The sequence below is a fragment of the Gossypium arboreum genome, chromosome 4, assembly GCF_025698485.1.
Source record: "Gossypium arboreum isolate Shixiya-1 chromosome 4, ASM2569848v2, whole genome shotgun sequence".
Classification (NCBI taxonomy): Eukaryota; Viridiplantae; Streptophyta; class Magnoliopsida; order Malvales; family Malvaceae; genus Gossypium; species Gossypium arboreum.
In genome coordinates, this window is record NC_069073.1 from 52282559 (window position 1) to 52354647 (window position 72089).

The 72089-nt window shown below is 35.9% G+C and overlaps 2 protein-coding genes and 1 long non-coding RNA gene across 8 annotated transcripts; 2 read left to right on the forward strand and 1 right to left on the reverse strand.

Moving 5' to 3' along the window:
- Positions 1-28197: 28197 nt before the first annotated feature.
- Positions 28198-32374, forward strand: LOC108457918 (uncharacterized). Of its 2 annotated transcripts, none has more exons than XM_017757128.2 (2): positions 28198-29506; positions 31938-32374. In XM_017757128.2, the coding sequence occupies exon 1, from the start codon at positions 28440-28442 to the stop codon at positions 29487-29489; it is 1050 nt and encodes a 349-aa protein (XP_017612617.2). In that variant the 5' UTR covers positions 28198-28439; the 3' UTR covers positions 29490-29506; positions 31938-32374. The 2 variants fall into 2 exon arrangements, with proteins under 2 accessions (XP_017612617.2, XP_017612618.2); XM_017757129.2 differs by lacking the exon at positions 31938-32374 and adding an exon at positions 30271-30542.
- A 5605-nt stretch (positions 32375-37979) lies between these two features.
- On the forward strand, positions 37980-40236 carry LOC108460670 (uncharacterized). Of its 3 annotated transcripts, none has more exons than XR_001867627.2 (3): positions 37980-38376; positions 38977-39175; positions 39313-40236. It is a non-coding gene; the product is annotated as an uncharacterized LOC108460670 (long non-coding RNA). The 3 variants fall into 3 exon arrangements; XR_008281714.1 differs by having other exon boundaries at positions 39073-39175; XR_008281713.1 differs by lacking the exon at positions 38977-39175.
- Positions 39714-45226, reverse strand: LOC108460669 (protein EMSY-LIKE 1-like). 3 transcript variants are annotated; one of them, XM_017760257.2, is made up of 10 exons: positions 44768-45226; positions 43935-44137; positions 43725-43834; positions 43514-43634; positions 43084-43311; positions 42653-42721; positions 40810-41049; positions 40638-40706; positions 40488-40551; positions 39714-40005 (listed from the first exon to the last, which is right to left on the reverse strand). In XM_017760257.2, the coding sequence occupies exons 2-10, from the start codon at positions 44031-44033 to the stop codon at positions 39959-39961; spliced, it is 1047 nt and encodes a 348-aa protein (XP_017615746.1). In that variant the 5' UTR covers positions 44034-44137; positions 44768-45226; the 3' UTR covers positions 39714-39958. The 3 variants fall into 3 exon arrangements, with proteins under 3 accessions (XP_017615746.1, XP_017615744.1, XP_052883177.1); XM_017760255.2 differs by having other exon boundaries at positions 44738-45226; XM_053027217.1 differs by lacking the exon at positions 44768-45226 and adding an exon at positions 44492-44697.
- Positions 45227-72089: the final 26863 nt, after the last annotated feature.

The following is a 72089-nucleotide window of genomic DNA, read 5'->3' on the forward strand; positions in this document are numbered from 1 at the left end:
TGTGGAAGAATGCTTGTGAAATTGCAAGCACAATTGCCTAGCACACATATAAGTGCTTGATGCTATATTATAAGTTTTGGGCCACAATGTGCAAAGCATTAATTAGTAAATTGCATGCTGTTTTTGTGAGGTATTAAGTGCAAAATTGACCTCAACATGTACATGAATATTCGGCCTTGGGTAGCCTATTGAAGGCCTTAGCATTTCCTTGATGCTCGAATAAATTGTATTGAATTGCTTGATGTAGTATAAAATGTGCATGACCATTGTGTATTCAAGCTAAAGGGTGGCCATATGACCATTTAAACTCCTTGTCATATTCGCCATAAGCTAGCACAATGAGGTTTTAATAAATTGAATTTGTTTGAATTAGCTCAAGAGCTTAGAGGGCCACAATTGGACAAGGGGAAGGAGAAAGTGATCGAATAGCCGAAAAAGCCGTTCGACAACATCCGAGGTAAGTCCTCAAGAAGTGACCGTACTTGAATTGTGTGAAATAAAGTATGGATGTGTATTGATTATTGATTATGTGTGCATGAGTATTTGAATTCTACCCGGCTAAGTCCCAAGGCGAATATGCTTGTGACTATAATTGCGTTTGAGCCTTAGTAACGAAAATGAATTATGTATGTCCAATGATAATTGATGTATGTGTTCATGGGAAATTGAATGATATCCGGGCTAAATCCAAGACAATTATGCTGGAAATTATATCCGGGTTAAGACCGAAGGCAATTGTGCTAGTGGCTACATCCGGCTAAGACCAAGGCATTCGTGCGAGACATTCTATCCGGCTAAGACCAAGGCATTTGTGCACATGGTTATATCCGGTTATATTCGAAGAATCTTGGGCTGGAGGTGAGTGTTGGTTGCTGTAATAAATTCAATGAGTACACTCAAAAGCCCAAAGAATGAGGTACGTTTATATGTGCATTGGAAAGTCGACATGTTTGAGCAACATTCGCTCAATCGACTAATGAATTTCAGTTATTGAATTGATTGATACTTTGTGAAATTATATAATGATGAAGTGTGAAGTAAGAATGTGTATTAATGAAATGATGCATTTGGCTATGTGAATGTATTGCTGTAATTAGAGTTGATTATATTCCTTGAGACTTACTAAGCACAAAATGCTTACCCGTTGCTTTGGCTCTCGGTTTTCTAGATTTCGCTCAAGCAATCGGATTTGGGATCGTTGAAGTCGAAGTCATCCACACTATCAAGCCTCCATTTTGGTATAAATTTTGGTTGAACTTGAGATGGCATGTATAGGACTACCCCTTGTTGGTTAAATATGTTGTGATGTATATATGTACGGCCATGCGAAAATGGCTCGAAAAAGGAAGCATGAACTTAGACTATTTGTGGTTTGTATGTATATATTGGTGTCATGATGTGGCTATGGATTGGAAATGGGAATGTTGGTCACATGATCAGCCATTGGCATGGTTAAAATGATCATATATGAACCTATGTATGGCAAGATTAGTTGGTTCATGGAGACTACCAAATAGGTAAGACCTACCTTAAAAACAGATGCTGCCAGCTGCAGTGACGTGAATGTGAAAAATCACCAAAATTTGTAGGAATGGTATTAAATAGTGAATAAGCTATGTAAATTAACCTTGATGAGTCTATTTTCATATGGAAGAAACGAAATTGTCATAGGAGTTACATGTTAAGAGATATTAAGGCTATTGTGAGACAGGGCCAGAACGGTTTCTGGGTCCCCTGTCGCAACTTTAAAAATTTACTATAAATTATCCAGAAATAATTAGGAGTCATTCCTTATATGTAAAGATTCCATTTTTAGTCTAGTTTCATTTGGAACAAACGGCACCAGTGTTAAAGCCCTGTACAGAGAGATATTCAAGTTATAACGCGCGAAGGTCAGAGCAGTCGATCCCTGTAACATGGGTGACTTTAACTAATAAACTGTACCAATTGGCCCGACCAAAAATTCTAGAAATAAATCCATGGATGGATATATGAGTCTAAATTCAGGAAACATTTACGAAACCAGTTTCCGAGTTTTGAAACTCGAGATATGATTTTCAAGGCGACAGTGACGCAGTTTTCCACCTGACTGGAAATGTCAAATTGGTGGGCAAAACATGTGAACTTGGCTTGTTAACCCTCGTGTCCGACACGGCGATGGTCTCGGGTTCGGGTGTTACAATTTTATTGGTATCGAGCCACGGTTTAGTCGATTCTAGGACTACCGTGATGTGTTTGGGGTCTAGCTATACATGCCATTAAATGATGAATCGATAGTGTGATGATTTCGACAATTTGACTTTGTGTTTGTTTATAGCAATGGATCCCGATCCCAACCGAAGCGATAGCTGATGATGTGGAGAGTGTGGCGCTGCTCCGCGCAAGGGACAAATGCGCGGACTCTCAACCTATGGCCAGCAATCCTAATGACGAGGCTAGGCAAGCCTTTTATAGTGTGATGAGCGAATGGTTTAATCAATACATTCGAACCAACACTACTGTTCCACAACCTCCATTCCCGACAAATGCAACCCCGCACCTACAATACCTCCGGTGATGACCAAATAAGGTCAAGTAAGCCCCGGTCGATAAGATTCGAAAACATGGGGCCACTAAATTTAAGACTACGGATGATGATGATGCCGAAGCGAGCTGAATTTTGGTTAGATAACACTATCCGGGTGCTTGATGAGCTATCCTGTACACCCGATGAGTGCTTAAAGTGTACCATCTCCTTGCTACGAGTCCGCCTACTATTGGTGGAGTACTCGACTTGTGGTGCCTAGAGAGCAAGTGACTTGGGAATTCTTTCAAACCGAGTTCAAAAAAGTATATCGGTCGAGATTCACCGACCAAAAGCGGAGGGAATTTCTTGATCTTAAGCAAGGTTCTATGTCCGCTATCGACTACTGAGCGAAAGTTTGTGAGGCTTAGCCAAGACTGTGAGAATGCATTTCGTCCGAAGCTATTATGTAAACGCTTCTAGGATGGGCTGAATGATGATATAAGGATGTTTGTTGGCATTCTCGAGATACGAGAGTTCGTAGTACTTGTTGAGCGAGCTTGTAAAGTCAAGAGCTTAGAAAGGAGAAACAAAAAGTGATGTGGGAACCGGAGAATTCGAAAGAGGTCCTCGGAAAGTCTCTTCAACAAGCATCGAAGAGATTTCGAGATGATGCGAGCCGGTCTAGAGGCGTTTGGGCTTTTCTAGACGAGGACGCGATCGACCCCCGTGACCACACGAGTCACTTGATCGCCATGGGTGGAAATGATCGCCGAGAGAGGCGGAGTGTCCACATTGTGGCAAATGGCATTCGGGAGCTGTTGGTTTCGTGATCGCTCCTGCTATAAGTGTGGATCGGCCGACCACTTTATGAAGGATTTCAGGATGCTTGAGCAGAATGTGAGTCGAGTGGAAACCCGGTGCTACCATTGCTCGAGGTAGGCCACCTAGAAATATGGGCAATGTCGATGGCGGTCGAGAGGATCTAGAGATGCTACCATCGATCCGAGGCTCGTGCTCTGCAAGGACTTATGCCATCTGCGCGCGTGAGGATCTTGCCTCTCCGGATGTCATTACCGATACTTTCACTCTTTTCAATACAAATGTGATTGCTTTGATTGACCTGGTTCTACTCATTCATATATATGTGAAACCTTAGCATCCAATAAGACTTTGCCTATTGAGTCTCTCGAGTTTGTAATTCGGTGTCAAACCCTTGGGTCATTACGTGCTTGTCAACAAAGTGTGCAAGAAAAGTCCCTAGTGTTCCGAGGTTCTTGTTTTCGGCGGACTTGATGCTTTTGCCGTTCGATGAGTTCAACGTTATTCTTGGTTTGGATTGGTTGACCATGCACGATGCGGTTGTAAATTGCAAGAGCAAGATTATCGATTTGAGGTCGCGAATAATGAAATAATTCGGGTTGAGTCTACGGACTTAAAGGGTTGCCACCGTAATATCGCCGATGTTGGCCCGAAATATGTAAGAAAAGGGTGCGGCGTACCTTGCGTCGTGCTTTCGATGGCAAGGAATCGAAAAGAAACCCGAATCTGTGCCGTGGTTTGTGAATACCGGATGTTTTCCCGAAGAATTGCGGGTTTACCACTGTTCGGAAATAGAATTTGGCATCAAATTGGTACTGGTACCACTCAATTTCGATAGCTCCGTATCGTATGGCACCAACGGAATTAAAGGAGTTGAAAGCTCGGTTGCAAGAATTGGTGGATAGAGGTTTTGCTCGCCGAGTTTTTCGCCTTGGGGTGCGCCAAGATTGTTCGTGAAGAAGAAGGATGGAACCATGCGGTACGTGCATCGACTATCGTCGACTTAACAAAGCGACGATAAAGAACAAATATCCGTTGCCACGTATTGATGACTTGTTCGATCAACTGAAGGGAGCCTCGGTGTTCTCGAAAATAGATTTGAGATCGGGCTATTATCAATTGCGAATCCGAGATTGGACGTACCCAAGACCGCCTTGAGCGAGATATGGTCACTATGAGTTCCTAGTGATGCCGTTTGGGCTCACTAATGCCCTACGGTATTTATGGATTTAATGAATCGGATCTTTAGACCATATTTGGATCGATTCGTAGTCGTGTTCATTGATGACATCTTGGTCTATTCAAGAAATGAGACCGAACATCTTTGAACACCTGCGGTTAGTCTTGCAAATTTTACGGGATAAGCAACTATATGCTAAGTTCAAGCAAGTGTGAGTTCGGTTAAGAGAGGTTAGCTTCTTGGGTCATGTGGTATCTCAGCCGGGTATTCGAGTCGACCGAATAAAATTTCAGCCATACTTAATTGGAAGCCTCAGAAATATTATCGAGGTTCGGAGCTTTTTGGGGCTTGCGGTTATTACCGACGATTTGTAAAGGCTTCTCAACGATAGCCACGCCGATGACGGCTACTCCAAAAGGATGTTAAGTTGAATGGACGGAGAAATGCCAAAAAGTTTCGATCAATGAAAACTTATTTGATGAAGCCCCAATTCTAGTGCAACCCGAGTCCGGCAAAGAGTTTGTCATCTATAGCGACGCCTCTCTACTTGGGTTAGGTTGCGTATTAATGCAAGAAGGTCGAGTTGTGGCCTGTCGTCGAGGCAATTAAAGCCACAGGAGAAAAATTATCCGACTCATGATCTCGAATTGGCCGCCATCGTATTCGCCTTAAAGATTTGGCGACATTACTTATTTGGTGAAAGGTGCCATGTATACTCGGATCACAAAAGTCTCAAATATTTGATGACCCAAAGAGACTTAAATCTGCGACAAAGATGTTGGCTCGAGTTGTTAAAGGATTATGAGTGATCATTGACTATCACCGGGAAAGGCGAATGTGGTTGCGGATGCCTTGAGTCGTAAATCGTTATTCACTTTACTGACGATGAATGTGCACTTGTCTGTCCGATCCGACGGTGTGTTAGTGGCTGAATTGAAAGCCAAACCATTATTGACACACCAAATTCGAGAAGCTCGAGAAAGTCGACGACGAGTTGGTTGCAAAGCGGGCTGCATGTGTTCGAACAAGGACTCGGAGTTTCAAATCGACGATGACGATTGTTTGAGGTTCAAAAGTCGTCTGTGTGTCCCAAAGAATTGAACTCATTTCGATAATTCGAATGAAGCCCATTGTAGCCGAATGGCAATCCACCCGGGAGTACGAAGATGTACAATGAATTGAAACGTCGGTTTTGGTGGCATGGTATGAAGCGAGACATCTCCGACTTTGTTTGAGATGTTTAATATGTTAACAAGTGAAAGCGGAACATCGGTGCCTTTAGGATTACTTGACCAATCACGATACCCGAGTGGAAATGGGATCGAGTCACAATGGACTTTGTATCCGGACCGCCATTGTCGACAAGTAAGAAGGATGCGGTTTGGGTCGTGGTAGATCGATTGACTAAGTCGGCCCACTTTGTCCCCGTCGTCTGGATTTTTCAATGGACAAATTAAGCGGAATTGTACGTTTCTCGATTGTGAGATTACACGGGTGCCTATTTCTATCGTGTCGGATAGAGATCCGAGATTTACCTCGCGATTTTGGAAAAAGTTACAAGAAGCTTTGGGTACCAAGTTGCATTTCAGACCGCCTTTCACCCCAAACCGATGGTCAATCCGGCGGATAATTCGGATACTTGAGGATATGTTAAGATGTTGCGTCCTCGAGTTTATTGGTTCATGGGAGCGGTATTTGCCGTTGATTGAATTCGCTTACAACAACGACTTTCAATCAAGTATTAAGATGGCACCCTACGAGGCCTTATGCGGTCGTAAATGCCGTACGCCATTGTTTTGGACCGAGCTCGGTGAAAGCAAGATTTTCGGGTGGATTTGATTAGGGATGCTGAGCAGAAAATGAAAGTAATCCGTGAAAGTCGAAGATAGCCTCCGATCGTCGAAGTCGTCGCGCGGATCTGAAGCGTAAGGATATCGAGTATCGGTGGGTGATAAAGTGTTTCTCAAGGTATCGCCTTGGAAAAAGATACTCGAGTTCGGTAGTAAGGGCAAGTTGAGCCCGAGGTTCATTGGACCATATGAGATATCGAGCGAGTCGGTCCGGTGGCATATCGCTTGATTTTGCCCCGAACTCAAAAGGTTCACGATGTCTTTCACGTTTCGATGCTTGACGCTATAGATCCGATCCATCGCACGTGATTAGTCCATCAGAAATTGAAATTCAAGCTAATATGAGTTATGAGGAAGAACCGATTCGTATCCTATCACGAGAAGTGAAAGAGTTGCAAAACAAGCGGGTTCCGCTAGTGAAAGTGTTATGGCTCAAGCACGGGATAGAAGAAGCTACTTGGGAGACCGAGAACTCTATGAAAGAGCGATATCCAAACCTATTTACCGGTAAGATTTTCTGGGACGAAAATTTCTTAAGTGGGGGAGAGTTGTGACAGCCCAAAATTGACCCTAGTCGGAATGTGGTTTCGGGACCACAAAACCGAGGCATAAAAATAATTAAAATTTATTTTGATGCCTATGATATGTGTTAAATTGTGTATGACATTTTGATGTTTCAATTTAGAATTATAAATGTGAATTTCACTAGAAAGGACCTAGTAGTAAACTTTGAAAGTATGATGGGGAAATGTGTGATGACTAGTTGAGCATGCATGCAAAAATAAGGGATTTGCATGTCAAATTTCCCCAAAGATGGTATAGTGGCCGGCCATGACAAGGGAATATGGGCAAGGAAAACATGTTATGACATGTTTTGTTAATGCATGATGTGATAAATGATAAAAAATTAAGCATGTAGGAAGAGAAACAAAAATCAAAATTTGCTCATCCTTCCCCCCTTTGCCGTGAGTGAAAGAGAAGCAAAGAAAAAATTTTGTTCACCTATTTTTCTCTTCTTTGGCGAAAATACTAAGGAAGAAGGAAGGATTTTGCTTCATTTTCTTTGTTTAGAAGAGATCTAGAAGGAAATTTGGCTAAACTTGCAACAAGAGTAAGGTATGTATGAGGTTGTGTTGGGAGTTTCATGCATGTTTTGGTTGCTAATTTGATGTGCATGTTAGCCATGGCTCAAATCTTTGTTATGCCATGGAAATGGCATTTGGCCAAAGTTGTTATGGTGATAAAGCCATTGCATGCTAAGTGTGAAGCTTGATGATGATGCATGCAATGATGGATTGTCTACTCTTGAGTAAGATTTTGAGTTTTCTTTTTTGTTTAACCATGATTGAAGTTGAAAAGGGGCATGATTGTCATATTCGGCCATGATGCATTCATGAGCATGGTTCATGCTTCTTGCATGTTAGTTAAAATTTGTGTTTTGGATGGCTATGGACACCTTGAAATTCGGCCATGCTCATATATGTATATATATGTTTGCACATGATGTTTTGGTTATGAACTAAGTGATGAATATATTGGTTTAAAGAAGAAGATGTGGAAGAATGCTTGTGAAATTGCAAGCACAATTAGGCCTAGCACACATATAAGTGCTTGATGCTATATTATAAGTTTTGGGCCACAATGTGCAAAGCATTAATTAGTAAATTGCATGCTGTTTTTGTGAGGTATTAAGTGCAAAATTGACCTCAACATGTACATGAATATTCGGCCTTGGGTAGCCTATTGAAGGCCTTAGCATTTCCTTGATGCTCGAATAAATTGTATTGAATTGCTTGATGTAGTATAAAATGTGCATGACCATTGTGTATTCAAGCTAAAGGGTGGCCATATGACCATTTAAACTCCTTGTCATATTCGGCCATAAGCTAGCACAATGAGGTTTTAATAAATTGAATTTGTTTGAATTAGCTCAAGAGCTTAGAGGGCCACAATTGGACAAGGGGAAGGAGAAAGTGATCGAATAGCCGAAAAAGCCGTTCGACAACATCCGAGGTAAGTCCTCAAGAAGTGACCCTACTTGAATTGTGTGAAATAAAGTATGGATGTGTATTGATTATTGATTATGTGTGCATGAGTATTTGAATTCTACCGGGCTAAGTCCCAAGGCGAATATGCTTGTGACTATAATTGCGTTTGAGCCTTAGTAACGAAAATGAATTATGTATGTCCAATGATAATTGATGTATGTGTTCATGGGAAATTGAATGATATCCGGGCTAAATCCGAAGACAATTATGCTGGAAATTATATCCGGTTAAGACCAAGGCAATTGTGCTAGTGGCTACATCCGGCTAAGACCAAGGCATTCGTGCGGGACATTCTATCCGGGCTAAGACCAAGGCATTTGTGCACATGGTTATATCCGGTTATATTCGAAGAATCTTGGGCTGGAGGTGAGTGTTGGTTGCTGTAATAAATTCAATGAGTACACTCAAAAGCCGAAAGAATGAGGTATGCGTTTATATGTGCATTGGAAAGTCGACATGTTTGAGCAACATTCGCTCAATCGACTAATGAATTTCAGATATTGAATTGATTGATACTTTGTGAAATTATATAATGATGAAGTGTGAAGTAAGAATGTGTATTAATGAAATGATGCATTTGGCTATGTGAATGTATTGCTGTAATTAGAGTTGATTATATTCCTTGAGACTTACTAAGCATAAAAATGCTTACCCGTTGCTTTGGCTCTCGGTTTTCTAGATTTCGCTCAAGCAATCGGATTTGGGATCGTTGAAGTCGAAGTCATCCACACTATCAAGCCTCCATTTTGGTATAAATTTTGGTTGAACTTGAGATGGCATGTATAGGACTACCCTTGTTGGTTAAATATGTTGTGATGTATATATATACGGCCATGTGAAAATGGCTCGAAAAAGGAAGCATGAACTTAGACTATTTGTGGTTTGTATGTATATATTGGTGTCATGATGTGGCTATGGATTGGAAATGGGAATGTTGGTCACATGATCAGCCATTGGCATGGTTAAAATGATCATATATGAACCTATGTAAGGCAAGATTAGTTGGTTCATGGAGACTACCAAATAGGTAAGACCTACCTTAAAAACAGATGCTGCCAGCTGCAGTGACGTGAATGTGAAAAATCACCAAAATTTGTAGGAATGGTATTAAATAGTGAATAAGCTATGTAAATTAACCTTGATGAGTCTATTTTCATATGGAAGAAACGAAATGGTCATAGGAGTTACATGTTAAGAGATATTAAGGCTATTGTGAGACAGGGCCAGAAAGGTTTCTGGGTCCCCTGTCGCAACTTTAAAAATTTACTATAAATTATCCAGAAAGAATTAGGAGTCATGCCTTATATGTACCGATTCCATTTTGAGTTTAGTTTCATTTGGAATAAACGGCACCAGTGTTAAAGCCCTGTACAGAGAGATATTCAAGTTATAACGCGTGAAGGTCAGAGCAGTCGTTCCCTGTAACATGGGTGACTTTAACTAATAAACTGTACCAATTGGCCCAACCAAAAATTCTAGAAATAAATCCATGGATGGATATATGAGTCTAAATTCAGGGAAAATTTACGAAACCGGTTTCCGAGTTTTGAAACTGGAGATATGATTTTTAAGGCGACAGTGACGCAGTTTTCCAGCCTGACTGGAAATGTCAAATTGGTGGGCAAAACATGTGAACTTGCCTTGTTAACCCCTCGTGTCCGACACCGGCGATGGTCTCGGGTTCGGGGTGTTACAGAATTCATTACTCATGAATTTTGTGTACATACCTGTACCATTTTAACATGATCATTCCTTGTCATTTCTTTGACAAAATCTTTGGATTTACCCGTTGAACCTCTTGGGATACCAAGGACACTCGAGAAAACTCGTACATGATGTATCGTACCAATGCATGTCCCAAACATGGTCTTACATGGAAATCTCATATCGATGCCAATAGCCCAGCTATGGTCTTACACGATGCCTCATGCCAATGTCATGTCCCAGACATGGTCTTACACTGGCTCACGTAACAATGTCGATGCCATGTCCCAGACATGGTCTTACACTAGCTCACATAACAATGCCGATGCCATGTCCCAGACATGGTCTTACACTGGCTCACATAATGATGCTGATGCCATGTTCCAAACATGGTCTTATACGGGATCACATACTGTTTCCATATCCCAGGTATGGTCTTACACAGTTACGCATATTGCCATGGTCCAACCATGGTCTTTACCGTCAATTCATAACATGTTATAATTCGATCATGCTCAACCTTGTATTTCTCTTAATTTGATCTTTCAATACGATCTCGTATTTTTATATTATTCATGATCCAATAATAACATACGAAATAATACATGATATCAATTAAGCATTTAAACATATCAATTTAATGCTTATTAACATACGACCTTACCTCGGTATGAAACAATGAAATAAGTCAATTACTCGATTATCTTGCTTTTCCCCCGATCTAATTCCGAATTTCATCCTCCTTGATCTATAACAACACATTTAATTTATTTATTCATCATGCTACTCAAATTAGCCCAATTTCACATTTTTGGTAAAATTACATTTTTACCCCTATATTTTGTCATATTTACACTTCTGCCCTTAGGCTCGTAAAATGAAATGTGTTCAATTTCTTTACTGCTCATGCATAGACGAACCTTTTTCATGCTTAGGGCAGCCGACATTTTCCATTATTTCACACATTTACCACCTATTTTACAACTTGTACAAAATGGCCCATTTATGGTGTTTTCATGAAAATCATTTAACAAAAGTTGTTTATTTAACAACCAATATTCATTTTCTTCCATAAAAATGCACCAAATAGCATGAATATTCTCATGGAAAAACCCTAGACTTTCAACCATTTTGCAAAATATTCCCCTCATTGGCTAGATTAAGCTACAAGGGTTCCAAAAATATAAAAATCATCAAAAATGACCATCAAAATCACTTATTTGTGAGGGTTAGTAGTTGCTGAAATTTTTCAAGCCCCCATGGCCATTTCCTTGGGTAAGAATTCTTGGAGAAGAAAGAGAAGTAAAAAGATGATAGCTTTTCTTTTTATTTTACTATTATTCTACCTATTAAGTCACCTAAAGCCACCAACTTTGACCATTTTAATTTTTTTTGTCTCCATGTACAACCACCACTCATTATTAATGGTCTATTTATTCAATAAGGACCTCCACATCTAGTTTCTTTAGCTACAACACTTTTGACTAGTAGAACATAATTTTCTCTCTTTATGCGATTTAATCCCTTTTTCAAAATTAAGCATGCAACTGCTAAAATTAATTCACCAAACTTTTCAAATATCTATAAAATCATTGTATAACACATAAAATAATATCAAAAATAATTTCTCTGACCTCGAATTTGTGGTTCCGAAACCACTATTCCAACTAGGCCCAAAATCGGGATGTTACATCAACTTTTTTTTTTGTATTTTTATTTCAGCCTTTAATAATGATATGCAAACATAGTATGGAAGAGGTTTTGGAATCTCCTACTGATGGGGATGATTTGCTTGAGTCCCATTGTCTTGTAGTGCAGCAATCCTTTAGCATTCAAGTAAGGGACAATTCTGACGAAGTGCAAAAGGCTAACATCTTCCACTCTAGGTGTTTGATTAAAGGAAAGTTGTGTTCTTTCATTGTTGATAGTGGTAGTTGTGCCAATGTTGTGAGTAGCTTTTTAGTGGATACTTTATCTTTACCTTGTCAAAATCATCCTAAGCCATATCACTTACAACGGCTTGACAAAAGTTTGAAAGTTAATATAGTTAAACAGTCCTTAATTGCATTCAAAATTGGGAATTATTCTAACAAGGTTTGGTGTGATGTGGTTCCCATGTATGCCGCCCGTTTGCTTCTTAGAAGACCATGGCAATATAATCGTGATGTGGTATACCATGGCAAATTGAACTGTTACTCCCTTGTGTTTAAAGGAAAAAAAATATACTTTAGCCCTTTTGGAGCCCAAAGATGTGTATAAGGACCAATTGAAAAGATGAAATTCTCTGAGATGGTTAAGGGAAAAGAAAAATTTGAAAAGACAGAGAGAAAAGAGACCTTGAGTGATAAAAGTCTACTTGATGGTTCACTTTTGGTGAGTGGAAATAAAATGAGGTAAAATTGGAGAGTTTTCAAATGGGAAAATAAAATGAAAAGCAAGAAAATATTCATGCAAAAGTGAGGAATGATTATGTTTTCACTAACCATAACTCGAATTTATTTAATGGTGTTTCCTTGTTATTGTAATGACTCGAAAGTCAGAGATGTAGGGAAACATACCTTCGGGACCCTGTTTTTGCGAACTGGGATCGTAAATATTTATTATTTTATTTATTTATTTAAATTATAAGTGAATTGAATGATAGATAATTTTAATTTTAGTATTTAAAATTAAGTATAAAGACTAAATTAAGTGGGTGATCAAAATAGTAATTATTATTAAATTTCAAAGTGGGATTAGATTAAGGGACTTATTAAATAAATAGACCAATATTTATATGGGTTTTGATAGTGGATGATTATGAGGGTATTAGATATATGATATGTATGTTAATTGTATTGAAATTAAGTTAGTAAATTATACTAGAATAAAATAAAAAGAAAATGAAATGAAAATGATAATAAAATAAAAAGAAACAAATAGCTTAATAGGGGAAGAGAAAAACAAATTTAAGTTTCATTATTTCTTGTATGCCGAACTTGGGAGGGGGAAGAAGCATTTTTAGCCTTAATCTTTAACCCTTGAAACTCAAATTGATCAAGAAATGAGTAAAGTGGTCGTTAACCGAGGGAAGGAGAAAGTTGTTGATTAATCAACCTTGATCACTGGAAACTATCGTAAATTCGGTAAGTTTGTAGTCTTTGAACTCAAACTCTATTTATTTAATTTAAATACTTAATTATTACTTTGATATCTTAATTATATTTATATATATGCAAATGATTAAATTATGAAATGAGAAATTGTGAATTATATATATGAAATGTGGCATTATGAAATGAACCAATGAATGATTAGAATTTAAATTTCTTAAATGAAATATTATGGAATTATATTGAATGTTATGAAATTCGATCATAGGATATAGCATAATTGATTAATGTGAAAGATTGATTATGAATTGATGGAATGTGGAATTATGCAATCGAAATTGTCGGTTTACCCGACTAGCGCGGGCGCAACTCATTGTTGGTACATCCAACTAGTGCAGTGCACAATTATTGTCGGTTATCTGACTAGTGCTGGGTGCAATCTTTGTTGATTTATTCGACTAGTGCTAGGCACATCATTATATTTATCAGTTTATTGGACTAGCGCTGGGTGCAACCCTTGTCAGTTTATTTGACTAGTGCTGGGCACACCATTATATTTGTCGGTTTACCAAGCTAGTGCTAGGCATAACTTTCATCGACTCATTCTACTAGTGCTGGGCACATCTATCGTCGGTTATCCGACTAGTGCTAGGCGCAAATCTCTATTACGGTTTATCCGTTAAGCACTGGGTTTCATCCACTAAATGAAGCAAACAAATCAAGTATAATCAAAGCATTGAAAAATATTGCTAAATGAAAATTATTAAGAAAGATATATATATAATTATGTATACTCGAGTTGAATTCAAAGATAAACAAGTTGGATTAAGCTTTATATGAATTAATTTATGAAATGATGGTTATTAAATGAAATTGTGGCTCTTTGAGTCAAGTATTTGTTAATTGATCGTTACTTTATGTGCAAGTTAGGTACCTACTTTTGATTGACATTTCGGCATCCAACATCAATCCCGAACTCAAGTTGGTGATTTGTGTCTTGGCATGTACCTAGGTTGTCAATATTTAAACAATGATCTTTTGATTATGGTTAATCCTACTGAAGGTTACTTGTATAGTATGTAGTTATATAAGTTGTGAATGATGTGTTACTTTAAAACATAGTTATATATAGAAGTTTGGAGTTATTTATGTAAATGCTTTCACATGGTGGTTATTCTAGTGAATTGGTCACTTTTGTATTATGCTATTGATGTGCTTGAATTAGTATTAGAAGAAAGTCTATATATATGTACACATGTCTATACATATATATTTGGTCATTTCGTTGATGTTAGAACGTGAGAGCTTGGTTTGAGTTATGTGTCTATTTATCTTGCTTTATTGAATGTTAAATTCTTGTTAAGGTGACTTTGAATGGCACATTCGTTAGGCACATGAATTGTAGGATTTTGCTATGTATGTTTTTTTTTTTTACTTGTTTGAGGACAATTTTGATCATGGTTTAAATGTGATTTTAGGTTTGGCTCGGGAATCAAGATAGATGTAAAAATTGCCTTGTTTTAGAAGCAAATTTTGGTGCACACAGTCGTGTGTCTCACACGGTCTATCCACACAGTGTAACACCCCTATCCCGTAACTGTTGTCGGGATAGGTTAGGGGCATTACCATACAGATAGAACATTTCAGACCAATTCAAAATCATAGATATCACATAACATTAATACATAAGCAATAATCAACAATCCATCCCTTATGATAGTCTATGAGACCTAAAACATACTTTTAAGGACAGTCGGGACTAAACTGAACACCTTCATAAATTTCAGAACTCAAAAAATTTTCAATTCTGTTGAGGTCGCACGCCCATGTGACCAGGCCGTGTACCTCACACGGGCACTAGACACGCCCATGTGAACCACCGTGCCAAAAGAAGGCATACTTACTGACTTTCACCTACTGCCAACAGACACGCCCGTGTGCTATGGCCGTGTGATACTTAGCTAGCTACTGACCTGAGCCCACGGCCATATGACACGCCCATGTGTCTTAACCGTATGACCTTAAGAGGTTACTGCTTTGCATACACGGCCATAAGGCACGCCCGTGTTCCCTGACCGTGTGGCACAATGCAGGCTTGGTTTAAGCCAACTTGCCACCCTTTTGGGGTCATTCCTACAAGCAATATTAAACAACATTTATACTAAAATTTTCAGCCAATTCCATGTACAACACATGCTTCATTATAACTAAAATATCACCATTCAATAACCTATTCAAATCCATAACAAAACACATTAAAATTCTTATTACAACAACATGCCAAAATGCTCATTTCATAGCTCACTTATAGCACCTTCTAACTCATGCTTAAACTTACCATTTCCTCAACTTGGTATATTTCAAAATGACCACCACATACAAGACTATATAACCATTACAAATATACACAATTTGGCATCACAACCCATTTACCAAAACTAAGCACAAAACATACCATTTGCTAGCCAACTCTCATGACATAACATATATATACATATCAAAGCTTAAATACATAGACATTCTACCCTATACATGCCATACTTAAAAATATTTACATTATCAAAAGTACCAAAATGAGTTCGATAGTATGGTGATGGTCCGTGACGACCCCCGAGCTTGTAGTAGCTTTGATATCTATAAAACAATGCAAACACACACAAAGTAAGCTTTCAAAAGCTTAGTAAGCTCGTACTATAATCATCAATAGTATATAAAACAGAAAACATCACCCCATTAAGCATTTACAAATTCTCAATCATCTTTCTAATATATACCAACCCAATCCATATGTTCATAACAATTCAATGAACTTCACCTCGATAATATCATCTACCACAAAGGTATCATACATACCTGGTTCTTCCCATACTTACTCACTTTCATTCTCACCTATTGTTTGAGTATTTCTAGACTTTTTGTAAATTATTCATACTTTAACATCCGCACACTTAATGCTATAAATTTTAGTCGAAGCTAACATGATTCCGCACACTTAGTGTCATCTCAACTAGCCGAAACTAAGTCGGTATCACACGCTTAGTGCCTTTAATAGCTGAAGCTAGTTTAAATCGCACACTTAGTGTCAATGCTTTCAATTCATCATTATATCATCCAATTCAATTACATACAACCCATGTATAATAAAGGCATCAAAACTTACTTAACATCATATTTTACGTACGAACTTACCTCGTACTCGAAATTTGTCGACTAGGACTGTTTATTCTACAATCTTTGATTTCCCTCAGTCTAAGTCTGAATTCCTCTTTTCTTGATCTAAATGTATTCAAAATTAACCCATTTATTCATCAAATAATGCAAAACAATCCATATGTACACAATTAGGGCATTTTGCAAACTAGCCCTCACATTTTCACATTCAACACTTTAGTCTCTATTTCACAAAATCACAAAATACACATAATTTGCATATACACAAGCTTAGCCGAATTCTCCTAGTACTCATACTAGTCCACACATTTCATTTATTTCACATTTTAGTCCCTTAAAATAATATTTTCACAATTTAGCCCAAATTACTCAATTTCATCAAAAATCCAAAAACAAAACATTTAAACCTAACATCAAGCTTCTATAATTTATCAACTAACATCACAAAGCTCACATTTTCATCAATGGCACATTTCAAAATCATCACCAAAATTGTAAATTGAAGCATGGGTTCGATACTATACAAAGCAACGATTACAAAAACATAGAAATTATCAAAAACCAAGCAAAACACATACCTAATTCACCAATTCAAAGTGTCGAACCCTAAGTGAGCATTCTCTTTTCTTTTTCTTTGTATTTTCGGTGGAATAGCATGAAAAAATGGCTAATTTCATGCTTTTGTTTTATTTTAATTACTTAATAAACATTTTCCCATTGTGCCCTTTTATAAACAATTATAAAACCTTTTAATGAATGGTTGTTTTAGTCCATTAACATTCCCAATGGACAAATAACAACATAAGAACCTTTACTTTAGAAAGCCAACTCAAATAGGCACTTTAACATCTAGCACACAGCTTTTACATTTTACGTGATTTGGTCCTTTTTGCAAATTAAGCACACAAACAGTTAAATTTTCACACGAGACTTTCACACATGTCAATTCACTTATAAAAGACACGAAAAATAATATTAAAATATTTCTCTGACTCGGATATGTGGTCCCGAAACTACTATTCTGACTAGGGTCAAAACCAAACTATTACAATTCTCCCCTCTTAAGGATTTTCATCCCCAAAAATCTTACCATTAAACATAATTGGATATTGCTGTCTCATAGAATACTTAGGCTCCCATGTAGCCTCTTCAATGCCATGTCGATGCCACAATACTTTTACTAATGTAATTTTTTTTCCGCAACTTTTTAACCTCGCAAGCTAAAATACGAATCGATTTTTCTTCATAAGTCATATCAGGCTGAATTTCAATCTCAGACGGTAAAATTACATGCGAAGGATCAGATCTGTATCGTCGAAGCATCGATACGTGAAATACATTATGAATCTTTTCTAGCTCTGGTGGAAACAACAATCTATATGCAACTGGCCCAATACACTCGATAATTTCATACGGTCCAATGAACCTTGGACTCAATTTGCCTTTTCTACCAAATCGAAGCACTTTTTTCCACGGAGATACTTTCAAGAATACTTTCTTGCTGATCTCAAATTCAATGTCTTTTCTTTTCAAATCTGCATATGATTTCTGACGATCGGAAGCTGCTTTCAAACTATCTCAGATTACTTTTACTTTTTGTTCAGTTTCTTTTATCAAATCAACCCCGTGAATCTTATTTTCACTTAGCTCGGTCCAATACGAAGGTGTACGACATTTGCAACCATATAAGGCTTCGTATAGTGCCATTTTAATGCTCAACTAAAAACTATTATTATAAGCGAATTCAATCAAAGGTAGATATTGTTCCCACGTACCTTCAAACTCAAGAATACAACATCTTAACATATCCTCAAGTATCTGAATAATTCGATCGGATTGACCATCCGTCTGCGGGTGAAAAACGGTGCTGAAGTGCAATTTTGTGCCCAAAGCCTCTTGCAATTTCTTCTAGAAATGCGAAGTGAATCGCGAATCTCTATCAGACACAATAGATATAGGCACACCATGCAATCTCACGATATCATAAATATATAACTCAGCTAATTTATCGAGTGAGTAATCAGATCGAATCGAAATAAAATGAGCTGATTTCGTTAAATGATCAACTACAACCCAAATTTCGTCTCTTTTTCTCGGAGATAGGGGCAAACCCGAAACAAAATCCATGGTTACTCGATCCCACTTCCACTCAGGAATCATAATCGGTTGTAACAAACTAGATGGAACCTGATGCTCAGCTTTAACTTGCTGACAGATTAAACATCTTGAAACAAAGTCAGAAATATCACTTTTCATTCCCGGCCACCAGAATAGTTGTTTCAAATCGTTATACATTTTCGTACTTCTCAGATGTACAGAAAGTCTACTACTGTGAGCTTCATTCAAAATCGTCTGAATTAACTCCGAATTTTTTGGAACACAAAGTCTATTTCTGAATCTCAGACAGTCATCAACATCTATTCAGAATTCAAAATCAGAATCAGAATTACACTGAGTTCGTTTTGCTATTAATTCATTATCAACCTTCTGAGCTTCGATAATTTGTTGTAAGAATAAAGGTCTCACTTTTGATTCATCTAAAACTGAACCATCATTAGACAGAAATAAATGAGCATTCATTGCATGCAAAGTAAATAACGATTTTCAACTCAAAGCATCAGCAACAACATTTGCTTTTCTCGGGTGATAATCAATCACAAGTTTGTACTCATTTAACAGTTCTAACCATCTTCTCTATCGCAGATTCAAATATTTTTGCGTCATTAAATACTTCTGACTTTTATGATCAGAAAACACGTGACATTTCTCACCAAACAGATAGTGACGCCAGATCTTTAAGGCAAACGCAATAGCAGCTAACTCAAGGTCGTGAGTCAAATAGTTCTTTTCATGCGGCTTCAACTGTCTCGAAGCATAAGCAACAACTTTTCCTTCTTGCATTAGAACACATCCCAAACTAATCAATGAAGCATCACTATAAATCACAAATTCTTTACCCGATTCAGGTTGCACTAAAATCAGAGCTTCAGTCAATAAAGCTTTCAACTGATCAAAGTTGTTCTGACACCTTTCAGACCACTCAAACTTCATATCTTTCTGGAGCAGTTTTGTCAACAGAGTGGCAATCATCGAGAAACCTTTTACGAATCTTCTATAGTAACCAGCAAGTCCTGGAAAACTAGGACTTCAGATACATTCCTCGAAGGTTTCCAATCCAAAATAGCTGAAATTTTGCTCGGATCAACTCGGATACCGGAGGCTGATACAATATGACCCAGGGAACCAACTTCTCGCAACCAGAATTCACATTTACTGAACTTTGCATACAACTATTTATCTTTCAGAGTTTGTAGGACTATTCTCAGATGTTCGACATGCTCAGATTCATCATGTGAATAAATCAATATGTCATCAATGAATATCACAACAAATTGATCTAAATATGGTCTGAAAATTCTATTCATCAAATCCATAAAGATAGTAGGTGCATTAGTCAATCCAAAAGGCATAACTAAAAGTTCATAGTGACCGTACCTCGTTCTGAAAGCAGTCTTTAGAATATCTAAGTCTTTCACTCGTAACTAATAACAACCTGATCCCAAATCTATTTTCGAAAACATAGCAGCTCCTTTCAACTGATCAAACAAATCATCAATTCGGGGCAGGGGATATTTATTCTTAACAGTCACCTTATTCAATTGGTGATAATATATACACATTCGCATCGTACCATCTTTCCTTTTTACAAATAAAACTGGAGCAACCCAAGGTGAGAAACTCAGTCTAACAAACCCTCGATCGGTCAACTCTTGCAACTGAGACTTTAATTCTTTTAGTTTAGTCGGAGCCATTCTATATGGAGCTATCAAAATTGGAGTAATACCAGGTACCAATTCAATGCCAAATTCTACTTCTCTAACTGGAGGTAATCCCGAAATTTCTTCGGGAAACACATCAGGGAACTCTCCAACAACAGGTACAGATTCAACTTTCTTTTCTGACACTTTGAATCAATCACATATGCAAAATATGCTTCACAGCCCTTTCTCACAATACTCAATACTTTCATAGAAGATATTATAGCAGGCAATCCATTCAAATCACTAGATCCAATTCTGACTATTTCATCACTCTTGCATCTCAAATCAATAATTTTTCGTTTGCAGTTCACCACAGCATCATGCAAAGTTAACCAATCCATTCCCAGAATAATATCAAACTCATTGTCGAAAAACAATTGTCTCGAAACATTAACGGAAAACTCCTGCAGATTTTATCAACCAGGACACATCTGCCTAGGGGGTTCGAAACTCTAGTTACAAATTCAGTAGACTCTACCGGCAAAGTCTTACTATTCACTAAATTCATGCATATATACGAATATGTTGATCCAGGATTTATCAAAGCAATCACAGAAGTATCATAAAAAGTAAAGGTACCCATAATCACATCTGGTGATGAAGCTTCCTCGCGAGCTCGAATAGCATAGACTCTGGTAGGTGCACGAGCCTCAGATCGCACAACTGTGCCATTCGTTCCTCTCTGACTACCGCTTACATTTCCCAACTTTCTGGAAGGTCTACCTTGAGAAACATTACCACTCTGCCTTAGATTCTGAACATTATCTTTTTCAGCTAAATCTGGACAATCTTTTATAAAATGATTTCTTGAACCACAACTATAACAAGCTCGGTTATTACTTTTTCCCCAGCATTCACCAAAGTGTCGTCATCTACATTGATCACATTCAGGCTTTTCATTCTTTGCATTATCAACACTGGCAACAGACATGGCTAGAGAATTGAAATTTGATTGCAATCTAGCATGATCTCTATTTGAATGTCCCACACTAGTCTTTAAACGACTACTATCATCTCTAAACTTCTTGGATCTAGATTGAAATGATTTACCCGATAATCTTTTTCATACCCCTCTAGCTTCAAAATCAACCTTTCTTTTCTCTTTCCCAAGATCTTCAACTTTACATACTCGTTCAACAAGCACCACGAATTCTTTGATTTCTAGGATCCCAACTAGCAAACGAATATCTTCATTTAAGCCGTTTTCAAATCTCTTGCACATTATTGCTTCCGAAGATACACATTCACGGGCATATTGACTCAACCTTACAAATTCCCACTCGTATTCTGTGACAAACATATGGCCTTGTTTAAGCTCGAGAAACTCTTTGCGATTCAGATCAATGAATCTCTGACTGATATATTTCTTCTGGAATTCAGATTGAAGGAAATCCCATGTAACTCGTTCACTCGGAACCACAGACGTCAAAGTTTTCCACCAATGATACGCCGTGTCTCTCAGAAGTGAAACGACACATTTTATACATTCTTCTAGACTCAAAGACAACTCATCAAACACTCTTGTTATGTTCTCTAACCAGAACTCAGCTTTTTCTGCATCATCATTCGTTGAAGCTCAGAACTCTTCAGCCCCATATTTTCTAATCTTATCAACTGGTGGTCTACTCAACTGTATCAAATTCACTGGTGGCATAATAGGAGTTTGAGGAGGATTAACCGGGGGTGGAGGTTGTTGTACAGCCAGGTTGGTTCTAATGTATTGGGTGAACCAATCATTCATCATCTGATAGAAGACTTTTTTAGCCTCACCATCACGGCTACTCGTAGTCGGTCGAGAATCAGCTTCCACTGTCCCTTGCGCGGGAGCAGGCGCATTGCTTTCAACATCGTCAACTACAGCTCTATCGGGATCCATTGCTATATAAAAACACATTCCAATGTCAGGATTCATCACACTATCGCAGTTTCAGATATATGGCATGTAAAGCTAGACTCACATACGCTATGGTAATCCTAGAACCGACTAAACCATAGCTCTGATACCAATAAAATGTAACACTCCTATCCCATAACCATCGTCGGAATAGGTAAGGGGCATTACCAGACAGACAGAACCTTTCAGACCAATTCAGAATTACAGATATCACATAACATTAATACATAGGCAATCATCAACAATCCATCCCTTATGATGGACTATGAGACCTAAAACATACTTTTAAGGACAGTCAGGACTAAACTGAACATCTTCATAAATTTTAGAACTCAGAAAATTTTCAATTCTATTGAGGTCACACGCCCGTGTGACCAAGCCGTGTGCCTTACACGGGCACCAGACACGCCCATTTGAACCAGTCATGCCAAAACAAGGTATAAATATTGACTTTCACCCATGGCCAACAGACACGCCCGTGTGCTATGGCCATGTGATACTTAGCTAGCTACTGACTTGAGCCCACGGCCATATGACATGCCCATGTGTCTTAACCGTATGACCTTAAGAGGTTACTACTTTGCATACACGGCCACAAGGCACGTCCATGTTCCCTAACCGTGTGGCACAATGCAGGCTTAGTTTAAGCCAACTTGCCACCCCTTTTTGGGTCATTCCTACAAGCAATATTAAACAACATTTATACTAAAATTTTCAGCCAATTCCATGTGCAACACATGCTTCATTATAACTAAATCATCACAATTCAATAACCTATTCAAATCCATAACAAAACACATTAAAATTCTTATTACAACAACATGCCAAAATGCTTATTTCATAGCTCACTTGTAGCACCTTCTAACTCATGTTTAAACTTACCATTTCCTCAACTTGGTATATTTCAAAATGACCACCACATACAAGACTATATAACCATTACAAGTATACACAATTTGGCATCACAACCCATTTACCAAAACTAAGCACAAAACATACCATTTGCTAGCCAACTCTCATGACATAACATATATATACATATCAAAGCTTAAATACATAGACATTCTACCCTATACATGCCATACTTAAAAATATTTACATTATCTAAAGTACCAAAATGAGTTCAATAGTATGGTGATGATCCTTGACAGTCCCCGAGCTTGTAGTAGCTTTGATATCTATAAAACAATGCAAACACATACAAAGTAAGCTTTCAAAATCTTAGTAAGCTCGTACTATAATCATCAATAGTATATAAAACATAAAACATCAACACATAAGCATTTACAAATTCTCAATCATCTTTCTAATCTATACCAACCCAATCCATATGCTCATAACAATTTAATGAACTTCACCTAGATAATATCATCTACCACAAAGGTATCATACATACCTGGTTCTTCCCATACTTACTCACTTTCATTCTCACCTCTTGTTTGAGTATTTCAAGACTTTGCGTAAATGATTCATACTTTAACATCCGCACACTTAGTGCTGTAAAGGTTAGCCGAAGCTAAAATGATTCCGTACACTTAGTTCCATCCCAACTAGCTAAAATTAAATCGATATCGCACACTTAGTGCCTTTAATAATCGAAGCTAGTTTAAGCCGCACACTTAGTGCCAATGCTTTCAATTCATCATTATATCATCCAATTCAATTATATATAGCCCATGTATAATAAAGGCATCAAAACTTACTTAACATCATATTTTAAGTACGAACTTACCTCGTACTTAGAATTTGTCGACTCGGACTATTTATTCTACAATCTTTGATTTCCCTCGGTCTAAGTCTGAATTCCTCTTTTCTTGATTTAAATGTATTCAAAATTAACCCATTAATTGACCAAATAATTCAAAACAATCCATATGTACACAATTAGGGCATTTTGCAAACTAGCCCTAACATTTTCACATTCGACACTTTAGTCCCTATTTCACAAAATCACAAAATACACATAATTTGCATATACACAAGCTTAGCCGAATTCTCCTAGTACTCATACTAGTCCATACATTTCATTTATTTCACATTTTAGTTCCTCAAAATAATATTTTCACAATTTAGCCCAAATTACTCAATTTCATCAAAAATCCAAAAACAAAACATTTAAACCCAACATCAAGCTTCCACAATTTATCAACTAACATCACAAAGCTCACATTTTCATCAACGGCACATTTCAAAATCATCACCAAAATCATAAATTGAAGCATGGGTTCGATACTATACGAAGCAACGATTACAAAAACATAGAAATTATCAAAAATCGAGCAAAACATATACCTAATTCACCAATTCAAAGTGTCGAACCCTAAGTGAGCTTTCTCTTTTCTTTTTCTTTGTATTTTCGGTGGAATATCATGAACAAATGGCTAATTTCATGCTTTTGTTTTATTTTAATTACTTAATAAACATTTTCCCATTTTGCCCTTTTATAAACAATTATAAAACCTTTTAATGAATGGTTTTTTTAGTCCATTAACATTCCCAATGGACAAATAACAACATAAGGACCCTTACTTTAGAAAGGCAACTTAAAAAGGCACTTTAACATCTAGCATACAGCTTTTACATTTTACGCGATTTAGTCCTTTTTGCAAATTAAGCACACAAACAGTTAAATTTTTACACAAGACTTTACACATGTCAATTCACTTATAAAAGACACGAAAAATAATATTAAAATATTTCTCTAACTCGGATATGTGGTCCTGAAACCACTATTCCGACTAGGGTCAAAACTGGACTGTTACACACAGTTGTGTGTCGTAATGTTTTAGGTGTAAGTTTCACACGGTCTACAACATGGTTGTGTGACCCAACATTGAATGCACACACAGGCAGACATACGGGCTGGGTCATGACCATGTGTCTAGATTTCAAATGTCTACTCAGTCTGGGCTATGACACACGGCCGTGTGTCCCCTGTTTTCAAAAATTTTAAATTTTTCCTAACTTTTCCGTTTTGTTTCAAATCGACCCTAGAATGTTTTCAAACTATTTTTAGGGCCTCGTAAACTCGATTCAAGGCCCGTAAGTGTAGGTTTGTTATAATTGCAATGTGATTAACTGTTTATATTCATGGTTAAATATTTATGAGTAAGTAATGATAAAGGTTTAAATTGAGGTCGTAATATTCCGTGACCCGACTTCGGCGACGTAGATGGGTTAGGGGTGTTACAGTTACAGGATTTTACAGATCCATTGACAGACTTCTAATTACATTAGTCTACCATCATCAACACTTTTACTTATAGGAGAGAGGTAAGTTGAACATTAATAATTCTCCACATGTACTACAAGGTAAGAAATGTAAGGAAACATTAGAAATTGATTTAAGAAGGCATAAATAAATGTTTTTTTATAAATATGCTTCTGATTTTGTTTTTCCTTACGACATACTTTCTCGTTGGTCAAATTTCATTAAACCTCGGTCTAAAATTTCAATTGATTTTATGGGTTTATCTAGATTTGTAAAGGTTAAAAATAGTAAATCTATTGCAGTAGATAGGTTTATTAAAGCATTTTACATATTTGCTCTTGCAACAAAATTTTCTATCTTGACCTTTAACAATGAATTTTTACATAATCTTAACATTCTTAATTTTTATAATTATGTGAAATTCTTGACTCATTGTTGGAAATTTTTATGGATGACCATGTATATTCAAAGAAAGTTATGGGTTATTTTTTACGTGAACACTCATGTGCCTAATATTCTTTGTTTAGCATTGATGGTTTGTTTTTAAAGGAGAGATACTTGATCCATGCTCATTAAGGAGATCAAAATCATATCTTTGATCCTAGAGATAGTTTTGGTGCATAAGAAAGTTTAGGTGAGTATTTTTTTTTTCATTTTATTGTTATTTTTTCTAATTCCTTTTTTTTTTTTGTGCAACTAAAGATTTGGGCACGAATCTTCTTGAGGAAGGGCGGAATGATGCGAGTCTCAAGGCCTAATTTTAGTTCCATGGATGTGATAGGCTTACATTACCTCAAGACCCAATAACAATGTCAAAGGCTAAGCAAAATCAAACCAAGATTTAATCAAATACAGGATTCGGGGACAAATCTTTTTGAGGAAAGGGGGAATGATACACACATGAATAGGGTGAAATTTATTAAATTTCATTCACCAAAGCTGCCAATTTTCAAGCTTGGGAAATCAATAGACTTGCGATGACTTTTTGGATGGGATCCTGACATTTCTAGGTTGAGATATTGTCATGGAATTCGAAGCTCTATCGCTTAGCTTTGAAACGCACTTTGAATCACTCGATTTTGAGTTCGAGAGCTCAAGTTATGACTATCTTAGTAAAGACTGCAAGAGCAAAATTTTTAGAAGGGATTATGACGAGAATTACGAGTTTTGAGCTAATTCGAGTTTAAATCATGTTGGGTTTGGGTTTTAGGCTTAATTTTTATTATATATGATCCCAATATTGTATTTATAAGCTCTTATTATTTTATTATTCTAAAATTTTTATTTTTAAGTATATTAAGTTATTTAGGAGTTTTATGTAAACAAGAAAATTTAGTTTAAAATTACTTCTTGTTTAGGTTAATTAGAGTTCTAGTATATTTGAGTTTTATTTAAATTTATTTAGCTAGCCTATATAAAGGCTACTTCATTTTCATTAAGAACAATTGTTTTCATTAATAAAGTTTTCAACTCTAGAAGTTTATTTCTTTGTGTAAGATTTCTTTCTTGTAATTTTTAGAATTAGTTTTTTTTTCAATTTTCTTTAAGGAGCCGTGGGAATTCATTCTTCACCTTTTAATTTGTCAAGGATTATTTCTTGGAAGGTTGATTAAAGCCACTAATTGAATTTGTTGGGATTTATATCTCAGATGGTTCAATTGGACATTTTTCTTTCTATCCATCATATCCATCGGTTTACTCGTCTATCTTCCACTTTGTTCTTTTTTAATTTATATTTCTTATTTATTTATGATTTTTATTTTTTTATTCTCAAATTTCTTCTTTTATTATTTTTTATTTCTTTATTACAATTTTTTTATTTATTCTTTTCAGATCATATTTCAATCTTTCCTTCTTGAGTCAAACAACGTGAATTTGATCCTTCTTTCGCTTCCTCTCCCTCACTCACGTATCACTACCAAACTTTGTACTTATCAGAGTATTCTCATAGGATATAGGCTGATGGGTCATCTAACAGTTAAGTTTGTCTAACTTGACCTTCTTTGTGCTTCTCTAGGGCTCATATTCTTCTTTACGTGATAGAGAGAGGTTTTCGCCATTCACTTCTAGCTATATATTTGTTTTTACTTTTATGTAAGAATATAATTCATCTAATTTTCAAATTTTAAAATTTAGGTTCAATTGTTAAAATTCTTCTATTAAATTTGTTAGTGTGACATTTTTAAATAAAATACATTATTAATAGCTATGTAACAAAAAAAAACACAATAATGAACTTAAATTTAGCAAAAGAATTATAATAATGCTAGCAATTGACATTGCATTTTTAAATTAAAAAAATAGGGCTACTAAATTTTTAAAATAAAAAAGTTAAAAACTAAATATTAAAAAAACCAAAACTTGAAGCGCATTTTAACCTATATAAAATAAAGGAAGCCTTGAATCTTAAATATTCAAGTTCGTGACTTACTATAGGTAATTTTATATATAAGTCTTCGAGTTCTTCATGTGCGGTTGATAATACATGGGTGAATTTAAGTCTAATTAATTCAGTCAATTTATTGACTTTAATTTGAATTATATTGACTCTTTATCTATTTATAGTGTAATAATTTGATACTACATCGTAATTAACTAAATTATTTATTTATAATAATTTAATACTTTTAATTAATCAAATTTATATTTATAGTTAGATTATATTTTACTTGCAAAGCTTAAAAAACAAATATCGTTCTAAATTTAAATGCTCATATATAAATAATTTAGCGTCTGTTTTAATTTTTTCGAAATTTGAAAATTCAACCAAATTTCACAAGAAAAATACAAAACCAAGCCGCGGCCTCTTCTTGGTTCAATCATTGGCATAAGTTCAATAATTCCCCCCTTTATTCCCCATAATTACGCCTCCAACCTAGATTCCCCTTTCCTTTCAGTTACTCTTTTTGTAATTTCCTTTCCTTTCTTTTTGCCAAACACTGACGTGTACTCTCTTAACAGCTATCCATCAGCCCCCCAATTTCAATTTGGCGGAATTTTCGCTAAATTAAGTTCTTCAAATCCAAGAAAAATCCTATAAATTCAAACCCCCTATCCTTTTATCTTCAGTGCTTACTCCCAAATCATATATATATTTTAATTTTCAACTTAGGGTTTTTGATTCTGAGTAAAAAGGGGAAAAAATGAAAGCTTCACTGAAATTTCGCGAAGAGAAAAGGCCAGTGTTAAGAGCGAAAATACCTTTAAGCATATTCGGCTTGCCGTTTCAATCAGGACTCCTCGCCGGCGAAACTAAGGAGCTTACTTTAAATCTTTCTACCTTCTTCGAATCTGGACCGTCCATCAAGGTCGCCTACCGACCTAATGACACGTGGAACCCTTTCTCTCTCATCGTCAAGATTGGAACTGGACCCTTCGGTTCTCCCATCTCCAGTTCTATGCTTATGAGTGCTGAGTTCAACCTCCTTGGCCATGGAAACCCTAGCTTTATGCTCCACTTTAAGCCTCAGTTTGGGGATTTCTCCATCAAGAAGTCACAGTCTTCGCTTTTCGATAAAGCCGTGAAGCCAAGAAATGGCGTCGTTTTGGAGGATGCCTCGTCAATTGAAGTGATGGATATGCCTGCTGTTAACGGCGATTCCATCAGGTTCTTTGCCGAGAAAAGAAAACTAGCGGATTTGAGTTCGAGGGATATCGCGGGGATTCTGTCTGGAATAGAGGTAGCAGCGAGGACCACAGTGCCAGTGAAGGGAAAGGCGTTGGTCAATTTCCGGTGGGGAATGAGGATCCCGTCAGAGATGAAGAGCGGTGTAGGCGGAATCGTTGATCCGAAGACTGGAGTTTCTTTGACGAAGATTCCATTTCTGGTGATGGATAAGATTGGTATCGAACATGTGGACGGCGCCGATTCAAAGCAGGCTATATCCACCGCCAGCAAATCGGGTCTAGGGGAGGCTCCGAATTCTGACGTTGTTGAAGCATGTTATATATTGAAGCGACAGTTGGAAGCTTTGCAGTCTGAGAATGGGTTATTGAAGAGAGCCGTAGAGGATCTCAGGCGAGAAATCTCCGGCGGAAAATTCGGAGATTTAAACTCTGGCAAGTATAGAGAAATGGAATGGGATGGGTTTAGTAAATCGAAAAAGGAGAGAAGAAACAATGAGAATAAATCAATGGAAGGAGATTTGAACGAAGAGTTGAAGAATGCATTGAAGGGAGCTGCCGGAGCTTGAAGTTGTCTACACATAATGTAAGCTTTGGCTTTGATTAGTGTTATTGTTAAGCCTTTTATGTTTGGATGAGTTAGTAAGCAAAGTAGTATCAATTTTGCATGGGAATTTGTTTAGAACCTCTCAAGTTTTATTAAATTAATTGGTGTGGTTTGTGAATAATTCATTTGTAAATTTGTTTGTTCCCGATGAACACTATACTCTATATCTAATGAGTAGAGATAAAACTACAATAGTGAAACATGCTTGGATTTTTATCCTTCTTAATAGAGTGCGATATGAAACTAGTCAGTTAGTATCTAGAGCATGCCTGGTGGAGTATTCACGATTGGTGCTGCATAAGATTTAGGTCCAAACAATTTGCCAAAAATTGCTTGTTAAACTTCTTTCTTGTGTGTCTGCGTTACACCTTTCAAACAGAAAGTACTTGTGTTGAACACATAGATACAAGGTCCAAAAATGTGAAAAACTTTTTTAAAAAATCTAACTGTACCTATGTTGGGTATATACTTTTATCGGACATTGACACCCAAGTTCAAGAAACATAGGCTGCAGTTTAGTGAGGAGGTAGTCTATTTCAGCTAATAAGCCTTTGTAAATTTTAGATATATAATAGACATGATGCACGATATTTCAATCAATTTTAAGCTAGGGGTTCATTCTGTATCAAATGTACTTGTTTGCGCCAACATTTTTCTTCTGATTTATAAGCTAGTTTGTATCTCAAATTTGTACATTCGCTTTGATTTAATATGCTATCTTCTGTATGTGCAATTGTATTTAGGGATTGGCAATGGAGTAGGACAGGGATAAATATTATTAAATCCATTATTGTTCTACGGTTGGCACGTCCTGCAATTGTTTTTAGGGATTGGCAATGGAGTAGGACAGGGACAAATATTGTTAAATCCATTATCGTTCTACGGTTGGCACGTCTTGCCTTACGACTCATCTTGTTTCACTATGATGCATAATTTTGAAAATCATTATAACATCCATGGATGTAGGATACATACATTTTCGCCGCACCTGGCTTCAGTTCAATTTTTTTTTTAACTACTTATCTTTAATATTTTTAATTTTTTTAAAGTTAAGTAAATATTTAAATATAATTCTTCAAAAATATTTAAACATAAAATATTTAAATTTTTCTATATTACATTATTACATTTTATCTTTTTAATAATTTATATGTACAATAATAAAATAAGAATTTTATATGATAGAATAGGTTAGTGATAAACATGTTAATTTGTAAATTTTGTGCTTAATTTAGTTTATTTTTGGATTGAACCATGTTAATTAAGTGCTTTTATGATTTAAGCTTGTTATGGATGTAATTAGTCAAAAACAAGCTAAAAAGGGCTAATTTGAAAGACAATAATTAAAATAGGGTCAAATTAAAAAGGTGTAGGAAGTCAAAGACATTAAACATTTTGATTTTGCAAAAGCCTAGGAAAATTTTATTTTATTTTATTTATTTTTATTTTATTTATTTTTGATTTTATATTAAATTAGTTTAGGCTAAATTTAGTAATCTTCATAAATAAGGGCTTTATGTTCTTAGGAAAACATATATTACTTTTGTATTCTTATTTCAAATTAGAATTGGATTATTCTATCTTTTCCTATTTCCATTTAGAATTGAATTTTTTTTTCTCTTGACGTGGAATTTTGTCCACCTCATTTTAATTTTTTTGTCTTTTCTAAATTGGTCCAATTATTTTTCAATCCCTCTTATCTCTCAATTTCGTTCATTATCATACAAATTCAATCACTTTCCACAACTTACAAGCATGAATAAATTTTTGTTTCACTAAATTTCATCTTAACTTTAGGCCGATGTTCTTTTCCGGTCGGGAATCGTGAGATAAGAATTCATGCTAAAATTCGTCTAATCGGTATTCATTCTTTTCCTAAGTATCAAGATTGACAACTCATCCCTTAAGGTTAACTCAATTACAAGTCCAAAAGTGCACGTTGGGTTGGAGTCGTGTTAGCTGACAGTTGGAGGAACGAGTCGGCCGTGCTGTATTTGAGTTTTCGAGAACAAATCGAAGAGGAAGTGATCAGATTTAAACGACTCACGCGGTTGAGGCCGTTAATTTGAGTTGGTTGTCGGAATCTTGAATCGGGAACGCGTGTATCTCGGTTAGATAATAGGTAAGGGTTGGTTTGCAGGTCGTACCGGAACCAGCTACTAGAGGAGGAATTGGTGGTTAGAACGTTCATAACAGTTATAACCAGCTTATCTTTTGGAGGAGAAGATTAATTTTCGAGGATTGATTCTTGATACAAAATTTACCGAGTCTAAGGCTAAGGCTTATTTTATCTGTTGCAAAATTCTGAATTTATTTTCTAATTTTTTTAATTATTTATTTATGTTGTTTCAATTATCTAGTTTCAAAACATTTCCAAAACTCTCGATTTACTTTATTTCTAATTTTGCAGGTAATATTGGAGTCATGGGCACAACTATTGCTACGACCGTAAGATTGGAGTCATGGGCACGACTATTGCTACGACCTTCGGCACGACAAACAATTTGATCATAAGCTATACACGGAAGTTGATTATAGCATCCAATCCTTGTGGACTCGACTCTAATATCACTCTTACTACTAATTAGAGTTATTTTGTAGAAATTATATTTGGTGGTTTCGACGCCTATCAGTCAGGGTGAGGTAAATAATTATCATAATTGTTTCATACTTACTTTCCAAAAAAAAAAATCTACTTTTCTTTGCCTTGCACCAATATTTAAAAATAAATGCGCTTCATTCAATGTGAATTAATTTGGAATCCATCGGAGAATTTGAGTTTTGTCATCCCTAATTGTATCCGGTAAATATTTGAAGATTTTATTATTTATGCAATTAGCTGGTAAATGTGGTAACATAACATCATTATTAGAATAGTTTAGTGTTGGATGGACAAATGTCTTGAATAAGTAAAATTAAAATATTAATTGTTGAGAGTAGTTACTGAATTTAAATATGGATTATAAATAGACATGAAAATATAAATATATTTAATATATATTATCTTTTAAAGTTATGTAGTAAAACTTTATAAACTTTTGATGTTTATGAAATATAATTAGTTGATAAAATATTTTTCAAAGGAAATATAATATTTAAAAATGAAATTTAAATACAGTTTTAAATGTAAGTTTAGGAATGATATATTTGAAAAAGATGAAAGTTGGGATTCATTTTATAACCTTTTCCAAATTATAAATTGTTTTAAGAAAATATAAAACGAAAATATATTAATTGAATTTAATTTATAATTTATATAAAAGTATTGTTTGAAAAACTTTTGAATTGAAGAATATACTTTTATTATTTATTAAAATAATAATTCATTAATATATTTAATATTTTTAATAATTAATATTAACCTAGAAGGAAACAATACTTTTAATATTGTGAAAGAAAGAATGAATGAAGACAAAAAGAGAATATATATATTTTTGTTACTCAATAGGGATGTTTACAATGTTTTGTCAAACTCTATCCATAATACTCGTATCATGTTGTAGATAGGAAGGAGTAAGATTAGCCTCTTGTCACAAAGAAGAGAACAAGAGAAAGATTAGCCTCAGGTGCAAGAAAACTGAACAAAAATGTTAAAGCTCGAAATAACAGACTCGAACAAGAATTTAGATTCCAAAATCAATGCCGTTGTTTCAAGCAAAGGCGGATCATCTAATGAGAATTCGGTATCAGAGGGTGAGAAGGAGAAGACCAACACTAATGTCAGTTCAAAGAAGTGAAGTGCGGCAAATCTCTTGAACAGAATGAGGAGCTCTTTCATCCAATAATGGACCATTGATAGAGATACTGAAGGGTGTGAATACTGATAATGGTGGAGATGGAGAGCAGAAGTAAAACAGTAGCACTAAAAGGCAAGGATCAAATCTCAACGCCACGAACACGTTCCGGAGGAAAAAGAGCAAAAGAGCGGGGAAGCCTGGCAAAGAGTGCAGGACGACCGCGGAAGCGAGCAGCAGCAGAGCGGCTACCCCGTCAATATCTACTAAACGAGGAAGTTGATGAGAACAAATCAGCTGGTACTTGACATGCAAAGAAGCGTTCTACAAAGTGAAGAACATATTTACTATGTATTCCTTTTTTGGTTTCCCTTTTTGTAAGCTTATTGAGCACCAATGGAAAATAGAAAATTGTGTGGTAGGAAGTTAAAATTATATTTTGCTTATAGCAAGACTCTTTATCTGTCTAACACAGGGTGGAAAATGTCTAGCAAAGATGATGTCAACTAATAATAGAATAATGAGTTAATGGAGCTAGTCTTTACCAATCTGTTTGCATACAAAACAATTGTTTTTGGGATAGTAAAAGAGATTGTAGAGTTTAGATTCAAATTCAGTGGATGAATAAATTTCGTTCCACTACTTGTTTGAAACTTGCAAATTCTTCGACTTTGCCATATAATATCACTGCGTTGTTACAATAAAACAAGATTTTTGACTAGCTTTAGAGTGAAGTTGTTACCAAAGGTGTAATGGGTCCATCATTGAATGTATTTGTCATCTTCACCCTTTTTTCTTCATTATTGTTAATTTTTATATTGTTTTTTTAGGAATATTTTAACATTCAGTGGTCAAATTCAGTGCTATGTTAACTTATCACAGGAACACATGTTTTGTATGTCGGAAGAGAAGGACCGCAAAGTACAAAGAACAGTATCTTGGCTTCTATTGCTGTTGGATTCAAGGTTGTGAAGTTTGAGTAGGGAATTTATTTGCTTCTTAACCTAACTAACCCATTTAATACAAAGAAGTCGATGGCCAAGGAAGATTATTTTTCTTCTATAAATACTCTACCCATTTCTCTTCTCATCACATCGAAAATCCTTTCAAGCTCTCCCCTTTTTTGTTTGTTATTTTGTACTTTTTGGGGAGAAAAATGACTGTTAATGTTACAAGAACATGTAGCAAATTATGTCGTTAATATAGTAAAACTTTTATCTTTTTTTTTTTAAAAAAATTGTAATTTTAAGGAAAATGCTTTTAAGATTTTTGAAGGTAAATATATATTTTTGATTATTTGAACAATATAAAGATTGAGTTGTTCGTACTTAACATAATTTAAAATTCTTAAAATTAAGGGACATATAGTAGACCACTTGAAGAGTGTTGGTTTATATATGATATCTACAATGACAAATTTTTATCATGATACAAAAGTTGCTTCCGCATTGTTGGAAAAATGGAGGTTAGAAAAGCATACATTTCGTTTTTCATGCTGGAAGCAACTATAATACTAGAAGTCATTTTAATAACCAACCTTCCAATTTATGTGTAGGCAATAACCGGAGTAGTAGCATTAACGTAAAATATGAGCATGATTAGTTGTTGGGTGTTGAATCATTTAAGAAGAAAAAAACGAATTAGTTCAAAATCAAATGAAGCACATGATTGGAGAGACTTGTCAAACCAACCTCTCCACCACATCTGATTGTGGAAGAGATGGATCAATATGCCAAAGTTTGGATGCTTTGGATGGTAGAAGAAATGTTGTTGCCAAACTCTAGTACCAAGGTTGATACCATGTATCATCCTCTACTAGAGTCATTTCATACATCTGGTACATTCAATTGGGTTTTAGCAAATTTTCGATCAGATGAGCTTGAACACATCTTAGTTGCATTCATCGAATACATTATTTTTTTTAATGGATCAGTCAGGTGTAGATTTTTTTTTTATTGCTGTGTGAAACATTTTATGAGGGAACAAAATGCATTGATCCAAGATCCACCATAATTGAATCCGATAAGAAACCATCATCTATTAAGTTGTGGAACTTAATAAAACATCGATAATATTGATCTTAATGCTTTGTTTTTTTTTTTTTTGTTAGAGTTTAAAAAAAAATCATGTAAATTTGAACAATTCAATGTAATGATTTCAAGTTAATTAAAAAAGGTAATTGACTTTGCTTATATTTCTTACATCACAATTTATCACAAAAGAAAAAAAAAATCGAAGTACACAGAAACCCATAGCAACATCTAAGAAAACTATTAGGGTACGTTTGGTTCACTGTAATGAAATAAGGCTGTAATTAAATAGAGCTGTAATTGAATAGAGTTGTAATGGAATAGAGCTGTAATCAGTAATTCAATTGTTTGGTTGAATGGAGTAGAATAGAACTGTAATAGTATTATTGTGTTTGGTTGAATGGAATGATATTATAATAGCATAAGGAAAAAAACTGTAATGACCAGAATACCTTTAGCAGAATTTTTTTAGGTAGATGATTATTGTTATTGTTATTAAATTTTAATAAGAATATTATTAAAATAATTTAATAAAATAAATATTTTAATCATATTTTAATACAATAGTTATTAAATACAATTTAATAATAGTATTTTATTATTTAATTCTTGTTAAATGTTTATATAATATAATTTAATTAATATAATTCATAAAAATAATAAAAATAAAATATCTTGAAATTTGTAATATTATAATTAAATATAATAATTTAGTAACATATATTATAAATATATCTAATAGTATAATTAATATAATATTTATACTCAACCTAACGCTAAATTGTTTCCCAAAGCTAGAAAAAACAAGAACTTCCCAGACTAATCCCAAAATTGTTGACACTAGAGAACAACAAAATCAAGGGAGAAAATGACCATCAGATTCATTTTTGAGCATCAAACAGAGCTTTCCAAAAATCTCTGCTTCTCCCTATCCTCAACCTCAATTTTGCTTTTTTAATCTGGAGCCTCTACCCATCGTCGATCATCTTCATCTCTTTCTCTCTCTCTCTCTCTCTCCCTCTCTCCCCCCCTCTCTCCCTCCCTCTCTCTCCCCCCTCTCTCCCTCCTTCCCCCCTCCCCCTTCCTCTCTCTCTCTCCCTCTCTCCCTCCCTCTCTCTCTCTCTCCTCCCTCCCCTTTCCCCTTTCCCCTCTCTCTCTCCCTCCCTCTCCTTCTCTCTCTCTATCTCTCTCTCTCTCCCTCTCTCTCTCTCTCTGCCTCCTCCCTCTCTCTCTCTCTCTCTCTCTCTCTCTCTCTCTCTCTCTCTCTCCCTCTCTCCCTCTCTCTCTCTCTCCCCTCACACACACACACACTCTCTTTCTCTCTCCCTCTCCCTCTCTCTCTCCCACTATCCCACTCCTTCTCTCCCTCTCTCTCCTCCCCCTCTCTCTCTCCCTCTCTCTCCCCCTCTCCCACTCTCTTCTCTCCCCCTCTCCCTCTCCTTCTCTCCCTCCCCTCTCCCCCTCTCCCCTCTACCACTCTCTCTCTCCCCCTCCCTCTCCCTCTCCCCTTTCCCCTCTCTCTCTCTCTCTCTCTCTCTCTCTCTCTCTTTATTTTCACCCCCTCTTTCATTTTTTTTGGTTAGTTTGTCCTAAAAGCCCACCAAAACATATAGATCCATACATGCAAATCTCTCCTCTGTTGATCTCCCACTGTCCATCACAATTTTTTTTTCTGATTTGGGTTGTTAATTTTGTTTTCTAAATTTCATTACTGGGTTTTAAGTCTAATTTGCATTTTCTAGTGCAAAGATTTTGGATTGTTTTGTTTTGTTGATGTTATGGAGGAGACCTTGTGTTGATGTTTTGAAAACAACATTGTTGGATGAAATCGAAGTTGGGAAAGCATTGAATCGAAGTTTGTTTAACAATTGGGTTCCAGTTTATATTTCTTCTTGATTTTTCTTCCATAAATATAATTCACCCATGAAATTGTAGTTAATATGATGTTTTTAATTTAGGGTATTTTTGGAAAAAAAAGAGTTGGTGGCTATTCGGTGAAAGGCTGGAATGGCTATTCTTTAGTGGTAGCATGGAATGGCTATTCCATGAGAGGCCGGAATGAGGCCGTAATACTACACAATGATTTCATTCATTCAGTCAAACCAAACAATGGAGTAGGACTGTTGTGCTGAATAAGGTAGGAATGGAATAGGCATTCATGCCAACCAAACGTGTTGTTAGTCTTTCCTCAATATTGTAGATTATTCTCACATACTATTGTATATTATTAGAAATGCAAAAGGTCTGATGTAAGTTGGGCATCCTCCATACAGATGACGATCTAATATGTTAAATTTGATGTTACCAAGACTTTGACATGTACTATGAGGCAAATCAAAATAGATAGATATACATTATGCATACTATCTATTGTAAAAATGTACTTTTAGTGTAGACAAAAAAATAGATTTAAAATAGAATCTGACATGAATTTTATTAATTATTATTTTATACATTACTCACTTCTAGATATATTTTTCTAAACTATTAAATTGAAAAAGAACCACATTTTTTTTGTGAAAAGGAAAATCATGTTTAAATATGCTTGAATCTACTTTTTTTTGTTGTTGAAATAATAATACTGTCTATTGAATTAAAATTTAATCAATTATTAATTGATTATTTTTTGGACATCTATATTTATATATTTTATAAAACAGGATGATATATAAAATTTATGAAAGGTAAAAATGTGGTGAAATTTTTAGGTAATGAGAAATCAAAACTTTAGCAGCACTCTAAAACAAATGATGGGCAACCATCATTCCTTTCATTTACCTCCTAAAAATAATCAATCATCATTAATGATACACATTTCACAATTAATCCTCCAATACCCTTTTTCTCTCTCTTTCTCTCTAATCCCAATTCGTGACAAATGGATGCTGAATTGAACCATCCAACAATCCTAAAATCCAGCGGCATAACTCTTTATTTGCAAGGTGCCAATGTTACCAACAACTCCATTTCTAAATACTGAGTGAAAACAATCAACCTTTGACATGTGAGGACATGGACAGATCTTAAACCTGCTTTATTCTGGCTGCTGATGTGATTTTTCTTCCTGGGTTTCCCTTGCACCCAGGTATGTTGCATTGATTATCTCGGTGGGTTGGGATCTTTGTGTTTATAATCTGTTGAGTTCCTTGAATTGTTTTTATTGATGTAAGGGCCCTTCTGCTCTGGTTGAAGTTTTTTTCTGGATTCTTGGTATTCTTTATTTTGAGTTTTGATGCTTTTTATATGTATTTCTTGATTTTCTTCTCTTTCCGTCGCATCATGGTAATTGAAGCCATAGGATTAGCAAGCAGATCATTGATCTTGTGATTTCCCAACAAATTTCGTTTTAGATAAGAGAATCAGAGAGTAGAAGTCAATGTTATATTTTAGCGTCATAAAATTTTGACCCCCTCAAATATTCTATTTGTTACTAGTTGCCTAGTTTTTCTTAGCAACCAGATCTCTGAATTCATGGAACAATTTATACGACTACTTAAACGTCAGATGGGGTGACGAACTCTCCATCTTTGATGGCTTAATTTTCTTATGTAGTAAGGACAATGTTCTGTTCCCTCAAGCTGTGGGTATGGGGGTGTTCAAGCGATGAATATATTATGAGATGGTTCAAAGATTTTTCTTGAAGCTACTCACTTGAAGCTTTTTCTTGATTTGGCATCATTTGCAGTTGAATACCATTTGAATACCATTTGAGCAAGTGTCTTTACTAACAGTAGCAACAAATTGCCAGTCTTTTTTTGGTCTAAGGTCTTTCTGTTTCTAGTAGCTACATCGGGTTAGACTCAAACTGGATTGGATCCCAATCAGCGAAAAACTCCACGAAACTTGAAACTGTGACCTTAGCACCAATTCTACCTTCCGTAACAGTGAGTTCTTATTCTTTAGATTTCACTGAAATGCTAGGATTCAACCAGTCTTTCTTTATATTGCCACTTTAACTAGGAACCTTTTGAATGAAGTTGTAGCTTAAGATTTGATAGCCACTTTATCCTTTCTTTTTCAGGGAAACAGTGAAGCCATTACAGTACCTTGAATCTGATATCTTCTTGATGGTTTACTAGTATAGAAGCTTGCATCTGTTCTGAACAAGCTGAAGTTAGCCAATTGGCAATAGACTCGAACCGCCAAATTGGCACATTGAAGTTCCATCTTCGGGAACTCCTCAGCGAACTGCTTACTGTGGCCATGCATTCTCGGTCCCTCCAAACCCGAAACAATACCATTTGTCATGCATCTACTTGTGATCTATTTTATCAGACTTAAATTGAATAATTTATACTCATGAAATGTCGAATTACTTGGTTGCAGATGCAAATATGTCAATCATCTTATTGTGCCTGTGGCTTGCAGGAATAACATATGTTGTTGGAGACTGCAATATTAAAGAAGGTACGGAAAGCTTGGTTTCAACAAATACATGAAATCAAAACTTTTACATTGAAGAATGCCATGAATAGTTTTACATTCCAGTTCAAGTTCCCAACAACCACACCCTTTCTTCCAGATGATCATGGAGTAAGCTAAATTCGAAAAAAAAATGAAAGAAAAGATCAACTAGTTATCTATTGCAATTTGGGTCCTACTACCTTTTGATGCAACCTTCTAATTCTTTTGGACTTTCATACAATCCATGCCAACTGTCTACGTACTCACAGCTGCTCCATCGGTTGCCCATGAGAGTATGGTTGTTCTCCATCTAAAAATCAAAGAGAGAAGCAAAACAATTAGTCTTCCAGGTGTACAGAATCCAGAAAAGGTTTTACCTTGTATGCACCAGAGTTGAAAATGTATAATTAGAAAGGAAAATTTAGGTGCATTTAGATCTCATCATACAGTCTCTGAATACTGGATCAAAACCAAGTTGTACGTGTCCAGTGTTGTATTCTTCATTCTATTACATTTTCCATGCAAACTCTTACGGTAATAATTCATCTCTATGATAACCCCGTGTTACATATTGCCCGAAAAAGAAAAAGAAAAAGAGAACAAAAAAAGGTAGGCTTGGAATAAATGGATTTATTTCAATCTCGATCAGTATACAACAATGCTCCGGATGATTAATAAGAACAATCAAATGGAATTAAAACAAAATTTATCTGAAATAAGAAAAGTGTCGGCACTGGCTATCTACAGCATACAGAAATGCAAAATATCACTATGTAGGCATATATTGGTTACCACTTTCACCATCAGATGCATCGGCAAGCCTCGCGATAGCATCGATGAGCGCTTGTTCATGTTCCTGCATTACACATAATGGTTAAGCTTGCAGTTCTAAGCAATGGACGTAAAGATATTGCAAGTTGTTTGAATCAATAACAAACATACTTTCAGCGTCTTCTTTGCCTTCTCAAGCTCGTGAGGATCAGGATGACTTGCATCGAAAACCTTCTCCACCTTTTGAAAGAATCAAATCAAATTAGAAAAAAAATAACATATGATGTTAATAATCTAAAGTTGATAAGTAATGGTATTAGTTGAGCTGGTTCTCCATAAATACCTCCTTTACTAGAGCCTCTGTGTTTAATAACTCGATATCATCAGAAAGTTTCTTCACAATACCATTCTGTCGCGGCAAAGATTCTTTTCTATATAGGCCCTTCACTGAACCTCTGCCTCTTCCCGTACCAGGAGCAGGAGCACCATGACTGAAGGATTTCTTAGCTCCATGGAAACCATGACCTCCTCGATAAGATATGCCTGGGTCCTCACCATCCCACCTTATGTCGTCTGGAGAAATCTGTAACAATCAGGAAATCAATATTGGTCTCAATAAAATGCATATGGAAAAATTATTTGCGCTACGAAGCATTCCACTTCAATGAAGCAGTAAAACCATTGTCAGTCTTAAATAATCATAAGATACCAAATAAATATAAATACCTACTCACTAGATCCTCCAATAAACAACAAGAGATTGGTATGGTTTTTCTGGAATTAGCTTAGATTAGAAAATATAGTAAATTAAGATAATGAAAGAACTTTATATGAGAAGCTCGGAAATGAAGGTTATGAGGAATATAACACTATAATAGAGCACCAAGCATTGATGTCATCAAGAACAGAAATTGAAACATATAGTTCATAGGTATCTATAATAGCTCACTTCTTAACAAATTAGGAAGACATGCATAACCAACAACGAAATAACTAAACAAGTGCATAAAAAAAATGGCTACAAAAATAACACCAGATTCCTATCACTTCCTAGAAGATAAACTTGAAAACAGTTTAATAGTGCTTAATTGCATAGTAGCCACGTGTAAAAACAATCATCCTACCCCTTGCCCACAAAAACTCTCATGTCATGGAAGAAAAGATTCATATTAATTACAACTGCTGGAAATGAAAAGCTATGTTACTCGGCGTGGTATCGGATATGGGTACATATAGACATGGGTATAGTTGAATTTTTTTCAAGTTTTTCCATGTATTTGGAGGATCCTTGGAGGCCATATACTCATATCCATGTGGTAGAGACTAGTGTTGAACAAAGAAACTACAAGAAATATGAAAAGTCCGAGCAACAAAAGAGTGCAGTCAAATAAAAGCGACATTAGTTGCATCTGAACTATATATGTTATCTTCATTAAGGTTACTAATGTTAGTAACTGTACTTCATTACATTATACCTACAGCCTATAGGCCTATTTTTAGTAATATTCTAGGACAATTTGGTTTAGTTCAACATAATGCCTACCCTCAAAATATTAAAACACCAACGCTTTAAAATTCCATAGTAACCTAGTTGAAAATAACAACTAAAAACTATTTATAATCAAAACAACTTTACTGTGTCAATCTGACTGATATTTGCTAGTTTTCAGAAAGACCTTTTCGTTATCGAGAGAGTATGACTTTATAAGGCTTTAAACTTTCCTCCCCAAAACCAACCGACTTCAGCTCAAACAAGGCCTAGCTAACTTCCAAATTCTAATTTATGCCGTAAGACATATGTGAACACATAAAAACCAACAATCAGGTTTTATTTGCATGTAACAAATTTCACTAATGTTGCAAATAACAATTTTTAAGTGTTTTGAAAGGGAAGAGAAAGTTATCTGATTAGAAGAAGGTAGACTCTTAAAAGGTATTAAAATTTGGCATATGTATCCTAATTTTATTTTTGTTAAATGTTAAAACATTTGGTTTTTGTGTAAATTTAGTAAAGGAATTGGTGCCACTTAACTCTTGAAACTATACACAATCAAGAGCATTATATACAAAACATCAATATAAAAAATAAAAATCATATTTGTCAACACAAACTTTGCTGCTACACAAGGTAAAGACTAGAAAACACATCGAACTTTAAAATAAAATAAAAAATCATATCTACTTACCTCTTTGAGATCAACCCATTCCCAAGTCTCATTTGCTGTATTAATATCATAAACCAAAGCATGTCGACCCTGTAAAACAACAATAAAATATACCGTTGATGACTTAGCATCACATGGAATTAATACAAGTAATTCTGAAAGTCATTTTACAATCATTAGAAGATAATTAAACCATAGTGGATAAAGAATAATCCTTTTGAATAATCAGATTGTAATTTTGGAGGCCTTTAGAAAATTGATACTTCGCCCCAGCTCAAAATATTAACAGATTGCAGACAAATTAGTAAAACATAGATAAATAAAATACTTGCAGTATTGGGTAAAAATAGGCATACTATGCAGTCAATCCTCTCTATAACAACTAAATCCAACAGCTTATGATGAGTCACAAAGAGAGAGACAGAAAATGCCTTTGTATGCCTTGAACATACCTCAGAGCGATTGTAATCAGTGATTACAGCCTCATAGAAATGGTTGTCTTCAGGCCATCTTGTCCACACTTTCCTTCCAATTAAGGGATCAAAAGTTGCTCCTTCAGCACGTTCATTCGCTGAAAGGCTAGTGATAGTGCCACGGTTATTGAATTGCCTATTTCCAGCAGAAACTGCAGCAGGATAATGCATAGGCTTTGCCGAAGATAGGCCAGGCAATGACTGACCCTGTAGGGGAAATTTTCAAGTAATATAAGTCAATTTACACATTCACATTTCTATAACGAAATCATTATCATTGCTTCTTGCATTTGGTCCAAGCTCCTAAAGCAGCTTCGCTAGCTAGCATCCAAAGAAGAAAGCTTAACACAAAGAACTACTAATAATGTTCTAAAACTTGTTATTCCACCAGCAATGATAGGGAGTTTACCGATTGAGATGTCTTCTGTTTCTTGCGGGATGCTGAAACAGTTGGACTAGGCAAAACACTGTGGATGCTATGAGATGCACCAAGTCTCGCAGGCAGGTTCCCACCACTTTGTCTCCAGTCCCTGATACAATTGCCCATTTATAATCCATTAAACAGAATAATAATCAATCACTGGACCCTGAAGTCAGAGTAATTCATGAAGCATCCGAACCTTATCCTTCTGATAATATCATCAGCATTAACCTTAGTCAGAAGCTCTCTATGCTCATCATCTGACACCCTCAGTTCTTTCCTAAGTTCTGTTATCAGGCCTTCCTTTTCCTGAATATGCCAGCATATGCCAAAGCATGGAAACCCGATCAATATGAAATAAACAGGAAAGCAAATTAAAACCAAGTCCAACAAGTGTAATACATCATACCCAAGTAATGGCATCCGATTGAGCTTTAAAAGCACGCAGAACAGCACAGTAAGCTTCTTGCTCAAGTAGATGTATTTGGGATTCCATGTCAGAATGCATCCTAAAATATGAAGCAGAACCTACAATAGATCTTCCATTTCCAGCAATATTACCCCTTATTGGAACTCTAGTTGGCTGTGAAGGAGGCAAATCATCATCGGTACCTGTTGTCATTATAAAAACAAGAATGACCAAGCAGCATAGAGGCATCCCAGGGCAATTAATAGTATTCTGATGCCCTTGTTTGCAAGGCTCAAAAGAACAATGCAATCGAACAAATATACATAAAAAAAGATGGAAATAAATGGGTTTATCATGAATCTTCTTGTTTAGTAACAAAAAATCTAGCATAATATGGACAAAGAATTGAAAGAGAGAGAGAGAGAGAGAGAGAGAGAGAGAAGAAAATTGCTTTTTTTTTCTCAAACAGAAAAAAGAAATTATATACTGAAGTTCTCTATATTTGAATCCCACTTAGAATTCAAATAAAAAATGTGGAAATAAAACCCAAAAGTTACCCAGAAAGTAAAAGCCAAACAACAGCCTTTCCGCAGTGAAATTTATCAAAAAGTCAATGACCCCAATTAATTAAACCCTAAACCCTCATTTCTAATCTTACCCCCACCCAAAAAGAAAATGAATGCACCCATTATCCAATTTTCAAATATCGAAAGGAAAAAAAAAGGAGGTGAAGAAGAAAAATGAACCCAGAAACAGCAACATTGTTTAATACAACAATTATGACATTAATAAATGCAACATACCACTACTATCGCAAACTTCATAGTCCATACCGAGAAATAAAAAGACGAAGCAGTAAAAGATGTTCTCTTTGTTGAAGGAAAACACCAACCCACAAAAACCCTAACGAGAAGTTGCCCAGAGAGAGAGAAAGAGAGAAGGAAATTGAAGGAAGAAGCTGCCGACGATGCAAAAATCCTATCCAAATCCAAGTACAGAGATTTAGAGAGAAAGTTGAAAGGTATGTACGTGTTGGTTATTTCGAAAGAGATTTTATTGAAGGCAGGGATGGGGGAAGAGAGGGCAAGGGAGGGACTTTTTGGACTTGAAATGAAAAACTTCACTTCTTACGGCTTCGCTTTGGATTTGTTTTGGAAGAGATTGATTTGGTTTGCTGTCCTATTTTAAAGTGTTCTCGTTTAGAGATAGTTCCGGTCCAGTTCGGACATATATTGTTCTGCTCCAAAGATCTTTGTTTTGATCATACATAAATTTCACTCTATTGTCTCCCGGATATCTATTATTGCTTTAGGCCTTTTGGGCTTGCTGCCTTCCTTTCTTTATTTTCTTCTATCGCTCTAATACTTGATCTTTTCATTTCTTTAAAATTTCTGAGGATTCCTTTATTAAAAAAATTATAGAAAAAGATAAAAAAAAAAATTAGTTAAATTAGTTCTTTTAGCATGGTAAGTTTCAATTCACGGGCTAATACCTCTATCGATTCTAGTTAAATCGAACGTGGTTTATTCTGGTTCTGAAAATCATGAAATAAAATGAAAGGGTAATTATATTATGTTCTAGTAATTACAAGGAACTATAATTTCCTAAATGTGTTTGACTAGTTTTGTAATGCCTTCGACCTGATTTGCCGCATTTGGATTTTGGGGTGTTACTACACACAATACTTAACAATTTAACATAACAAATTACAATTTCTATCTCTTTAAATTTTATCATTTTAACTGAAAAATTAATATTTAAAAACAGAGGGACTACTTAAAAAGACTTATTACATCAGACATGATACAGATCATTACAATAAAGAAGTTTGTTAACTATAGACACAACAACCTTATAAGTTCAAAAGAACTTAGTGAGCATTATTATAAATTACCTTGGCGAATACTTTATTTTTTTAAAGAACACATATGTGCCAATCTTTCTTTTGAACCCCTTATATTGGGCAAACTCCACTACAGTTTTGATACACACATACACATTAACTATCATACTCTTAGTATATCACTTCTTTCTTTTCTAACTAATTGAAGATTCTTTCAGACATTTCTTAATTCTCTTGTTTACATATGTACTTCCAGGCAGAACATACCTTCAAAATCTGTAGATCAAAGCAATTGTTCAAAAAACATAAATCATGGGCGAATACATACAAATTTTGGCGAATACTTATGTAGATCAAAGTACCATCAAACTATTAATCAAATCATACACTTATTCAATTCCACCCAACCCATACTAATAGTATAATACGTAGATCAATCAGACAACTTTCATGTAATTTTACTCTAGAAACCCAGATGCTCAAAATAATCAATAATAAGATTTCATATGATTTCAGACGAAGTCATTATACCACCCAAATATAACAGATTCCATATAACTCGGATTCAACCATTTCATAACACAAACAAACCTACAATGACAATTTCTTAGGTCATACATAGATACGAATATATCAATATCCAACATTATTAGACCATCATAGTGGATACCTTTATTAATATACAAATACACAGTTCTTTTCAAAAACTTACTCAATTATTTCACAAATCTTATTCAACCTTTAATCCTGAGCATATCAATACCTTATCTTAGCCATACCTATTACAGATCTAACAGAATTTATCCATAATTTACCATAAAAATAGATATACACAACTTACTAGACATACATGGTAGATCACGCCACAAAATCCAAACAAAACATGACATAAAGGCATCATATAGACTCTTGTGTTTACTGTCCCTATAACACCCCTAACACATATCCATCACCGGAATAGGGTTACAAAGCATTATCGTACAAATAGAACAGTAAACCATTCAATTCATCCATCAATACAAACATAATCTAATTACATTCAATTGCATTCATAACGTCCCTTAATCGAGTCCTCGAGGCTCTAAAACTACTATAGAAATAATTTGGGACTAAATTGGAAACATTCAGAAATTTCAAGAAAAAAGTTAGAAAATTTGGACTTCAAGGGTCATACGACCGTGTGGCTAGGCCATGTGTCTCACATGGCTGAGACACACGCCTATGCATCAGGCCGTGTAACCTTCGAAATAGGGACAGACGACCGTGTCCCCAGCCCGTGTCTTCGCCCGTGTAACTCTTTAAGTTGGACTACACGGCCAAGCCACACGCTCGTGTGCTAGGCCGTGTAACACTCTAATTAGCCTTATATGCCAGTGTGGCAGGTTGTGCAAAAACTCGTTTTTAGTCAAATCAAAATAGTGGTTTTGTGACACTAATCCGAAGTTGAAATAATCATTTTATTATTATTTTAATGTTTACAACATGATAGTATGATTGTGTGAAAATTTCGTTAAGAAATTTTATTGTTTGAATGGTCAATTTGATAAAAATGACTAAATCCCGTAAAGTGAAAAAGTGGTGTTCTAATAACTAACGCTGTCTAATAGCAATAAAACTTTAAAGTGAAGGTCCTTATGTGGTAAATATCCCAATATTATGATAATGGATGATAGTGGCTTGGTAATTTAGAAATTTTTGATGTTTTTAAAGGTTAATTTTGGTATTTAGTAAATAAAGGTTAATTAAATAAAACCAAATGAAATTATCCATTCATTCATCTTCTTCAAACCGTTTTCTTCTTGAGAAAATATGGCTAGGGATTTGGCTATCATCATTTCCTTTAATTAGTTACGATTTTTGTCCCGTTTTTAATAATTTCTATGCTTTTGAGATCGTTGCAGCTCAATCTAGCTAGCCCAGAGACTATTTTGCAAAACTGCTAAAGGTTTAGGGTTTTTTCATTAATGAATATTGTTGTATTTTGATGTTTAATGATAGAAAATACATGCTTGTTGTTAAATAAATAACATTTGTTAAGTGATTTTTAGTAAAATGTCCAAATAGGGATTAAATTGTAAAATATGTAAATTTGGCAGTTAAATTTGAAATAAATAAAAAGTGGGCTGCTAGGGACCTAATTGAAATTCGGCTAGCATGGGTATAGGTTGAATTTCATGAATTTTTGTTTTTATGAGATAAGGATTAAATTGTAAAAATGTTGAAATATTAGGGAAAAAATGTAAATTTTCCTTAATTTGCATTTTTGGACTAAATTGAATAGAATAATAATTAAATAAGTTAATTTTGATTACATTTAGATCAAGAAAAGCGAAATACAGAATTAGATCGGGGAAAGAACAAGATTTTGGACTAATCGACTCGTTTCATCGTTTTTACATTCAAGGTAAGTTCGTATATATTAAACATTATTATATTTATGTTTTAAATGCTTTGATATTGCATAAATTGTGAATATGACACTGCAAACATATTCAATGACAATTCGGCAAACGAGAAATCCCGGTTGAACCTTAGAAATATATTAGGATACAAATGACATGTCATTAGGGGTTATGTGATTTGGGTGGTGGTTCGTATGTCCTTCCAGTGGCTGAGTTATCCGGCATGTGTTATGGATACTCGCCAGCTTGTATGAGTAGCACCGTGTAGCTTCGTCATGACCGTCAGCTTGTGTGAGCAGACCCCTTAATAGCTCGAGAGTCAGCATTATATGTGATACGAGATTGAGATAGCTTCGGCTATATATGTGGCACTTAGGGTGCGAGATTCCTTAGTATCTGATAGTATTCTGAATAGTTCAACAGGTATAACAAAGATGTGGATGAGTATAAGTTTGTTATAAGATGGTACAGATATTGTAATATCCCGAATTAGGGCCTAATCGGAATAGTGGTTTCGGGACCACAAATCTGAGATAGAAATAATCATTTTATTATCATTTTAAGGTCTATGGCATGATTTCATGATTGTGTGAAAATTTCGTTTAGATATTTTATCGATAGAGGGTTCAATTTGATATTTAGGACTAAATTGCAAAAGTTGTAAAATGTGTGTTCTAGTTCACAAAGGTACTAAGTACATGTGAGTAATGGGTTTTTAAAGTGGGGGTCCTTGGATAGTAATTATACCATTATACTAGTTTAGAAAAAAATACCTAAAGGAAGATAAAACACCATAGTTTTTAATTAAGGGCATTTTGGTCATTTAGTTATTAAAATGAATTAAAAATAAAATTAAAAGCCAATTTTTGTCCATCTTCAACCCCTTGGCCAAATTTCACATGAGGAAGACATAGCTAGGGTTTTTCAAGCTTCCAAGCTCGATTTTAAGTCCATTTTAGCCCCGTTTTTAATGTTCTTTACGTTTTTGGAGTCCCGGTAACTTGATTAAGCTTATTCTAGCAATAACTTAACCTAGGGTTTATATTTGGAAAAATACCCATAGGTGAAATGTGTTTATTTTGATGTTTAATGGTAGAATATGAAGCTTGAAATTGTGTTAAACAACTTTTGCTAAGCGATTTTACGTGAAAATGAGTAAAACGACATAATCGGTAAAAATACCTAATGTTCATAAGTACATGTTAGAGTGAGAATTTGATGTTGCCATAGAAGGGAAAAATGATCAACATGTCATAAAACATAAGAAAATAGGATGAATTTTAATTTTTGAGCCTTGTGGAAAAAGTGTAAATATGTAAAACTTTAAGGACAAAAATGTAATTTTACCAAAGTTTGAGTCAAGGATTGTTTTAATAAATGTGAGTATTAAATAAGCTAAATTTGTTATTTTAGATCAAGAGAAACAAGATTTGAGTTGTGATAGAGGGAAAAATAAAGTTTACGAGGAATAGGCTCGATTTCTAACATTTTGTACCGAGGTAAGTTCAGGTATAAATGTAGTAACATAATTGTCATTTTAAGTAATTTAATGTTATTCATATGATATGATGATTATTATCATGAAATATTATGCTTTGTGGATTATTATTTAGTAATATGCAAATTATGTGAGCTACTTAAATAAATATGAAATGCTACCAAGTATCGGTTCCAACATTCTGTGGAAGACAGCAAAGATGTGTGATTGAGGAAAATCCCGTTTGAACCTTGGGAATAGATTAGGATACAAGTGACATGTCACTAGGATATTTGAGTTCTGAGCTCGTTGAGTTGAGTCCGAGTTCGTGAGATGTAACTAGGCATCCGAACTCGTTGAGTTGAGTCCGAGTTCACTTATGGATGCGAACGCCAGAGCTCCTTGAGTTGAGTCCGAGTTCGCTTATGGGCGGGTTACATGGTAGCTTGGCTACACAATTTTCATAGGCTATTGAGTTTGTCTAGTTGCGGGTATGACACTTATGTGCATGCAATTCGTGTATCCAAATTATATTCCGATGTGTTCAATGGGTGAATCTTAAGTGAATAAAAAGAATACTTAAGATGAAGGTGACATGTTGGTAAGTGTGGTGAATGAGAAAATTTGGACAGGTATGCGCTTAAACCCTCGGGTTGAGAACTTGGAATGATGAAATCGTGGTAAGATAGTAAATGCAAATGTAACATGAATGTCTTGGTGATATTTATGCAAATGATGTTTTATATTGGATTGCATGATTATGTTACTTGCTATTTACATGTGAACTTACTAAGCATTTATATTTACTCCTTCATTTCCATTCTTTGTAGTTTTGACAAGCCAGCTCGGAAATTGGGAACGGTCAGAGGCTCGCTCACACTGTCCGTGGACCATTTTGGTATAGTGGCTTGTATATTTTAAGTATGGCATGTATAGCATTATAATCATTTTGTGTATATGATCTTATGATATGGCTATTGGGTGGTAACGAAATGTTTGGTAATGATTAGCCATTATCATATTTGGTGTTATGTATACTTAATGTGCTATCTAATCTATGGAAATTCATAAAAAGGTGAAATTTGCTATAAAATAGTATCATACAACAGCAATGACATGAGTTTGAAAAATTACTAAAAATAGTAGAGATAGAATTAGATGATGAGTAAAATATAAAATTGAAACTTATTGAGCCTATTTTCATATGGAAGAAACAAAACAGGTAAATGAGTTGTATTTTATGAGAAATTTGAGTTTTGGTGGAACAGGGTCAGAGCGATTTTTGAATCCCTTGTTTTGACTTTATAAATTCACTAAAAATTGTAAAAAAATAATTAGGAGTCATAATTTATATTTATAGATTCCTTATTGAGTTTAATTTTAAGAGAAACAAACGGCATAATCATCTGAATTCTGTACAGAGAGAAAAGTGATTTGTAGTGAATAGATGTTAGAGCAGTCGAACACTGAAACAGGGGAAACTTTAACTAATAAACTGTACTAATTGGCCTAACCAAAAATTCTGGAAAAAAATTAGTAAATAGATATGTGAGTCTAGTTTCAGGGAAAATTTATGGATTTGAATTTTGAGTTTCGTAACTTGAGATATGAGTTTTTTAGCCACTATGATGCAGATGGGCAGTTTATTACGAAAGGTAAAGTAAATTGTTTGAAATTGTTTAAGTGATAATTTAAGTCTGTTAACGCCTCGTGCTATATTCCGGTGATGGTCTCGGGTAAGGGGGTGTTACAGGTATGTTCATTAACCGAACAAGTATTGAAATGAGGGAATTTATGAAAGTTATCTAACTTTGTGAATAAGAAAATGTGGTAGGTTGGTGATTCAATATGAAATATGTTATGTTATGTTTTATTTGCTTAAATTGTGCATATATGGTAAGTTGATTTAATTGCTATACGAACTTACTAAGCTTTATAGCTTACTTTGTTTATTTTCTCGTGTTTAATAGTGAAATCAAAGCTAGCTCGAATTCGGGAATTGTCGGAGACTTCATCGCACTATCCAACTATCACTTTGGTACTTTTGAACTTAAGTATTTTGTGTATATGGCATGTATAGAGACTTTGGTCATATTGGTATATATGTTGTTAATGAATTTAGTCATTTGAAATGGCTTGTACATATTAAGAGTCTGATTTTGTATATAGCCATGAGAGTTGGCTTAATTTGGTTGATTTGGTTGTGTATATAATTGTGCAAATGGCTCTTGTTATGTACTTGATTATGGATATGTGATGCTAGTTGGTATTTGGTAATTAGGGGTACTAAACGGTTGAGAATTGAATTTGGTATGTTTTTGAGATTAGGCTAAATGATGCATGTTTAAACATGATTTTATTGTTGATTTGAGATTATGAGTTTTGGTATGAAATTGAATGGCATAATGTGGTATTGATGTGTTTTGTATTGGTCGGTATTGAAATGGTATGTGTTATGCTTGATTGAGGTTGGTTGAATGCCTAATTATGCCATGTTTTTGTGCCATTTGGGTTGATGTAGGTGTAAGCAAGTTTGGGTGGTAAAATGGCTTGGTAAATAGCTTATTTTTGTCCACACGGGCAAAGACACGGGCGTGTGTCTCAACCGTGTGTGACATACAATCAGGTTACACGGCCGTGTGCTCCCTGGTGTTGAATTAAAAATCAAGTCAGTATACTCTACACAGCTCAGCAAACGGACGTGTGACTTGGACGTGTGGCATAAGTCAGTATGCCTTACAGATTTGGCACGGTCTTTTATGACCATTTCTTAGGGCACACGGGCCAGCCACACGGGCGTGTGTGTTGGCCGTGTGACCCAAGTCAGAGAGTTACACAGGGTCGGACACGGGCTAAGACATAGTCATGTGATTCCATTTCGAATGTCCACACGGTCCGTGACACGGGCATGTGTCCACTGTATTTTGTAAAATTTTCTAAGTATTTCAAAAATTTCCTGAGTTATCGGTTTAGTCCCGAACCACTTCAAATGCATGTTTAGGGCCACGTAGGCTCGTTTTAGGGACAAAGTGGTTGTTGTTGAATAATGATAATATGAGATTTAAAAATGTATGTGAAATGGATGTTTATTTATGTTATCAGTCCGGTAATGCTCCGTAACTTGAATACGGGTGAGGGGTGTTATAGGTTGTGTGTTAGGCTGTGTAACTGCCTGACTGGGGAGCCTTAAATCTACAGGGGACACATGGCATTGTCGCATGGCCGTGTGTCACACATAGTTGAGACACACATTGTGTCTCAGGCCGTGTGGACCTAATATGAACCTTGAACAACAAGTTTACCATTTCAAGCTTACTTGGGTCCTAAGTAAACCATTTACCAACCAAAACACCTATTCAAAGTGACATTAATCAAGCCAAAAATATACCAAATCAACTTATTAAGTGCCTAACAAATGTACCGTCATTGGTACCACAAGTATATACAATTTTATATCAAAACAAATCTTCAAACATAACTTATCACTTGTAACGCCCTCACGCCCGAGACCGTCGCCAGAGTCGAGCTTGAGGTATTACTAAACTTAATTCATTAATTTAACAGCTCAAACAATTTATTTTTAAAATTTTCAGACAAGCTGGCCAACTGCACCACAGTCGTTTAAAAATTCATATCTCGAGTTCCAAAACTCAAAATTAAGATCCGTAAATTTTCCATAAAACTATACTCATATATATATTTAATAATTTTTTCTAGAATTTTGGTCAAGCCAATTAGTACAGTTTATTAGTTAAAGTCTCCCTATTTTAGGGTTCACTACTCGACCCTCGTATTACGAATCAGATATCTCCCTGTACAGAGTTTCAATGACTATGCCATTTGTTTTTTATAAAACTAGACTCAATAAGGGTTTCATAAATGTAAGATAAAACTCATAATTGTTTTTTTACAATTTATAGTTAATTTTTAAAGTCAGAACAGGGGATACAGAGATCACTCTGACCCTATTCTACCAAAACTTAAATATCTTATAAAATATAACTCATTTACCTGTTTTGTTTCATCCACATGAAAATAAACTCATCAAGCTTCGATTTCATAACTTATTCATCATTTAATTCCATTTCTTACTATTTTTAGTGATTTTTCAAATTCACATCATTGCTGCAGCAATATTCTGTTTTGTGGCCAATTTTACCTTTCCAAGGATTTTCATGGTTTAGTTAAGACATAAAGCATACATGTTATCATATATAAACTTGATTAGCCATTCCAATAGCTAATCATTTACAAACCCTTTTCTTACCAAACCATAACCATATCATATGATCATTTACACAAAGCCATACATGCCATATTCAAAACACACAAACCATTTTACCAATTTAGGCCTTCGGATAGTGTGGACGAATCTTCGACCTATCCCGATTCTCAAGCCGGCTTGTCAACAACTACAATGAATGAAAAGAAGGGTAAGCATAGATGCTTAGTAAGTTCACATGCAAATAGAAAGTAACATAATCATGAAATTCCACATAAAACATCATTTGCAAAAACAACACCAAGACATTCAGGTTTCATTTGCATTTAATATCTTTCTACGATTTCATCATACCAAGTTCTCAACTTGAGGATTTAAGCACATACCTGTCAAATTTTCTCATTCACCACACTTAACAATATGTCACCTTCGTTTTAGGCATTCTTCTCATTCACTTAAGATTCACCCGTTGAACACATCGGAATATAATTCGAATACGCGGATTTCATGAACGTAAGTGCCATACCCGCAGCTAGACAAACTCAATAGCCTGCGGAACTTATGTAGCCAAGCTACCATGTAACCTGCACATAAGTGAACTCGGACTCAACTCAACGAGCTCGGGCGTTCGCATCTATAAGTGAACTCGGACTCAACTCAACGAGTTCGGATGGCTAGTTACATCTCACGAACTCGGACTCAACTCAACGAGTTCGGAACTCAAATATCCTAGTGACATGTCACTTGTATTCTAATCTATTCCTAAGGTTCAAACGGGCTTTTTCCTCGATCTCACATCTTTGCCGTCTTCCACGGAATATCGGAACCGATACTCGGTGATAGTTCATACTCATCAAGTAATTCACATAATTACATATTATTCAACAATAACCACAAAACATAACATTTCATGATAATAATAAGCATCATATCATATAAACAACATTAAATTGCTCAAAATGACAATTATGTTACTACATTTACACATGAACTTACCTGTGACAGCCCAAAATTGACCCTAGTCGGGAAATGGTTTCGGGACCGCTAAACCGAGTCACTGAAATGTTTGAACGTAATATTTATTGTCTAGAATATGTATTTATGAATGTGTGAAAACTTCAAGCTTCGATTTAGTCGATTGCATGTGAATTCAGTTATTAGGACTTGTGTGACACTTTTGAAATGTGATAGGCTAATCTATAAGGACCTAATAGTGCATGTAAACAAAAGGGGGGAACTTGCATGTCAAATTTCCCCCTAATAGCTAGTGGCCGCCATGACAAGGATTATGGGTAAAAACATGTCATAAAACATGTTGGGACAATGGTGTATGTAAGAAAAAATAAAATAATGAGCATGGGAATTTAATAATGAAAGGAACAAAAAAAAGAGAATGGTGAGTGTTCCCCCTTTTGCCGTGAGTTGAAGAAAGAGAAGAAAAAAATTGTTGTTCATCTTTTTTCATTTCTTTGAGCTGAAATTCTAAGGAAGAAGGAAGGGTTCTTGCTTCATGCTTGGTTTGGAAGAGGATTAGGAGGAGGTTTGGCCATACTTGTGTCTAGATTAAGGTATGTTTGAGGTTGTGCCATGAGATTCATGCATGTTCTTAGTTGCTAGCTTGAGTTCTAATTAGTCCATGGTTCAAAACTTTGCTATATCATGGGGATGATATTCGCCAAGGTAGATTTTGTGTTAATGTCATTGCATGCTAAATATGAAGCTTGTTAATGATACATGTGATGGTGGATTGATGACTCTTGGATTTTCTTTTAGAATTTTGAGTAAGACATTAAGTTTTGGAATTGATGGAATGGAGAGTATGCTTAAGTTGTGTTATGAACAACTATGTGTTAAATCGAGGTTTGCTAAGCTAGCTATTAAGGTGAAGTGCAATGTTAGTGATTGATTAATAGTGTATATACATGTATGCATATTCGGCCATCAAATTAAGAGCATAGGTGATGATGAGTCTATGCTTTGTACATTTGGCCATATATATATATGCATGTGTGATTGGATTATTGATAGTAGGGCTATAGCATATGGTTATGAGCCGAATAGCTAAGAGCATGAGGTAGCAAGATAAAATTTTTTACCATGCCGTTCCGTATGCCATAAAATCATTAAAATGTGAATATCAATATGTGTAGCAAAGCGGTTGAATAAGTTAATTTATTTGTTTAAGATCAAGATCCTAAAGGAGAGGCATCCAACAAGGGGAAATCGAAGGTCATCGAGTAGCCGACTTGGAATTATTTTACACCACACAAGGTAGGTCACTAAGCATATATTTTGTATTGATTTAAATAGACATAATGTCTATGTAATTATGCCGAAAGGAATGATAAATTTATATACATGTATGTATGTGGTGATGAAAGTATTGAATGAAAAGAAAAGAGGTGAGATGTATTGAGTTGTTGATTTCGGCACTAAGTGTGCGGGTATAAACATTTGTGATCATGAGAATGGCACTAAGTGTGCGGGTTTAAAATTAGTACAGCACTAAGTGTGCGAGTTTGATCATATAGCACTAAGTGTGCGAGTTGATTATATAGCACTAAGTGTGCGGACTCACTATATGCTTTTGAATCACTATTGACACTGAGTGTGCGACATTATTGAGTTGATCACGGACGGCGGATCGGGTAAGTGCCTTGAGTTCATGGCTAATAGGCACTATGTTTATATTTGGAGTTGAGCTTGGTAAATTTCGAACCTATGTGACAATTTAAATTGAAGTCACGTATATAAGAATTATCGTGGAATAAGTGAAAGGTCATGTAGATGTATGATTGTAATGAAAACAAAATGGTGTATAAAAATGCTTCAAATATCCTATTGATTAGTATATGGAATGTGAATGTGTAACTTGGTATGAGATTGAATCGAAAGGTCTAAGGAACTATGGTATAGTTCGGTTTGAATGGAGTAATTAGCCTCGCTCCATTTTGTTTCCTCTTGCGATAATGTTATTAATGGTTGGTAGTGCATTGCTTATGACTTACTGAGTTATATACTTATTCGGTGTTTGCTTGTCACCTATTTTAGGTTTCTTGGACTCGACTTTTTATGTATTCGGGACCGTCATCAAGTCATCACACCAGCTAACAACTTTTGGTATTTTCTTCGTAGTTGGTCTAGGAGTACATTTCGCATGTATAGTTGTTATGCTTTGTTGAAATTTGGTATGTAAACTTTTAGCCATGCGAAAATGGCGTAAATGTTCTGTTGGATTTGGTTTTGTGATGTTTGGACACAAGTCATGGTTATAATTTGGGACATGCATGATGAATTATTAGTTAAATCAAGGAAAAGTCATGAAATAGGCATAGTTTGTTTTAGTAATGATCTTGACAGCAGAAGATGGTGTGGATGTGAAAATCACTAAAAATAGCAGGAGTGGAATTAAATAGTGAATAAATTATGTAAATGAGCCTTGATGAATCTACTTTCATATGGAAGAAACGAAACGGTCATATGAGTTGTATATTGAGAGATATTTAAGTATTCGTGAAACAGGGCGAACGGTTTCTAGATTCCCTATTCCGACTTTGGAAATTCATTATAAATTAACCAGAGATAATTAGGAGTCATACCATATATGTATAGATTCCTCTATGAGTCTAGTTTCAGGAAAAATTACGAAACTGATTTTCGAGTTTTGAAACTCCAGATATGATTTTTAAGGCATAAAGGACGCAAAGAACCAACTTTGTCTGGAAATTTTTTATGGACTGTGAAAACAATTAAGTTAAGTCTGTGCACCTTGTATTCGACTCCCAGAACGGACTCTGTGCGGGTGTTACAATTTTATTGGTATCGAGCTATGGTTTAGTCAGTTCTAGGACTACTATAGCACGTATGAGTCTAGCTATACATGCCTTAATGTTAATGTTTAAATGTGTGATGACTTCGACGGTTAAAATTTTTGTTCGATTAGTAAATGGATCCCAGTAGAGAGAACCTTGGCGAGATGACGTTGAAAGTGTAGCGGCTGCTCTGCGCAAGGGACGCTGCTGTTGAACCTCGGTCATCTGCGAATAATCAAGGTGAGGGGCTAAACAAGCCTTCTTTACCATGATGAATGAGTGGGTCGCGCAATATGCCCGAACCAATCCGGCTGTCCAACAGCTTCCTAATTTGAATAATCCACCCCAAGAGCCCGTAATGCCATCGATTCATCGATCCCGTGAGGCCGAGTAAGCCACCAGAGACTTGATTAGGAAGCGCGGGCTGAGGAGTTCAAGGCCATAGTTACTTGATGATGCCGAAAGGCCGAGTTCGCTTGATAACACTATTCGGTGTTTGATAAACCGTCATGCACACCGATGAATGTCTAAAGTGTGCTATATCCTTGTTGCGAGACTCAGCTTACTATTGGTGGAGGACTTTGATTTCCATAGTCCCAAACGAACAAGTTACTTGGGATTTCTTTCAAATAGAATTTCGAAAGAAATATATTAGTCAATGGTTCATCGATCAAAAGCGTAAGGAATTCTTGGAACTCAAGCAAGACCGTATGACAGTATCTGAATACGAACATGAGTTCATAAGACTCAGTCAGTATGCCTGGGAGTGTGTGGTTGATGAGGTTGCTATGTGCAAGAGATTTGAAGAAGGATTGAATGAAGATTTAAAGCTACTTGTGGGTATTCTGGAAATAAAAGAATTCGTAACACTAGTTGAACGAGCCTGCAAGGCGGAGGAACTTGGAAAGGAGAAGAAGAAGGCTGAATTTGAAGCTAGAGACTATCGCAAAAGATCGACGGGTAAAGCTCTGTTCTCGGTTGTAAAGAAGTTCGGGGAGGACACTAATAAATCGAGGACGCATCAAGGGAATTTCCATTAGAGCACGACCATCGACAGACTCCGAGCTACTTGGTAGCTAGTGTGGGCAATAACTGTCAAGAGAAACTTGAATGCCCCAATGTGGGAGAAGACACATAGGTGAATGTTGGGGTAAGTCTACCAACAGGCTGTTACGGATGCGGTTCAAGGACCACTTCATTAGAGATTGCACGGAGCTTGATGAGAAGAATAGGATGCAAGGTGCAAGACCTAGTGGAATGACAGCTAGAGGTAGACCACCGAGAATTTCAGGAGGTAGGGGTGGTAGTCAGAGAGGGGCCTCTGATACGGCTGTTCGATTCGAGACCCGTACTCCTGCTAGAGCATATGCCATTCGCGCACGAGAGGAGGCATCCTCCCCTGATGTTATCACTGGTACTTTCACTCTCTTTGATACTAGTGTGATTGCGTTGATTGACCTTGGCTCTACTCATTCATATGTATGTAAAACCTTAGCATCCAGTAAGACTCTACCTGTTGAGTCTACTGAGTTCGTAATCTGAGTGTCAAATCCCTTGGGTCAATATGCGCTTGTTGACAAAGTGTGTAAAAGATGCCCTCTAATGATCCGAGAATCCTGTTTTCTGGCCGATTTGATGCTTTTACCATTTGATGAATTTGATGTTATTCTTGGTATGGACTGGTTGACCGTATATGACGCAGTGGTGAGTTGCAAAAGAAAAACCATTGATTTAAGGTGCGCAAATAACGAGATAATCCGAGTTGAGTCTACGGACTTAAGGGGTTGCCAGCTGTAATATCATCAATGTTGATTCAGAAATATGTAAGAAAGGGGTGCGAAGCATACCTTGCGTATGTACTTGATGACAAAGAGTTAGAAAAGAAACCCGAATCGTGCGCTGGTTTGTGAATACCGGATGTTTTTCCCAAGAATTACCGGGTTTACCACTGCTCGGAAGTAGAGTTTGGTATTGAGCTTGTACATGGGACTACACCAACTTCGATAGCTCCATATCGTATGGCACCAACCGAGTTGAAGGAGTTGAAAGCTCAGTTGCAAGAGTTAACGGATAGAGGTTGCGCTCGACCAAGTTTTTCACCTTGGGGTGCACCTATGTTGTTTGTGAAAAGAAGGACGGAACCATGAGGTTGTGCATCGACTATCGTCGACTTAATAAAGTGACAATAAAGAACAAATATTCGTTATCACAGATCGATGATTTGTTCGATCAATCAAGGAGCCTCGGTGTTCGAAAAATAGATTTGAGATCGGGCTATTATCGCCATGTAATTCGAGATTCGGACATACCCAAAAGCGCCTTGAGCGAGATATGGTCATTACGAGTTCTTAGTGATGCCGTTTGGGCTCACTAATGCCCTCGGTATTTATGGATTTGATGAATCGGATCTTCGACCATATTTGGATCGGTTCGTAGTTGTGTTTATTGACGACATCTTGGTCTATTCAAGAGATGAGACCGAACATGTGGAGCACCGAGATTAGTGTTGCAAATTTTAGGGGATAAGCGCTTATATGCTAAGTTCAAGCAAGTGTGAGTTCGGTTAAGAGAGGTTAGCTTCTTGGGTCATGTGGTATCTCAGATCGGTATTTGAGTCGACAGAGCAAAATTTCACCATACTTAACTGGAAGCCTCAGAAATATTAATGAGGTTCGAGCTTTTGGGACTTGGTTACTCTTGACGGTTTGTGAAAGGTTTCTCGATGATAGCCACACCCATGACGAAGCTACTTCAAAAGATGTTAAGTTGAATGGACGGAAAAATGTCGAAAAGTTTTGATCAACTGAAAACTTATTTGATGAAGCTCCAATTTTAGTGCACCGAATCGTGCAAAGAGTTTGTCATCTATAGTGACGCCTCCTTACTTGGGTTGGGTTGCGTCTTGATGCAAGAAGGTCAAGTTGTGGCCTATGCGTCGAGACAATTAAAGCCACATGAGAAAAATTATCCGACCCATGATCTCGAACTAGCCGCCATCGATTCGCTTTGAAAATATGGCGACACTACCTATTTGGGGAGAAGTGCCATGTGTATTCGGATCACAAAAGTCTCAAATATTTGATGACTCAAAGAGACTTGAATCTGCGACAAAGACGTTGGCTCGAGTTGTTAAAAGATTATGAGCTTGTCATTGATTATCACCTGGGAAAGGCTAATGTGGTTGCGGATGCCTTAAGTCGTAAATCACTGTTTGCCTTACGAGCGATGAATGTACACTTGTCTGTTCTATCCGACAATGTACTAGTGGCGAAATTAAAGGCCAAACCCTTGTTGATTCGTCAAATTCGTGAAGCTCAGAAAGTCGATGATGAATTGGTTGCAAAACGGGCTGAATGTGTTCCGAATGTGGAATCAAAGTTTCAAGTTGATGATGACGATTGTTTGAGGTTCAGAAATCGTTTGTGTGTTCCAAGAAATTCAGAACTCATTTCGATAATTCTGAACGAAGCTCATTGTAGCCGAATGTCAATTCACCCGGGGAGTACGAAGATGTACAACGATTTGAAACGTCGGTTTTGGTGGCATGGTATGAAACGAGACATCTCCGACTTTGTTTCGAGATGTTTAATATGTCAACAAGTGAAAGCGGAACATCAAGTGCCTTCGAGGATTACTTCACCGATCAAGATATCTCGAGTGGAAATGGGATCGAGTCACAATGGAATTTGTGTCCGACTGCCATTGTCCGCAAGTAAGAAGGATGCGATTTGGGTTGTTGTTGATAGACTGACTAAGTCGGCTCACTTTATCCCCGTGCGTATGGATTTTTCATTGGATAAACTAGCTGAATTGTACGTTTCTCGATTGTGAGATTACACGGGTACCGATTTACATTGTGTCGGATAGAGATCCGAGATTCACCTCGTGATTTTGGAAGAAATTGCAAGAAGCTTTGGGTACCAAGTTGCATTTCAAGACCGCCTTTCACCCCCAAACCGATGGTCAATCCGGCGGATAATTCGGATACTTGAGGATATGTTGAGATGTTGCATCCTCGAGTTCGGTGGTTCATGGGAACGGTACTTACCTTTGATTGAATTCGCTTACAACAATAGTTTTCAATCAAGTATTAAGATGGCACTTTACGAGGCTTTGTACGGTCGTAAATGTCGTACACCATTGTTTTGGACCGAGCTCGGTGAAAGTAAAATTTTCGGAGTTGATTTGATTAAAGATGCTGAACAGAAAGTAAAGGTAATCCGTGAAAGTCTGAAGGCGGCCACAGATCGCCAGAAATCGTACGCGGATCTGAAACGAAAAGACATTGAGTATCAGGTGGGAGACAAAGTGTTTCTTAAAGTTTCACCTTGGAAAAAGATACTCAGATTTGGCCGTAAAGGCAAATTGAGTCCGAGGTTCATCGGGCCATATGAGATATTCGAACGAGTCGGTCCAGTTGCGTATCGTTTGATTTTGCCCCCTGAACTTGAAAAGATTCACAACGTCTTCCATGTTTCGATGCTTCGACATTATAGATCTGATCCGTCACACGTAATTAGTCCATCAGAGGTTGAAATTCAAGCCGATATGAGTTATGAAGAAGAACCGATTCGTATCCTAGCTCGTGAAGTGAAGGAGTTGCGAAACAAAAGGGTTCCGTTAGTAAAAGTGTTATGGCTCAAACACGGGATGGAAGAAGCTACTTGGGAACCCGAGAACTCTATGAAAGAGCGATACCCAAACCTATTTACGGTAAGATTTTCGGGGACGAAAATTTCTTAAGTGGGGAGAGTTGTGACACCCAAAATTGACCCTAGTCGGAAGTGGTTTCGGACCGCTAAACCGAAGTCACCGAAATGTTTGAACGTAATATTTATTGTCTAGAATATGTATTTATGAATGTGTGAAAACTTCAAGCTTCGATTTAGTCGATTGCATGTGAATTCAGTTATTAGGACTTGTGTGACACTTTTGAAATGTGATAGGCTAATCTATAAGGACCTAATAGTGCATGTAAACAAAAGGGGGGAACTTACATGTCAAATTTCCCCTAATAGCTAGTGGCCACCATGACAAGGATTATGGGTAAAAACATGTCATAAAACATGTTGGGACAATGGTGTATGTAAGAAAAAATAAAATAATGAGCATGGGAATTTAATAATGAAAGGAACAAAAAAAAAGAGAATGGTGAGTGTTCCCCCCTTTTGTCAGTGAGTTGAAGAAAAGAGAAGAAAAAATTTGTTGTTCATCTTTTTTCATTTCTTTGAGCTGAAATTCTAAGGAAGAAGGAAGGGTTCTTGCTTCATGCTTGGTTTGGAAGAGGATTAGGAGGAGGTTTGGCCATACTTGTGTCTAGATTAAGGTATGTTTGAGGTTGTGCCATGAGATTCATGCATGTTCTTAGTTGCTAGCTTGAGTTCTAATTAGTCCATGGTTCAAAACTTTGCTATATCATGGGGATGATATTCGCCAAGGTAGATTTTGTGTTAATGTCATTGCATGCTAAATATGAAGCTTGTTAATGATACATGTGATGGTGGACTGATGACTCTTGGATTTTCTTTTTAGCATTTTGAGTAAGACATTAAGTTTTGGAATTGATGGAATGGAGAGTATGCTTAAGTTGTGTTATGAACAACTATGTGTTAAATCGAGGTTTGCTAAGCTAGCTATTAAGGTGAAGTGCAATGTTAGTGATTGATTAATAGTGTATATACATGTATGCATATTCGGCCATCAAATTAAGAGCATAGGTGATGATGAGTCTATGCTTTGTACATTCGACCATATATATATATATATATGCATGTGTGATTGGATTATTGATAGTAGGGCTATAGCATATGGTTATGAGCCGAATAGCTAAGAGTATGAGGTAGCAAGATAAAAATTTTTACCATGCCGTTCCGTATGCCATAAAATCATTAAAATGTGAATATCAATATGTGTAGCAAAGCGGTTGAATGAGTTAATTTATTTGTTTAAGCTCAAGATCCTAAAGGAGAGGCGTCCAACAAGGGGAAATTGAAGGTCATCGAGTAGCCGACTTGGAATTATTTTACACCACACAAGGTAGGTCACTAAGCATATATTTTGTATTGATTTAAATAGACATAATGTCTATGTAATTATGCCGAAAGGAATGATAAATTTATATACATGTATGTATGTGGTGATGAAAGTATTGAATGAAAAGAAAAGAGGTGAGATGTATTGAGTTGTTGGTTTCGGCACTAAGTGTGCGGGTATAAACATTTGTGATCATGAGAATGGCACTAAGTGTGCGGGTTTAAAATTTGTACAGCACTAAGTGTGCGAGTTTGATCATATAGCACTAAGTGTGCGAGTTGATTATATAGCACTAAGTGTGCGGACTCACTATATGCTTTTGAATCACTATTGACACTGAGTGTGCGACATTATTGAGTCGATCACGGACAGCGGATCGGGTAAGTGCCTTGAGTTCATGGCTAATAGGCGCTATGTTTATATTTGGAGTTGAGCTTGGTAAGTTTCGAACCTATGTGACAATTTAAATTGAAGTCACGTACATAAGAATTATCGTGGAATAAGTGAAAGGTCATGTAGATGTATGATTGTAACGAAAACAAAATGGTGTATAAAATGCTTCAAATATCCTATTGATTAGTATATGGAATGTGAATGTGTAACTTGGTATGAGATTGAATCGAAGGTCTAAGGAACTATGGTATAGTTCGGTTTGAATGGAGTAATTAGCCTCGCTCCATTTTGTTTCCTCTTGCGATAATGTTATTAATGGTTGGTAGTGCATTGCTTATGACTTCTTGAGTTATATACTCATTCGGTGTTTGCTTGTCACCTATTTTAGGTTTCTTGGACTCGACTTTTTGCGTATTCGGGACCGTCATCAAGTCATCACACCGCTAACAACTTTTGGTATTTTCTTCGTAGTTGGTCTAGGAGTACATTTCGCATGTATAGGTTTGTTATGCTTTGTTGAAATTTGGTATGTAAACTTTTAGCCATGCAAAATGGCGTAAATGTTCGGTTGGATTTGGTTTTGTGATGTTTGGACACAAATCATGGTTATAATTTGGGACATGCATGATGAATTATTAGTTAAATCAAGGAAAAGTCATGAAATAGGCATAGTTTGTTTTAGTAATGATCTTGACAGCAGCGAGTGGTGTGGATGTGAAAATCACTAAAAATAGCAGGAGTGGAATTAAATAGTGAATAAATTATGTAAATGAGCCTTGATGAATCTACTTTCATATGGAAGAAACGAAACTGTCATATGAGTTGTATATTGAGAGATATTTAAGTATTCGTGAAACACGGCCAGAACGGTTTCTGGATTCCCTGTTCCGACTTTGGAAATTCATTATAAATTAACCAGAGATAATTAGGAGTCATACCATATATGTGTAGATTCGTCTATGAGTCTAGTTTCAGGGAAAAATTACGAAACTGATTTTCGAGTTTTGAAACTCCAGATATGATTTTTAAGGCAACAGTGACGCAATAACCAGCTTGTCTGGAAATTTTTTTATGGACTGTGAAAACAATTAAGTTAAGTCTGTGTGCACCTTGTATTCGACTCCGGTAACGGACTCGAGTACGGGGTGTTACATTACCTCGATACAAAATATTAGCAATCGAGCCTATTCTTCGTAAACTTTGTTTTTCCCTCGATCACGACTTGAATCTCATTTCTCTTGATCTATAATGCAAAATTAATCTTAGTTAATACATACATTCATCAAAACAGCATTTAATAAGAACTTTGACAAAATTACATTTTTGCTCCTAAACTTTTGCATAATTACACTTTTTCCCCTAGGCTCGGGAATTAAACTTCATCCCTTATTCTTATGTTTTATGACATGCTGATCATTTTTCCCTTCTATGGCAACATCAAATTCACACTCTAACATGTACTTATGACTATTAGGTATTTTTACCGATTAAGCCCTTTTACTCGTTTTCGCTTAAAACCGAGTAGCACAAGTTGTCTAACATAATTTAAAACCTCATATTCTATCATAGAACACCAAAATACACAAATTTCACCTATGGGTATTTTTCCAAATATGAACCCTAGGTTGAATTATTGCTAGCATAAGTTAATTCGAGCTACCGGGATTTCAAAAACATAAAAATCTTTAAAAACGGGGCATGAAATCACTTACTATGAAGCTTGAAAGTTGAAGAAACCCTAACGATGGGGAGAGGTAAAATTCGACAGCAACAATATGGAGAAGATGATCATTTTGTGTTATTTTTCCCATTTTATTTCATTTAATATACAAATGACCAAAATGCCCTTACTACTAAACTTTCCAAAAATTTCATCCATGTCCAATTTTTGTCCATAGACTTAGAAATTGGTCAAATTGCTATTTAAGACCTCCTCATTAATATTCCAAAGCAATTTCATACTACAAACTCCTAGAATGCAAATTTTGCAAATTATTCGATTTAGTCCCTAATTTCAATTTAAGCACTTTAGGTATAGGATTTCATCACGAAATTTTCACACAATCATGCAATCATATCATAAACATCAAAATAATTATAAAATAATTATTTCTATCTCGGATTTGTGGTCACAAAACCACTACTCCGATTAGGTCCTAATTCGAGATATTACATCACTTACTCAAACCTAACATCTAATTCAATACCATCTCAAACATACATATCTTAGTTATACTATAATCAATTCATCACCTACTGTAACAGCTCAATTTTGGGCTTAGTCAGAACAGTGGTTTCGGGACCACAAATTCGAGGCCGAGAAATTATTTTTATTATTATTTTGGTGTCATAGTATGATTATATGAGTGCATGAAAAATTTGATGAGTTAATTTTAGCATTTGTGAGCTTAATTGCGAAAAAGGACCAAATCGCATAAAGGGTAAAAATTTTGTTTTATTAGTTAAAGGTGTAAAATTGCTGGAGAACCATAATTGGAGGGGTTTAAAGAGTAAATAGACCCTTTAGAAGCTGATGGCCGGCCATGGGGGACAAGAAAATCAAATGGTTTAATGGGTAGGTGACTTAATGTATAATAAAATATTACCTTAGTGACTAGCCATCATCTTTTTCATTTTTCCTTTCTCCTCCACCGAAATTTTCAGCAAAAATGGGGTTTTTGGAAGCTTGAAATTTCAGCAACTTATCACATTTGAAAGTAAGTGATTTTCATATTCATTGTTGATGATTTTTGTATTTTTAGGACCCTTGTAGCATGAGCTTTCCATTGAGGGGACTATTTTGCAAAATGGTTGATAGTCTAGGGATTTGTCATGAAAGAATTTATAATGTTTGTTAAGTTTTTATGGAAGAAAATGAACCTTGGTTATTAAGTAAACAAGTTTTGTGAAAGGATTTTTCATGAAAACCCCTAATAGGGCCATTTTATAAGGTTTGTAAAATAGGTGGTAATTGTGTGAAAGGTGTGAAATTATGTGTTGTCATAAGCATGAAATAGGTTCGGCTAGGCTTGGTTGATATGAATATTTGAGTGAAATTGATTTTTGAGCCTAAGAGCAAAATTGTAATTTTTGTAAAGTCTAAGGGCAAAATGGTCAATTTGCCAAAGTATGAATTTTGGAGTGTATTAATTATTATGATGATTAAATTAGTGAAATTTGTCGTTTTAGATCAAGAAAGACACAATCCGGACTTAGACCGGGGGAAGACCAAGCTAGTTGAATAACTCGACTTAGTCACCTACTTTTGTTTACGGAGGTAAGTTATATGTAGATAATGCCAGTTTAAATGTTATCATGTATTATATAATTAGTTTGGCATGGATTGTTGAGTTGTGTTGGGAATGTGAATTATGAGAATTAATGTAATAAAGACTCCTGGTAGAACATTAGGAATAGATTTGGATATTCATGCCATGACATTGGGTGATATGTGTGCTAGTGCAAGACATGTCTAGGACATGCATCGGCATTAAGATGAGAGCTAGTGTAAGACATGTCTGGAAGATGCATCGGCATTAAGATGAGAGCTAGTGTAAGACATGTCTGGGACATGCATCGACCTTGAGATATACAAGCTAGTGTAAGACCTATCTAGGACATGGTGTCAGCTTGCTATGTGTCTGTGTAAGACCTGTCTAGGACATGGCATCGACACCAATAGATGAGAGCCAGTGTAAGACCTATCTGGGACACGACATCGACCTCGATATATGAAAGTTAGTGTAAGACTTGTCTGGGACATGGCATTGACTTTGATGTGCTAGCCAGTGTAAGACCATGTCTTGGACATGGCCTCGGCATCTTATCCCATGTTTGGGGCTATTGAATATCCCGTAGTATTCCAAATGGTTCAACGGGAGATTTATAGGTTGTATCAAAATAAGAGAACTTATGACCATGTGGTGAGTGGTACAGGTACCTAAATGAGAATTACGAAATAAAAGCTTCATTTACGTTGTATGTAACACCCCGTACCCGAGACCGTCGCCGGAGTCGGACACGAGGGGTTAACGGGCTTAATCCACTTACTTGCACAGTTCATTTTAAAAATTTCCAGACAGCCGGCTAACTGTGTCACTGTCACCTTAAAAATCATATCTTGAGTTCCACAACTTGAAAATCAGTTTCGTGATTTTTCCCTGAAACTAGACTCATATATGCATCTACAAATTTTTTTCTAGAATTTTTGGTCAGGCCAATTAGTACAGTTTATTAGTTAAAGTCCCCCATGTTACAGGGATCGACTACACTGACCTTTGTGCATTACGACTTGGATATCTCCCTGTACAGGGCTTCAATACTGATACCGTTTGTTTCTACAGAAACTAGACTTGAAAAGGAATCTGTACATATATGGAATGACTTCTAATTATCTCTGGTCAATTTATAATGAATTTCCAAAGTCGGAACAGGGACTCCAGAAGCCGTTCTGGCCCTATCTCACGAAAACTTAAATATCTCTTAACATGCTGTTCATATGATCGTTTCGTTACTTTCCTATGAAAATAGACTCGTCAAGGTTCATTTAAATAATTTATTAACTATTTAATTCCATTCCTACTATTTTTAGTGATTTTTCACATCCACGTCACTGCAGCTGTCAGCATCTGTCTTTAAGGTAGGCTTTACCTATTTCATAGTTTCCATGATTCAACTAGCCCTTTAACATAAATAGCACAAAATATGATCATGATTAACCATCCCAATGGCTAATTGTTTCCAAACATTTCCATACCTCTTAATGAACAACATACAATGATTATAATACCATGCCCAAAGTATACTTAAGCCATTTTCGCATGGCTATCCAAATTTACACAAAACCGAAAGGTACATGACCTATAACAAAAGGGTAGTCCTATACATGCCATTTCAAAGTCCAACCAAAAATATACCGAAAGGAGCTTTGATAGTGTGGGCGACTTCGACTTCAAAATCCCGAGTCCGATAGCTGAAGAACCAAAATCTATAAAACAGAGAATAAAAGAAACGGAGTAAGCATTTAATGCTTAGTAAGTTTTGAGCAAAGAATTTAGACACAACCAAAGTATAGCATTCATGTAGCTAAACAGATAATTTCATATGCACAAATTCTCAATATCATACTTACTTCACATTACCAATCCTTATATTCATACACAAAGATCAACTTAGCCAAGGCCGGTAGCTCATTTATCAACTGAGCGAATACTTATTTGTAAGGGCTCAACTAATTCAAAGCACATACAAAACATACCTCAATGTTGGGATGTTACAAGCGTATTAACTGAAATTTTTACAGCAAGATCGTTCATTCCCGAATCACGTACCTTCGGAATTTAACCGGATATAGCTACTCGTTCAAATTCCTTCGGGACATAGCCCGGTTATAGCAACTCGCACAAATGCCTTCGGGACTTAACCCGGATTTAGTAACTCGCACCAATGCCTTCGGGCTTAGCCCGGAATTAGTAACTCGCACAAATGCCTTCGGATCTAGCCCGGAATTAGTAACTCGCACAAATGCCTTCGGATCTTAGCCCGGATATGGTCACTTAGCACAAAGCCTTCGGGACTTAGCCCGGACATCATTCGAATAACCATGCACATTTAACAATAAATCATGACACAATCGTATTTCATTTTCATTAGCAAAACTCAAACACAAGACACTTATCACACTTGCAATTTCGGCTCAATAGCCACACACAAAGAGCATGATTTTAATTCGCTTAAAACATGATCTAATCAAAGCATAATCTAAGTTCTATTACTCAAGAACTTACCTCGGATGTTGTCGAACGGCTTCAACAGCTATTCGATCACTTTTTCCTTTCCCTTATCCAACTGTGGTCCTCTAAGCTCTTGAGCTAATTCAAACAAATTTAACTTATTAAAGTCTCATTATGCTAGCTTATGGCCGAATATGACAAGGAGTTTGATAGGTCATATGGCCACCTTTTAGCTCAAATACACAATGATCATACGCATTTTTAATCACATCAAGAAATTTAATACCATTCATTCGAACATCAAAAGAGAAGCTCAAGGTACTTAGCCCATATATACATTAGACATTAGAGTTACATATGTACGAAATCACGAATCGAATTCAACATACTAGCTAATATTTCCCTTAGCCAATTTTCTAAGTCAAGCTAAAGCCATCAATAGGCTACCTATGGCGAACATACACATCAACTCATGTACTCATTCATGTGGCGAACATACACATCTATGCTAAGGCTGATTGCAACACTTAATACATTCTACAAGTATGGTCACTTGTATTGACTAAACACCATTTGTTTCAAGTTCAAAACTTGGCTAATACACATATATACACTATTAAAGCATCCTCTCCTTTCCATTAATTCAACACATGCATTACCCATAATATACAAAATTATATTCGCCTTAGCACACAACTTGCTAGCCGATTCTTCTCCACCTAGCAACTAATGCACATACGAGCTCATTTGTTAGACTCTACTTCATCTAACAACAACCTTATTTCTCTTCTATTTCCTACCATGGCCGAATGCTCAAGATACCTCAATATCAAAACTTTTAACTTGGGTTGCTTAAAGAGCTTGGTGATGAGTTCAATTTATCTAACACCTTAAGCAACATAACACATCCCTTAATCTAGTGAACCACCATAACATCAAACACCAACCAAGAAAACAACACCCATGGCCGAGTATCATCTTCATCACATAGCAAGATTTAGACCATGGGCTAGGTAGAACTCAAGCTAACAACTAAAACATGCATGCATCTCATGGACAACATCAAACATACCTTAGTCTAGCAAATCACCATAGCCGATTTTCTCAAGCTCCTCCCCTCCCTTTCTTTCCTCTATTCGGCCAAGGATGAACCAAAGGATGAACACTTTCTTTTTTTTTTTGTTTTTCTTTCCTTCAACTCACGGCAATAGGGGGGCATGGATGAGACCATTTCCCTTTTTTTTTCATCACTCCTCCCTTTCATTATTTTATTTTTCCTTACATAATGCATTAAGCCAACATGTCTATGACATGTTTTTTTTTAGCCATAACATCTTGTCCACCCATGCTCATGGCCGGCCACTACATATTAGGGGGGAATTTGACATGCAAGTCCTCCCTTTTGATTACATGCACTATTAGATCCTTGTAAATTAGCCTATCACATTTCAAAGATGTCACACATAAGTCCTTTTGACTAAATTCGCATGCAATTTACTAAATCGAAGCCTAAAACTTTCACACATTCATATTCACATATTTTAGACCATAAATATCACATTCAAATAATTTGGTGACTCGGTTTAGCGGTCCCGAAACCGCTTTCTGACTAGGGTCACTATAGGGCTATCACATTGCATGTTTAGTAAGGAAAGAAAGTGAGTAAGTTATGTTTATGACCATTTGTGTATGTTACATGAAGTATGAAATGTGAATTCAATCAACATTGTAGGCTTGGTGAGAGATGAATATGAACAAATAGTATTTATGAATCCTCACTTTCGAGTGCAAAATTGAATTATATTGGGAGTATGATCCCTTATGGTAACTTGTAGTTATTTCATTATTTACATGCGACTTACTAAGCTTTATGCTTACATCTTTTCCTTTCCATTTCCTTGTAGTACTGCCAAATTAGCCTTTGGATCAGAGACCGTCAGAGGCCTCATTTACACTATCATTTGAAGCTTGGTATAGTTAGTTCTTTTATTTTGAATATGGTATGTATAGGACTTTGTCTTTTGAGTTTTGTGTCTTTGTTATTTGGTCGAATGTGTTGGCTTGGGATGAAACCCTTCATTTTGTATAAGGCCACAAATTATGGCTAATATTTATCTATGATATGCAATTGATGATGTTTCATGGATAGGCAAATTGCATGATGAATAAGTGCATGCTTGGTTTGTTATAGTGTAATGAGGGTTGTTTTTAATTATCATGTTGTGGTTGAATTGGCCTTAC

What these genes read in the sequence shown, in the direction of transcription:
- LOC108457918 (XM_017757128.2), top strand. Translation starts at nt 28,440, where the DNA reads ATGAAAGCTTCACTGAAATTTCGCGAAGAGAAAAGGCCAGTGTTAAGA.
- LOC108460669 (XM_017760255.2), bottom strand. Translation starts at nt 44,765, where the DNA reads ATGGACTATGAAGTTTGCGATAGTAGTG. An exon ending in AATGGGTTGATCTCAAAGAG is followed by an intron (nt 41,050 to 42,652) that starts GTAAGTAGATAT and finishes TGATTGTTACAG; the next exon opens with ATTTCTCCAGACGACATAAG. An exon ending in TGCATCTGATGGTGAAAGTG is followed by an intron (nt 40,006 to 40,487) that starts GTAACCAATATA and finishes TTTGATTTTTAG; the next exon opens with ATGGAGAACAACCATACTCT.